Source organism: Xenopus tropicalis, chromosome 8, assembly GCF_000004195.4.
Source record: "Xenopus tropicalis strain Nigerian chromosome 8, UCB_Xtro_10.0, whole genome shotgun sequence".
In the NCBI taxonomy this organism is placed as follows: Eukaryota; Metazoa; Chordata; class Amphibia; order Anura; family Pipidae; genus Xenopus; species Xenopus tropicalis.
In genome coordinates, this window is record NC_030684.2 from 143,919,302 (window position 1) to 143,991,390 (window position 72,089).

General features: G+C 45.4%; 1 protein-coding gene across 1 annotated transcript; it reads right to left on the reverse strand.

Moving 5' to 3' along the window:
* Nucleotides 1-30,330: 30,330 nt before the first annotated feature.
* Nucleotides 30,331-58,284, reverse strand: LOC116406866 (titin-like). Its single transcript, XM_031891856.1, has 4 exons — nucleotides 58,207-58,284; nucleotides 49,723-49,874; nucleotides 43,470-43,778; nucleotides 30,331-33,845 (listed from the first exon to the last, which is right to left on the reverse strand). Exons 2-4 carry the CDS (start codon nucleotides 49,858-49,860, stop codon nucleotides 30,987-30,989), a joined length of 3,306 nt encoding a protein of 1,101 aa, XP_031747716.1. The 5' UTR covers nucleotides 49,861-49,874; nucleotides 58,207-58,284; the 3' UTR covers nucleotides 30,331-30,986.
* Nucleotides 58,285-72,089: the final 13,805 nt, after the last annotated feature.

The following is a 72,089-nucleotide window of genomic DNA, read 5'->3' on the forward strand; positions in this document are numbered from 1 at the left end:
AGGAAAAGACAGTATAGCAGCATATTTCATAGCACCCTCTAGGAGTGGTGAGTTCAGACAGAATTATATAGAAAGAGCAGCCATTTGCTCCATCCAGGATAATAGCAAAGGAGTAGTCTTCCTAACAGGCATTACTGGCCTTAGCTTAGGGACACAGAAGTGCTAGGGGAATAGCTTAGCAAATATGCCTTGCCCTAACCTCCAAAAGAGCATGGGACTATGCCGGTGAGCTTTCCTACCTATCACTCTGTTGTTGTTCTACCTGCCCAATCCTCTTGATGAGAAGGGATACCCAGGGGAGCATCATATTTCTGCTATTAATCTGAATTACATCAACTGTATAACTGCATACTGTATACCATCTACTGAGTGAGTATTGATAACCCTGCTTACCATTGTCTTGGACAATAAAACCTTTTCTAGTTCATTCATAAGAATCCTCTGGCGTCCATTTCTATCTATTGCACCACACTACTATTGTTAGTTGTAGTTCAACAACACCCTCAGCTCCATATTATACCTCCCACGTAGCGGAGGCCCACTCCTGTGCATTAAGGTCGCATGGAACACATGCTCTACAGCACGCTACTAGCCTGGGTTGGCCATATTATAGCCAAATAGGTGTTACATTATTAAGCATTATTATTGCTGCTTACATAGCAGAGCTGCACAGATTGGCAGAAAGTTGTCATTTTGGCAGCAGTTTGGAATCCTTGCTAAGTGGCCATCTTGTGTGTGGGGTCAGGGATGCAGCAGTGCAAAGATGGCTGCTAGCAAAGCACAACCTCACCTTCACTTTGGCCCAGGGAAATCCAAGGACATACAGGCCTCACCCAATTCAGTTATTGCACCGGAGCTGCATCAAGTGTATAACAAGCCTGATGTTAAACTGCAGCCTGCATCAGCACAAGTATCAGATCCAGCTAAAGTAATGTGCCATAGTTGTGGGGGAGGCCACCTGCGTGGCAACTGTCGTTTCCAAAATGCTGTGTTACATAGTTACATAGGGTTGAAAAAAGACCAGTGTCCATCAAGTTCAACCCATCCAAGTAAACCCAGCACACCTAACCCACACCTACTAATCTATACACTCACATACATACACTATATATACACCCACTAGTACTAACTGTAGGTATTAGTATCACAATAGCCTTGGGTATTCTGCTTGTTCAAGAACTCATCCAGGCCCCTCTTATAGGCATTAACAGAATCTGCCATCACTAGGAAGGGCATTCCCCGACCCCCTCACTGCCCTCACCGTGAGGAACCCCCTACCCAACATCCCCCGGCAGGGCATTCCCCAACCCCCTCACTGCCCTCACCGTGAGGAACCCCCTACCCAACATCCCCCGGCAGGGCATTCCCCAACCCCCTCACTGCCCTCACCGTGAGGAACCCCCTACCCAACATCCCCCGGCAGGGCATTCCCCAACCCCCTCACTGCCCTCCCCGTGAGGAACCCCCTACCCAACATCCCCCGGCAGGGCATTCCCCAACCCCCTCACTGCCCTCACCGTGAGGAACCCCCTACCCAACATCCCCCGGCAGGGCATTCCCCAACCCCCTCACTGCCCTCACCGTGAGGAACCCCCTACCCAACATCCCCCGGCAGGGCATTCCCCAACCCTCTCACTGCCCTCACCGTGAGGAACCCCCTACCCAACATCCCCCGGCAGGGCATTCCCCAACCCTCTCACTGCCCTCACCATGAGGAACCCCCTACCCAACATCCCCCGGCAGGGCATTCCCCAACCCCCTCACTGCCCTCACCGTGAGGAACCCCCTACCCAACATCCCCCGGCAGGGCATTCCCCAACCCCCTCACTGCCCTCACCGTGAGGAACCCCCTACCCAACATCCCCCGGCAGGGCATTCCCCAACCCTCTCACTGCCCTCACCGTGAGGAACCCCCTACCCAACATCCCCCGGCAGGGCATTCCCCAACCCTCTCACTGCCCTCACCGTGAGGAACCCCCTACCCAACATCCCCCGGCAGGGCATTCCCCAACCCTCTCACTGCCCTCACCGTGAGGAACCCCCTACCCAACATCCCCCGGCAGGGCATTCCCCAACCCTCTCACTGCCCTCACCGTGAGGAACCCCCTACCCAACATCCCCCGGCAGGGCATTCCCCAACCCTCTCACTGCCCTCACCGTGAGGAACCCCCTACCCAACATCCCCCGGCAGGGCATTCCCCAACCCCCTCACTGCCCTCACCGTGAGGAACCCCCTACCCAACACCCCCCGGCAGGGCATTCCCCAACCCCCTCACTGCCCTCACCGTGAGGAACCCCCTACCCAACATCCCCCGGCAGGGCATTCCCCAACCCCCTCACTGCCCTCACCGTGAGGAACCCCCTACCCAACATCCCCCGGCAGGGCATTCCCCAACCCCCTCACTGCCCTCACCGTGAGGAACCCCCTACCCAACATCCCCCGGCAGGGCATTCCCCAACCCCCTCACTGCCCTCACCGTGAGGAACCCCCTACCCAACATCCCCCGGCAGGGCATTCCCCAACCCCCTCACTGCCCTCACCGTGAGGAACCCCCTACCCAACATCCCCCGGCAGGGCATTCCCCAACCCCCTCACTGCCCTCACCGTGAGGAACCCCCTACCCAACATCCCCCGGCAGGGCATTCCCCAACCCCCTCACTGCCCTCACCGTGAGGAACCCCCTACCCAACATCCCCCGGCAGGGCATTCCCCAACCCCCTCACTGCCCTCACCGTGAGGAACCCCCTACCCAACATCCCCCGGCAGGGCATTCCCCAACCCCCTCACTGCCCTCACCGTGAGGAACCCCCTACGCTGCTTCAAATGGAAGCTCTGTTCCTCTAATCTATAGGGGGGGCCTCTGGTGCGTTGATTGTTTTTATGGGAAAAAAGAACATCCCCCATGTGTCACAAATGCAAGCGTCGGGGCCACATACAGAGAGTCTGCCGCCAAGCTGATAATCTACAGAGACCCAAGCAAGCCAGAGCAAATGTATCTGGGAATGCAACCCATATAGTGAAAATCCAAAATGACACCACTGAGAAGGAGGCAGATACAGGTATCTATGTCTCTGAAATAATAAATAGTGTTGAAAATCAGCCAATGTGCAAAAAGAAATACACTGATGTAATACTACAAGGATCTAAGTGTAGAATGGAGGTAGATACAGGCTGTGACTATTCCTTAATCCATGCATTATGGCCCACTAATTGCCCACCTATTTTACCATGTGACGTTAGACTTGTGGATTACAATAAAAAGCCTGTGGATATTGTGGGCGTGTGTTAAAGTCCTCTATGAAAAAGACAGAGGAAAACTACGCCTCATCATTACTAAAGGACAAAGAGCAAGTTTATTAGGAGTAGAGTGGTTTGAACCCCTGGGCATTCAGTTAACCGGAGTAAATTATGCAACAGCAGACTCTTTGCAAGCGCTCATCAAAGACTTTAGCAGTGTTTTTGAAGAAGGCCTGGGTAAATTTAAGGGCTCACCAATATCATTCCTACTGGATCCCAAAGTTGTCCCAATACGCATGAAGCCACGGCCTGTACCATTTGCTCTCCGTTCAAAAATAGATGATGAAATAGATCACTTAGTGCAACAAGGAGCACTAATTCCAGTAACCCCCCCAACTTGGGCCCCCCCAATAGTGCCTGTACTGAAGCCAAACGGAGAAGTGAGGATATGTGCTGACTATAAATGCACAACAAGGCATTACAAGAACATCCATATCAAATTCCTGCTGTCAATCAAATTCTCAGCACCTTGGCTAAAGGGACGTTATTGGCCAAACTTGATTTAGCGCAAGCATACCAGCCGTTGCGGGTGGATAATGAAGCTGCTGACGCACAAACAATTATCACACACAAAGGAGCATTTAAAGCTACTAGATTGCAGTTTGGCGTTTGCATCGCACCAGGCGTATTCCAGAAATTGATAAATGACCTTCTTTCCAGCCTGCCAGGGGTGGTGCCATATTTTGACGATGTCCTCATTGGAGCAGACTCTGTGGAATCATTAACTGAAAGGGTGAGAGCAGTATTAAAGCGATTTTCAGATGCTGGATTAAAACTTAAGAAAGAAAAATGTGTTTTTGGGGTCCCAAGTGTTGAGTTCCTTGGATACAAAGTTGATGCACATGGAATACATCCAACAGATACAAAGGTGAAAGCCATTCATGAAGCTCCAATTCCCAAAAATAAACAGGAGCTACAAGCATTTCTTGGCCTATGAAATTTCTACCATTCCTTCTTGAAAGACAAAGCTACTGTGGCTGAGCCACTGCACAGACTACTGGATAAAAATGCCACCTGGAAGTGGTCAGCCCTGCATGAGCAGGCATTTAGTGATGCCAAGAGGCTTTTATCATCAGACAGTGTGTTAGTACATTATGATTTGAATAAACCTCTTAAGGTGGCCATACACGCACCAATATTATCGTAGGAAACCTCGTACGATATTCGGTGCGTGTATGGTATGTCAGCGAGCCGACCGATATCGCAGGAAGCTGCTGAGGGAGCCTTTTGTGGGGAAATAGAGTGGTAATTCCCAAAGCTGGGCAAACCCATGTTCTCAAAGCCCTGCATGAGAGTCACCCAGGTATTGTAAATATGAAAGCCCTTGCAAGAAGTTATGTCTGGTGTAGTGCTGGGCGGTATACCGGTTTAACCGGTAAAAAACGATATGGTTTTTAAACATACTGCTACACCGGTATGCGCGCCTCCTGCTATTTTTCTTCAATTATATCCGGGTTGCGCCCGTGCGTACGTGACGTCAGCGCGAATGTGACGTCGCTAGGACGCATCGCTGGAGGAACCACAAGTTGGGTAAGTTCTGCTGGGGGGTTGTGGTTGGGGTTGTGGTTGAGGTTGTGGGGGGGTTGTGGTTGGAGTTGTGGGGGGGTGGTGTTGGGGTTGTGGGGGTGGTGTTGGGGTTGTGGGGGTGGTGTTGGGGTTGTGGGGGGGTGTTGGGGTTGTGGGGGGTGTTGGGGTTGTGGGGGGGTGTTGGGGTTGTGGGGGGGTCGGGGTTGTGGTTGGGGGGGTTGTGGTTGGGGGGGTTGTGGGGGGGTTGGGGTTGTGGGGGGGTTGGAGTTGTGGGGGGGGTTGGAGTTGTGGGGGGGTTGGGGGGGTTGGGGTTGTGGGGGGTGGGGTTGGGGTTGTGGGGGGTGGGCCACCAATATTTATTATTTGTTTTTTATTTATATACCGTCAAATACCGTGATACCGATATAATTTTGAAAAATACCGTGATATAAATTTTTGGTCATACCGCCCAGCTCTAGTCTGGTGGCCTAAAATGGATGAATCCATTGAAAAATGGTTAAAAAGTTGTGTTCCTTGCCAATCCACCCGCCATGCCCCTGCTAAGGCCGGGGTACATCCATGGGAGGTGACTCGGAGCCCATGGTCTCGGCTACATATAGATCTTGCAGGCCCATTTCAAGGTCAAACATTCTTCCTTGTAGTGGACTCCTTTTCCAAGTGGTTGGAAGTTGTTTCAGTTGCATCTGCAACCACCCATGCAGTCATTCAAGTGTTGCGGAAGTTGTTTGCCACACATGGACTCCCAGACACAATTGTATCAGATAATGGAGCACAATTTACATCTGCAGACTTTAGAGCATTTATGGAAAGTAATCTTCAAAATGGATACCAGCAGTCATTGTTGAAGCCACGGGCCCTGTCTCATACAAGGTTAAGACTGCGGATGGCCGTGTAATTCGAAGACATGTTGATCAGCTGCTGAGCAGACTAGGGGACAATGCTTGTCCTAACACTGAGGGGAACATGGCCAGTCTGGATTGCAAAGCGACTTATCTCCTCTAGCTTTTCCAGGGGAAGAGATTCCTGCAGCTGAACAGACAGCAGATGTACCTGAGAGGGTACCCGACAATACTGAGGCCAATCTACAAGGAGAGGTTATCAGTGTCCCACTGGAGCGGCCCCGAAGGGCCATTCAAAAGCCCCGCTACCTAGAGGATTATGTTATCTAGGAGGGGAGGGGTGTTGTGTATTGACTGTTAATGTGTGATCACTAGATGGCGCTGTTACATGTACAAAACTGAGATGTGTCATCCGGTTCTGCTAATAATTGTTTCCCCTAGCATTGCCTGTCTATCCTTTCCTTCCTCCCAACTTGTTGGCAGTTCAGCCATGTTTTGTTCTAAGTAAAGTTTGTTCCACTACCAGCTGCTGTGAACCTCTTTTATAATACTGTGTCCAGAATACAACATCATTGATGCCAACTGTATCCTCAGACTGGTCTCTGCTGGGGTAACTGCCTCTCAGGGACTGGAGGGGATGATGGGATTCCTGCTGAAAAGGCTGAATCTCGAACCAAATCCTGGCTTCATTGCCCCCCTATAGGCAAATTTCCCCCTAAATCCAACAGCCCATTTTTCCCCCAGTGTCTGCAGGACCAGACGGGGTGCTGGGAGTTGTAGGCACCTGTGTATATAGGGCTGCACCCCAACGTCACAGCACAAGGGGTGCACTTTGTCCTGCCCCAGAGTCCCCAGCAGGGAAGGGTGGTTTTGAGGCACAGTTTAGGCAGTGGGGGCTCACAGAGGCCAGGGAACTAGATGCCATGGAAGCAGAGGCAGGCAGGGCACCCACATGAACACAGGAGCTGGCAATGCAGAGAAACCCTCTCTGCAAATACAAAGGAACATGTTTGCCAGTTTTGGCCTGTGAAGCCTGGGTTTTGGGACAAAAAAGAGCCGTCCAGGTCAAAAATGCCTGCCTGGCTATCCCAATTTAGATAACAGGGCAGGACTCCTAAATTACATGGAATTGGCACTGTATTTATCCTGCTGTGGGTTCCGGGGTATTATACATGGAATTGGCACTGTATTTATCTGCTGTGGGTTCTGGGGTATTATACATGGAATTGGCACTGTATTTATCTGCTGTGGGTTCTGGGGTATTATACATGGAATTGGCACTGTATTTATCTGCTGTGGGTTCTGGGGTATTATACATGGAATTGGCACTGTATTTATCTGCTGTGGGTTCCGGGGTATTATACATGGAATTGGCACTGTATTTATCCTGCTGTGGGTTCTGGGGTATTATACATGGAATTGGCACTGTATTTATCCTGCTGTGGGTTCTGGGGTATTATACATGGAATTGGAACTGTATTTATCCTGCTGTGGGTTCTGGGGTATTATACATGGAATTGGCACTGTATTTATCCCGCTGTGGGTTCTGGGGTATTATACATGGAATTGGCACTGTATTTATCCCGCTGTGGGTTCTGGGTATTATACATGGAATTGGCACTGTATTTATCCTGCTGTGGGTTCTGGGGTATTATACATGGAATTGGCACTGTATTTATCTGCTGTGGGTTCTGGGGTATTATACATGGAATTGGCACTGTATTTATCTGCTGTGGGTTCTGGGGTATTATACATGGAATTGGCACTGTATTTATCCTGCTGTGGGTTCTGGGGTATTATACATGGAATTGGCACTGTATTTATCCTGCTGTGGGTTCCGGGGTATTATACATGGAATTGGCACTGTATTTATCTGCTGTGGGTTCTGGGGTATTATACATGGAATTGGCACTGTATTTATCTGCTGTGGGTTCTGGGGTATTATACATGGAATTGGCACTGTATTTATCTGCTGTGGGTTCTGGGGTATTATACATGGAATTGGCACTGTATTTATCTGCTGTGGGTTCTGGGGTATTATACATGGAATTGGCACTGTATTTATCTGCTGTGGGTTCCGGGGTATTATACATGGAATTGGCACTGTATTTATCCTGCTGTGGGTTCTGGGGTATTATACATGGAATTGGCACTGTATTTATCCTGCTGTGGGTTCTGGGGTATTATACATGGAATTGGAACTGTATTTATCCTGCTGTGGGTTCTGGGGTATTATACATGGAATTGGCACTGTATTTATCCCGCTGTGGGTTCTGGGGTATTATACATGGAATTGGCACTGTATTTATCCCGCTGTGGGTTCTGGGGTATTATACATGGAATTGGCACTGTATTTATCCTGCTGTGGGTTCTGGGGTATTATACATGGAATTGGCACTGTATTTATCTGCTGTGGGTTCTGGGGTATTATACATGGAATTGGCACTGTATTTATCCTGCTGTGGGTTCTGGGGTATTATACATGGAATTGGCACTGTATTTATCCTGCTGTGGGTTCTGGGGTATTATACATGGAATTGGCACTGTATTTATCCCGCTGTGGGTTCTGGGGTATTATACATGGAATTGGAACTGTACTTATCCCGCTGTGGGTTCTGGGGTATTATACATGGAATTGGCGCTGTATTTATCCCGCTGTGGGTTCTGGGGTATTATACATGGAATTGGAACTGTATTTATCCCGCTGTGGGTTCTGGGGTATTATACATGGAATTGGCACTGTATTTATCTGCTGTGGGTTCTGGGGTATTATACATGGAATTGGAACTGTATTTATCCTGCTGTGGGTTCTGGGGTATTATACATGGAATTGGCACTGTATTTATCCCGCTGTGGGTTCTGGGGTATTATACACGGAATTGGCACTGTATTTATCCCGCTGTGGGTTCTGGGGTATTATACATGGAATTGGCACTGTATTTATCCTGGTGTGGATTCTGGGGTATTATACATGGAATTGGAACTGTATTTATCCCGCTGTGGGTTCTGGGGTATTATACATGGAATTGGCACTGTATTTATCCCGCTGTGGGTTCTGGGGTATTATACATGGAATTGGCACTGTATTTATCCCGCTGTGGGTTCTGGGGTATTATACATGGAATTGGCACTGTATTTATCCTGCTGTGGGTTCTGGGGTATTATACATGGAATTGGCACTGTATTTATCCTACTGTGGGTTCTGGGGTATTATACATGGAATTGGCACTGTATTTATCCTGCTGTGGGTTCTGGGGTATTATACATGGAATTGGCACTGTATTTATCCTGCTGTGGGTTCTGGGGTATTATACATGGAATTGGAACTGTATTTATCCTGCTGTGGGTTCTGGGGTATTATACATGGAATTGGCACTGTATTTATCCCGCTGTGGGTTCTGGGGTATTATACATGGAATTGGCACTGTATTTATCCCGCTGTGTGTTCTGGGGTATTATACATGGAATTGGCACTGTATTTATCCTGCTGTGGGTTCTGGGGTATTATACATGGAATTGGAACTGTATTTATCCCGCTGTGGGTTCTGGGGTATTATACATGGAATTGGCGCTGTATTTATCCCGCTGTGGGTTCTGGGGTATTATACATGGAATTGGAACTGTATTTATCCCGCTGTGGGTTCTGGGGTATTATACATGGAATTGGCACTGTATTTATCTGCTGTGGGTTCTGGGGTATTATACATGGAATTGGAACTGTATTTATCCTGCTGTGGGTTCTGGGGTATTATACATGGAATTGGCACTGTATTTATCCCGCTGTGGGTTCTGGGGTATTATACACGGAATTGGCACTGTATTTATCCCGCTGTGGGTTCTGGGGTATTATACATGGAATTGGCACTGTATTTATCCTGGTGTGGATTCTGGGGTATTATACATGGAATTGGAACTGTATTTATCCCGCTGTGGGTTCTGGGGTATTATACATGGAATTGGCACTGTATTTATCCCGCTGTGGGTTCTGGGGTATTATACATGGAATTGGCACTGTATTTATCCCGCTGTGGGTTCTGGGGTATTATACATGGAATTGGCACTGTATTTATCCTGCTGTGGGTTCTGGGGTATTATACATGGAATTGGCACTGTATTTATCCTACTGTGGGTTCTGGGGTATTATACATGGAATTGGCACTGTATTTATCTGCTGTGGGTTCTGGGGTATTATACATGGAATTGGCACTGTATTTATCCTGCTGTGGGTTCTGGGGTATTATACATGGAATTGGCACTGTATTTATCCCGCTGTGGGTTCTGGGGTATTATACATGGAATTGGCACTGTATTTATCCTGCTGTGGGTTCTGGGGTATTATACATGGAATTGGCACTGTATTTATCCTGCTGTGGGTTCTGGGGTATTATACATGGAATTGGCACTGTATTTATCCCGCTGTGGGTTCTGGGGTATTATACATGGAATTGGCACTGTATTTATCTGCTGTGGGTTCTGGGGTATTATACATGGAATTGGCACTGTATTTATCCTGCTGTGGGTTCTGGGGTATTATACATGGAATTGGCACTGTATTTATCCCGCTGTGGGTTCTGGGGTATTATACATGGAATTGGCACTGTATTTATCCTACTGTGGGTTCTGGGGTATTATACATGGAATTGGCACTGTATTTATCTGCTGTGGGTTCTGGGGTATTATACATGGAATTGGCACTGTATTTATCCTGCTGTGGGTTCTGGGGTATTATACATGGAATTGGCACTGTATTTATCCCGCTGTGGGTTCTGGGGTATTATACATGGAATTGGCACTGTATTTATCCTGCTGTGGGTTCTGGGGTATTATACATGGAATTGGCACTGTATTTATCCTGCTGTGGGTTCTGGGGTATTATACATGGAATTGGCACTGTATTTATCCCGCTGTGGGTTCTGGGGTATTATACATGGAATTGGCACTGTATTTATCTGCTGTGGGTTCTGGGGTATTATACATGGAATTGGCACTGTATTTATCCTGCTGTGGGTTCTGGGGTATTATACATGGAATTGGCACTGTATTTATCCCGCTGTGGGTTCTGGGGTATTATACATGGAATTGGCACTGTATTTATCCTGCTGTGGGTTCTGGGGTATTATACATGGAATTGGCACTGTATTTATCTGCTGTGGGTTCTGGGGTATTATACATGGAATTGGCACTGTATTTATCTGCTGTGGGTTCTGGGGTATTATACATGGAATTGGCACTGTATTTATCCCGCTGTGGGTTCTGGGGTATTATACATGGAATTGGCACTGTATTTATCCTACTGTGGGTTCTGGGGTATTATACATGGAATTGGCACTGTATTTATCTGCTGTGGGTTCTGGGGTATTATACATGGAATTGGCACTGTATTTATCCCGCTGTGGGTTCTGGGGTATTATACATGGAATTGGCACTGTATTTATCCCGCTGTGGGTTCTGGGGTATTATACATGGAATTGGCACTGTATTTATCCTGCTGTGGGTTCTGGGGTATTATACATGGAATTGGCACTGTATTTATCCCGCTGTGGGTTCTGGGGTATTATACATGGAATTGGCACTGTATTTATCCCGCTGTGGGTTCTGGGGTATTATACATGGAATTGGCACTGTATTTATCCTGCTGTGGGTTCTGGGGTATTATACATGGAATTGGCACTGTATTTATCCCGCTGTGGGTTCTGGGGTATTATACATGGAATTGGCACTGTATTTATCTGCTGTGGGTTCTGGGGTATTATACATGGAATTGGCACTGTATTTATCCTGCTGTGGGTTCTGGGGTATTATACATGGAATTGGCACTGTATTTATCCTGCTGTGGGTTCTGGGGTATTATACATGGAATTGGCACTGTATTTATCCTGCTAATTTTTTATTGAAAACAAGCAACTTAATAACAAACAAAATAATTACAAAAACAAAACAAATATTCTGTTTAAAATAAAACAAATTCCATAAATATAAACAGAAGTTAAAACTTAGCATATATTTACATGTATACAATTCCGCAGTATTTCCTCTCAAAACAAAAACCTACCCCAACCCTAAGGACAGAAAGACAAAGACGCAGGTTACTCACCTAAAACAGCACGAGCCCAATCATAAAAAATCTCTCAGGAATTAAAAAAATCTAAAGGGAGTGGGAGAGACCAGCCCCACACCAGAGAGGCCAATCAGAAAGGGCCAAGTGGATAAAGGGTTTCAAGGAGGCCGAAAACAAAACCCGCGCCATAAAGACGCCCACCGTGCCGCATCCATCCTCTGCCTCTCAAAAGAGCGAATCTTCCAAAGCTCACCCAGTATGGAACCCACCACCTCTGAACAGGGGAGAACTTTGTGCCTAATGGGAACCTGACACCGTGCATTCCATGTGTAAAAGCGGACGACAGAACTAACTAGAAAAAGTGTGCTTAAATCAAAACCCTGGTGACACCTGAATGCCCCGTAGGCCCACTCCTGGTAATCTAAACCAGAGAGGCAGGGAATGCCCAAGGCATTAGACACTTCTTTGTATACTTCAATGTTAAAGGGACAATGAAGCAGGAAGTGGTCCATGGTCTCCACCTTCCCAGAGCATTCCTCCCGTGGACAGTCACGGTCATCGGTGCACTTGTGCTTCACGTTCCCACTAACATAAAGTTTCCCATGGAAGGAGCGCCAGGCGATATCCCTAAACTTGGATGGAATCCTGGGAGAGTTCACTAAGGAGAGCCCTACTCTCATTACTTCGTCTGGGCAATCTTTCAGGGCCAATGGTGCATAAAAGTAGGATCTTGTTAAATATTGGGTATTGGAAAATAAGTTGTATCCCAGGCCTGAATGGATTAACATGGTTCAAATGTGCACACTGACGACAATTCACAGTATCCCTCAAATATACCATTGTTCCTTAAGTCTGGAATGTGATTAATTGGAATCATATGGTCTTAGGGGTAATACAGTGGGGGAGGATTTTCCAACAGGGATATATATCAGCAACAAAAGGCTGGTCTCTCAGATATACAGACACACACCCTTACACACACACGCTCTTAATTCACTCTAACACATATGCATACATTGTTACTATTTTAAATTAATACATACATACCTTGTATTGTATTGGGAAGCTGTCAATATTGTTTGTGACTGGCTTAATCATTAGTAATTTGTATGTAACTTCTGTAACTCTTTTTCACATATTAAATATACTTAAAATATTCCCTTGGTGAGTGGTGTTTGCTGACCATAAGTACTTACACAAATATATTAGAGAAAGTATAGTTATAACAGATGGCGAGTCCAACCAAAATATAGACCTGGACACTACACATATACACACTCTGTCAGCTTCAAAGGGGGACAGAAGGGTGTAGCTGAACTGAAGCTTCCAGATGTCTATATGAGTAAAAGAAACTAGAAGTTACTTGTGTAAGTATTAATTGCGGGCGCAGGAGGAATATTCTGCTTTCCGGTGAGTATGGATTTTCTTGATAATTTGGCTAGGAAAAGCAAATTTGAGTTTAAAATCCCTCATAGCATTATGTCTGATGCAGAGATATGGTCAGATATGTACAGTCAGTGTGTGGGGGCAAATGTTAAGTTAGAGGAAGGAATGTCATTTTCTAAAATGAAGCACAAAATTAACAATGTTATGTTAATGGTAAAAATATTTAATATGTTGATGTGCTCAGGTAGGAAGGGAAATGATGTAGGAAAGACTAATTCTCATTCTGATAAGGAAAAAGTGGAATGTGACACAGTTAGTACTGACTGTCTGGCTAAGGGGATTGCTGAGCATGAACTGAGATTGGCAGAAGTAGAATCAGTTTTGCAAAGGAATAACCAGGTTTCGGTTATTACAAAAGAACAGAGATCTATGTTTATTCCGGATCTCAGTGATCCAGAATTAGATTATGACAGGGCAAAACTGCAGTTAAAAGTTAATAAACAACTTTTAAAAATTGTGAAAAACATTCCACATTTTAATGCAAATAAGAGTGTTTTAACGAATTGTGATCTGTTCGAGTCTCATATAGAGAGATATGAGTTAAGTGAAGAACAGAGGAATAAAGCATTTAAACTGTGGGTGCTGGCACGTATTTCCCAGAGGTTATCAATCCCTGTGAGTGTTCCAGGCACTGATACAGATGGGAATCTAATACACGGCACAAGAAGGGACAGGCTATTAATGCTTAATTATATAATTAATGGTGAGAATGTGCTTGATATAGAGGTGCTTAATAATCTCAAGACCTCTATAGATGATGACCCCTTTACATTTCTGGTTTTGTTTGAGCAAGTTTACAGACTGGTTATGGGTATTGAAGAAGATCAAGTTACACAGCAAATGATTAAAGCTTTTGTAAACAAGTTTAAATATCTAGATCCTGGTGCTAATATTTTTGCTTGCAGTGTTGATACTCTTCAGAAAGCAGCCTCACATATAGATAAGTACAGGAGACAGCTTATACTGCAGAACTCAGGCCCCTCAAACAATGACGTGATAAGGGAAATATGCCAATCAAATAAAGCAAAGATAAAGGCATATACCCATGCAATCTGCCATTTTTGCAGAAAGCCAGGTCACTTCTTTAAGAGATGTTTTAAGAGACGTAATTTAATCAAAAAGCAAATTAAAAATGATAAAGATTCTGAAATGATGCATGAGCAAGCTCAGGTCTGTGCTGTTACACAGGCAAGGGAGCCTGATGCACAGAATGGCCGCTCCCAGGGTCCCATGAATAGAACAGTCTGTTGGTATAAAAGACCCAGGACTGAAGAGAAAAGGAGTTACTCATTGTTACTGAGAAAAGGAATATGCACATTATAGGGTTAGTGATAAAGAAATGTTAGTACTTATTTCTTAAAGGTTTGTAAACATTGTGTAAATGAATATGATTGGGTATACCTATGGAGAAAAACTTTTACATGGAAATATGTAGCAGTGTTATTGTGATTGTAATGTTTTTTCATTGAACTGCAGAAGCAGGAAAGTTTAATGTGTGTTAAAAGTTTTATACTGTAGAATTGCTGCAAATGATAACCCCCTATTTAGCCAAATGCCAAGTTAGGTTGGTTGAAAAGCTATTTTGGCAGTGGAATCATAAACATCAGAATTGTATTGTTTTATTTGTAGCATAAAGTGTCTCTGTATGCAATATGGGTTCTGAAGCTATATACTGTCTGTAGCCTAAATGTCAGGAAATTATTCTTGAGATTATGCAGCCCAGATATTATAATGGGTATAAGGGAGACAGGGAATATTGAAGGAAATAGAATGATCTCACCCAAAAGTTGTGGAGCAGAATGTATTAATCTATTATTCAAAGTTTGCTTGTAATGATCAAATAAAGGAGGTTTGGTGTTGATTGGTTCTGATTTTTAAGGCTGGGTGAATGACTAGGTTGAAAATTATTTTGGAGGATTTTTAAGATTCAGTGTAGTTAAAAGGTATCAGCACTGTTTTCCTGCTTAAACAAAGCTGTTAGGAACCTTGTACAAAAATCTACCCACCCCCATCCCAGGGTTTCATGTTTTTCTAGTCTGTTTTACTAGAACCAGGAGAATGTTGTGTTTCCACTGACCAATATGTTAGAAAGATAATGTCTCTAACAAAATCCGAGGTGATTTGAAGAAGCATATGCCCAGTGATTGATTGACATTATGGGGCTGGATAGTCTTGAAACATATAATACAGGGTATATGGTAGGCACATTGTGAATTCAGAGGTGGAAGGTAGGCATGGAGCATGATCTTTGACGGATGTGGGGGCCCATAAATTCTTAAGACTTTGTCTAGTTTCCCTTTGTTTTTTCAGCTGTTGGAGGCCCTAACTCAGGCCCTTGGAACCCTTTTGTGTGTACGTCCTCTGTCTTCATTGTGTTGTTTCATCTGGTTCTCCAGAATGCCATACAGTCATTCCCATTCATACAGGGGGCTTATTATAGCAGACTTTGGTTCCAAGGGGCACACTGGTAACATTCAGGTTACACCAGGGAGTGATGTGTAGAATTGCTCAGTCATAGGTATTGTGCTCATATAATGAGCATACTTCTACAGTATATAAGTTGGGACAGTTAAACAAAGCTTATTTTTGAAGATTGCATTGTATTTCCATGTAAATTGTTTAATAAACTGAGGGAACTTATTATTATAGGAAATTTTGGCATATTTGCCAATAAGGGAATTATTTCACAAACCTTTACCAAATAAGTACAGGAACAAGAGAGTAAATACATTTCTAATCTATAATTGCATTAGTACAACCCAATTTTTGGTTTGTAGTTAGATAAAGGGTAACAGGAAAAGATGGGAAAAAGCTTGAATACACTAACATCTACGAGGGGGAGTCACAGAGAGTAAAAGGAAGGCTTAGGCCCTGAGTGATACATAAGGAGAGTAAAAGTTAAACAGATGAAATTATTGAAGGGGTAAAGAATGTTGGGACCTTGTAAATTAGTAAAATGAAAGCATACTAAGTTATAAATTGTTTACTAATTGTGAAATTTGCCAAGATTGTGATTTTTTCAGATGGGTTTCTTCCTCTACTGAACAGACCAAGGATAATAAAGGAAATGTGTTGTCTTCTGGTAGTCCATGGACAGACAGTGCATGCAGTGTAGGTTTGTGTGATGATTGTCTAAGGAACTTAATAAGGATTGTCTGTCAAAACCTTTGTCTCATAAGTTTGTTATATGTTTGTTTGTAGTGACTAACAGGAGCATGATTGCATGGTTCCAATGCAGGAAAATCCTAATTAACATTGATTAATCTGCTCTCTGTTACCTACACTGTAATGGATCCAAGTAATTTTTATGTGTTTAAATTTGAAATTTAAAGGTGCACATACTGAAGTCCTGCGCAGGTTAATAAATTTTTTTTTAATTGATAACGTACGTTTTAATCCATTGATATTATGAATATGTTGGAAGAGTACTCTATATACATCTTATGGACCTTTGATGGTTTGGATTATCATATGACCTGGCCAGTTATGTGATGAAATGTTTAAACCTATCAAAGATGATTATAAGATGTATATGTTTAATAACTATGGAAGTTATGATTATGGATCCGATATTTTTTCTTGCAAGATCATCAACTGTATATACATATGTTTTAGTTTTTGTTTGGAGGTATAAAGTCATACTCAGTGTTAATTTTTTATATGTGTAATGTAAAATATAGTGTCCATCAAAGTTTAAGTTACACAGGTTTAATTAGTTTAACCTGTATGATATTAGCCAAATATTGAACTGGTTTCCAGTAGAGAGGTGCATAATTGCAAGAGGTTAACTCACATTAATATAAACAAGAAATGTTATCTAGATACTATGTCTAAATCTATGAAAGAAGATGTCATTATAGAAATGTTACTATGGACCACATATTAAGATATGATGCAGGAATGATAACCAACTTTAATGCAGGCAGGAATTATTAAGGTATGAGGCAACTGCTGGGATGGATAGGATTATGTTTTTTAAGGTCTCAAATAATGGTCTTTTTGACTATGTAAGTTTATTTGTTTTAACATGGAGTCTGGTTAAATTGGTTGAGAACCTTGGTTTTTAAGGGTCTTTGAAACAGATGGACTTTGGTATCCTATTACACAAGGACACATGTGATTCCATACTATACACACACACTACTGATCTATATATTATATAGTTAATACAGGGTATAAAGTGTATGTGTTAGGAGTTTGATTTTGTTTTTTCTCAATAGTTATATTAACACTAATGAAAAACAAAAGACCATAAGACACCAGTGACAAATACATTTCCCAGCAAAGAACAAAAAACTCATTCTTGTTTTAACAACATGTATATGCGGTATCATTATTTGTATAAATAAGAGTATAGTGTGTCATGGCTAATGGGCCAGCTCAGCAAAATAAAGCAAAGTTGGGGATTTAACATTTCATTGTACAGGTAATACATCTTATACACTCATCTGGATGAGAAGAAACATCTGAATAAAATCAGCTGCTGAAATAATTCTTTTATATTTCATAGGAAATATTAAATGTGTTGATCATGGGGAAAAGTATCACATGGATAAAAACATCCTGCGATAGATAACAGATTATACAGTTTAAGAATGTTTTCCTTAATATGCAATTATGTTTAGACCAGGGAAATAGTTATTTCTTAGAACATTTTAAAAGGTTAAAGAAATGAATGGACAATAATTATTTTTATGTCTATGCCTTAAACATGTTTTAAGTATTGGGAAGAAGGCATCATTTTTACATGTTTTCATTTTTCTTTATAATTATTTTCCTATTTATGTTTTTTCATACATTTACATATTACATATCATATTAATGATTTTCAATATGAAGGACATTATTAATCATGAAATGCATAACATCATATTCATGAGAATGGCATGGTAATACAGTGATAGAATTTTAGATTAGTATAAAATGTGCAGTTTAGCAGTAGCTATAGGCCGTGTTGGACACGACTCTGCAAAACAACAGAAGAGGAACAACATCCTTTGAAGAGAAGTGCTGGTTTTGGTGTGAAGTGATTTGCAACACAGACTGTGACTCAGGGTGAAATTATACTTGAAAGATAACATTCATAAGGGTTACCGGAGAAATTATTTGATTCTGAACTTTATGAACTGTTCACAAAGTGACTGTCTTATCCCTCCTGATTCTGTCTATGTCTGTTTCAGTCTCTAACAGACTGTTTTTCTAAGATCCGGCTAAAGACTGTGTTATTACTGCTTATTCAAGTCCCACCTTCCTTTCATTGGGTACGGCCTATGTTATGGCTGCAAAAATGCCAAGAACCCCAGAGGGGCATTGGTGATGCCGGTACTGGTACAACTCCCTGATTCTATACAGGTGCTTAGTGGCTGATCTGCTATAAGAGCCAAGGCTTAAATCCATTGGGCCCTACAGGACAAAGGGTTGCAGGATGCCAGGGATTTACCCAAGCTACAGGGAGCCCATCTGGATTCATTCACAGGGGAAATGTTTGATGAATATGGAATAACACAATGGAACAAGGAACAAGGTTTCTTGGTATAACTGACTCCCATAATTGAGTACCGAACTTTTATTTGTCACTTTTGATGTTTGCTGACACATTTTAATACAAGGCCATGAAAGGTGTGGTAAGAAAGTGCAGTTGAAGTTACAGTTTCAATTGCAGTGAAACACAGTGCTATGACCAAAGACTGTAATGGAAGATTTTTAAAGTCAAACCAGGAAACCGTGAATGGATGAGCAGAGAATGGAACCGCCTATAGATAACAGACTATTTTAATTCTTCTAGATTATCACTGTTTACCATCTCATTACATAATATTACATAAATTGTCATTTGTACAATGAATATTTGGCATATTGCAAAGAATTCCTGGAAATTTGTAGATTGGGTTTTCAACGACTCTCTCTTCAAAGTTCTTTTCCAGTTTGTGTACAAATATTATGCTCTTGTCAAGTCAGTGTGCAAAGGGGGAAATGTTAAATATTGGGTATTGGAAAATAAGTTGTATCCCAGGCCTGAATGGATTAACATGGTTCAAATGTGCACACTGACGACAATTCACAGTATCCCTCAAATATACCATTGTTCCTTAAGTCTGGAATGTGATTGACAGGAAACATATGGTCTTAGGGGTAATACAGTGGGGGAGGATTTTCCAACAGGGATATATATCAGCAACAAAAGGCTGGTCTCTCAGATATACAGACACACACCCTTACACACACACGCTCTTAATTCACTCTAACACATATGCATACATTGTTACTATTTTAAATTAATACATACATACCTTGTATTGTATTGGGAAGCTGTCAATGTTGTTTGTGACTGGCTTAATCATTAGTAATTTGTATGTAACTTCTGTAACTCTTTTTCACATATTAAATATACTTAAAATATTCCCTTGGTGAGTGGTGTTTGCTGACCATAAGTACTTACACAAATATATTAGAGAAAGTATAGTTATAACAGATCTCAAGACCCTCCTATCGATCTCCTTCCTAGTAGAGGACTTGACTTCACCCACAGTAATGCACCATCGCCGCATAGCTTTCAGAACCCCTGCAACATAAGGCGGGACAGGGCCGTGCCGGATTCGCATACTCTTTACCAAGCCGCCATTCATCCATTCCCCAAGAAAAGGAGAGACCCAAATCCTGAAGATATCTGCCCACAAAGGAGGCTTCTCCAGAAGGAGGTTGCTGAAGTTGTACTTAATAAAGTTGTTCACAAAGAACACAATGGGGTTTAGCATGTTAAGGCCCCCTTCCTTCCTTTGCAGGTAGGTGACATTCCTCTTGATGAGGTTCATTTTGTTTCCCCACAAAAGTAGGAAAAACAGACAACAAATCCTGCCATAGAAAGACTGAGGCAAAAGGCACACATAGCTGACGTAAAGAAAAATTGGGACCAGATAAGTCTTGATCAAATCAACCCTCTGCCTTAAGGTATACTTTAACCCTTTCCATCGGTTGACCAACGCAGATGCCGTTTCCAACTTTTGCTCCCAATTTGGGATGGCATAATCGCCCTGGCCAAATTCAATTCCAAGGATTTTAATTCTGGATTGGGCCACAGGGAAGACATCCGGAAGATCAAAGGCAGGATCTCCCTTCCCCATCCAGAAAGCTTCACACTTGTTCCTGTTAATCAATGAACCCGAAGCTTCTGAATAGTCCTGCACAATCAATGCCACAGCATCTGCCTCCTCCCCACTGGACACAACGACCGTGACATCGTCGGCATAGGCAGCGACCCTCAAGGCCTTCCCGGGTGCCAGGGGAACTCCTGCCAAAGCATCACCATCAAGCCGCCTAATAAACGGATCTATGGCGAAGACATACAGCAGAGAGCTCAAGGGGCACCCTTGCCTGACCCCAGAAGAGACCCAAAAGGACGCGCCAGACCAGCCATTCACAAGAGGGAAGCTTTCGGCCCTTCGATATAAAACTTTAAGCCAATTAATAAACCTCCCCGGGAGACCGTATCTGCGAAGGAGCAACCAGAGATATTTGTGGTTGATTCTATCAAAGGCCTTAGACTGGTCCAACGCCAGCAGGTACTTCCCCCATTCACAGGCCCTGCACCGCTCCAAAGCCTCCCGGATGCCAAGGACGGCAGAAAAGGTGCTCCGGCCTTTCACGGAGCAGTGCTGTGAGGGGGAAAGTAATCTTTCCGCTAGAGGAAAGAGACGATTAAACAACACTTTTGCCAGAATTTTCCTGTCCACATTGAGAAGGGCTATGGGGCGCCAGTTCTCAATTCTGGACTGATCCAAACCCTTGGAGAGCAAGATTAAGGCTGAGTGTCTCATGGAGGGAGGGAGTAAACCCTCGGCCAGGGAGCTATTAAAAATCTCCGTGAGACAAGGTGCCAAGACGTCGCGAAACTCTTTATAAAACTCGGCCGTAAGACCGTCAGGCCCTGGTGACTTTTTAAGGTTTAGGCTATCAATGGCCGTCATGACTTCATCAACCTCAATCTCACCCACCAAATCATCAAAAGGAATGTCATTATCTTTCTGAATAGGAGTCTCGTCCAGGAAGGAAGACATTCTAGCCGGGCTGAGTTCTTGTTCCTTCAAGAGTCCAGTATAATAGTTTTCAACAACGCCTAGGATGCCTGGAACCGAAGTCTCAAGCACCCCGGCCTCATTTCGCAAGCCATGTACAAACTTGCGGGAAGCTGCTTCCCTACAGTTCTGGTAAGGGTCAGGTGAGTGGTAAGGCCCGTAATCCCTTTCCAGAACCAGGGAAGAGTACCTGTCATACTGATACTCCTTCATCAGAGCCTTAACTCTGGTGATCTCCCCACGATCACCGCCATCAGACACCAGTCTGTCAAGCTTCCTCCTGAGGGCAAGATAGGCACGATATTTATCAATTTGTATTTTGTTTGCTAGGCCTCGAAAGAGTCCTGCGATCCTTCTTTTGACCATCTCCCACCACTCAACCTTACTGCTGCAGACATCTATTAAAGATTCCTGGTCCTGAAAAAAGTCCCTGAAAGACTGTTTTACCCACTCCTCCCCCAGGAGGGCCGAATTTAAGCGCCATAAACCCTTACCCCTCTGAGGGGTCTGAGAGACATTCAGGGAAACCAACAACATACAGTGATCAGAAAACTCCACAGCCATCACCTCGGGGGGCGATGTTACAGAGTCTTCTTTAACAAAAAACCTGTCTATCCTACTCCTACATATACCTCTATAGAAGGTGAACCCCGTGCGGTCTGGGTAGTGGCGAATGTGCACATCCACAAGACCGGCCTCTCTGACTATGCTATTTAGGAAAGGAGTATCAGAGCCCAGTCGGCCTGCGGCACTTCCCCTGTCCATACGCCTAGTCACGGTGTTAAAATCACCGCCAAAAACTACCAACTGGGCTGTAAAAAGAAAGGGCTTAATCCTGCTAAACAGGTCCTTCCTCGCCCCGTTTGACTGAGGACCATAAATATTAATCAGGCGAAGATCTTGCCCGTTCAGCAGGACGTCAAGGACCATGCAACGACCCATCTCTACTTCAATCACCCGTTTGATTGTTACCCTATCGGTCTTAAAAAGGACCGCCACTCCACTGTAAGGCTCGGCCGCAAGAGACCAATAGGAGGGACCGTGACTCCATTCTTTTTTAGCTTTATGTATATCGGCCAGATGACATAGCCTGGTCTCCTGCAAAAATAAAACTTCTGCCTCAATTCGGGAGAACAAAAAAATAGGCCGATTCTCTTGCACTTACAGACCTCACACTCGCGACATTAATGGTCGCAAAGCGAATTGGAGGGGGGACAGCCATTACAGAGTGATTAAATTCTGGAGGCTTTCGCCTGCCTCTTTGTCCTTCTGTCATCATCAGAACCCTCCCGCTTAGCTGAGAGCCCAAAGGGAAACCTTTCTGCTTCCTCAACAGGAATGTCCTCGAGGTCAGAGGAAGAAGAACTATTGTCATCATGGGAATCCTCCCCAAGCTCATTAGCCAACCGCTCCTCCTCCTCCTCTAACTCCACTTGGTCAGCCCAACATAAAGGCCCAAACCTGTTCTCCGCAAGGGGCACAGCATTACTCTTCCCCTCGGTCATGCCAAGCTTCATTTTACCCCTCCTTTTCTTATCCTTCTTAGACTTACCCACCTTAGACCAGCCCTCTTCCCTCTGAACACTTCGAGTAGAGCGAGAGGGTGAGGATGGGTAAAGAGGAGAGGAAGGACGAGGGGGGAAGATGGGTGAAGAGGAGAGGAAGGACGAGGGGGGGAAGATGGGTGAAGAGGAGAGGAAGGACAAGGGGGGGAAGATGGGTGAAGAGGAGAGGAAGGACAAGGGGGGGAAGATGGGTGAAGAGGAGAGGAAGGACGAGGGGGGGAAGATGGGCGAAGGGAAGAAGACTGGCGAGGAGGAAGGGATGGGTGGGAAGAAGACTGGCGAGGAGGAAGGGATGGGTGGGAAGAAGACTGGCGAGGGGGAAGGGATGGGTGGGAAGAAGACTGGCGAGGAGGAAGGGATAGGTGGGAAGAAGACTGGCGAGGGGGAAGGGATGGGTGGGAAGAAGACTGGCGAGGAGGAAGGGATGGGTGGGAAGAAGACTGGCGAGGAAGAAGGGATGGGTGGGAAGAAGACTGGCGAGGAAGAAGGGATGGGTGGGAAGAAGACTGGCGAGGAAGAAGGGATGGGTGGGAAGAAGACTGGCGAGGGGGAAGGGATGTGTGGGAAGAAGACTGGCGAGGGGGAGGGGATGGGTGGGAAGAAGATGATTGGTGATGGAGAGAGGATGAGGGAGGGGATGGGCAAGGGGTAGAGGAAGCAGCCAAAAGACTTACAACATTGGCTGACTGAGTTGACCTACACATGGGAGGCCCTGTAGTACCCTGGGGTACAGATGGAGTGGTAGTTATAGTTCTGACAGGAGCCTGCTGAGCTGGGGGGGTGGCATAATCAGGATGACCCATCTCTTCAAGAAACTCATCCTCAATACTTTGCCACGACATAGGGCACTTACTGTATGCGTGGCCAAGTTCTCCGCAAAGATTGCACCTGATACTTTTGGGGCATCCTTTAGCCATATGCCCAAAGCCAAGGCACAAGGCACACTTCAGCTTGTCACAGTCCATACTGAAGTGCCTGGATGAGCCACATTTCCAGCACTGCCTGGGCTGGCCTGGGTAGAAACAGTAAACTCTGTCTTTACCAATGTAAGCAGAGCTGGGGATGTGTTGTGTGACATTCCCTACGGTACGTAGGCGAAACCGGACGTGCCAACCCCCTGACCAAATACCCCTTCCATCCAGGTCTTTCTGTACTCCTCCTAACACCTCCCCGTACCTCTTAAGCCAAACCCTCAGGTCTGCAGGGGGAATGGACTCATTGTCCACAAGTATGGTGACCTTCACAATGCCCGGTCTGGAGACCACAATGGTTTTAAAGCCGACCCATTTACCCTCCGCCTCAGCCTTCCTGTAATTGGCCCAGAAGGTGTCAAGGTCCTGTAGCCTCACAAAGCTGATGGTATAATCTCTGAAAACAGTGTTGTGAACAAACATATGAAAATCCTCTGCCACAAACCCCAGTTCCAACACCCTATCTATAACAGTGTCCCTGCCAGGCGGGGGGCCCTCACTTATCCATTGCAGCTTTACTGCGTTTTTGCGCCTGGCGGCATCCGATGAGTAACCCCCCATACCCCCACCACTAGAGGATGGACCCGGGCCAGCAAGTGGACCAGGAAGTGCTGGGGGACCCCCTGCAGCTGTTCTTACAGAGGAATTTACAGGACCCCTTGATGAAAAACTACCAGTAGATGTTACATTAGCAAAGGATCTCTGACTAGTGCCAGGAGTCAGTCTTTCTCTCACCATAGAATCCCCCACACTCCCACTCACAGCATTCACGGGCACAGTGTTGGGCACAGTTATACCAGGCTCAGCAGGCACCTCGGGCACAGGCTCACCCACACCAGCAGCCATTCCCCCCACAGGATTCAGCCCCACAGATCTTACAGGCACAGTGTTGGGCACAGATATACCGGGCACCTCGGGTACAGTTACTGCCATACCCCCCACAGATCTTACAGGCACAGTGTTGGGCACAGATATACCGGGCACCTCAGGTACAGTCACTGCCATACCCCCCACAGATCTTACAGGCACAGTGTTGGGCACAGATATACCGGGCACCTCTGATACAGGCACAGCCATACCCCCCACAGGATTCAGCCCCACAGATCTTACAGGCACAGTGTTGGGCACAGATACACCAGGCTCAGCAGGCACCTCGGGCACAGGCTCACCCACACCAGCAGCCATACCTCCCACAGGATTCAGCCCCACAGATCTTACAGGCACAGTGTTGGGCACAGTTATACCAGGCTCAGCAGGCACCTCGGGCACAGGCTCACCCACACCAGCAGCCATACCTCCCACAGGATTCAGCCCCACAGATCTTACAGGCACAGTGTTGGGCACAGATATACCGGGCACCTCGGGTACAGGCACTGCCATACCCCCCACAGATCTTACAGCACTGCCATCAGCCACAGATACAACATTAACAGGAGCCTTTGGAGCCCCCTCATTGGCTGGAGGTTGCTTGGCTTTGATGATTATAACCTGGGGGTAAAGGACAGACCTGTGGCCCTGCTCAGGGGAGAGAGACAAAGCAGTAGGATTGACATTAGGAGGTGCTTTACCCACAACCTCCCCAGAACCCACCAAGGTAACAGATTTTTTTGTAAAAGTATTTTTAACAGTCCCTCTACCCCTGGTTTCAGTGTCTTTCTGAATTGCAACCAAATCCGATACACCACAGGGAATCATGGGAGTTGTAGTCAGTATATTCCGGAGCTGCCTGTCACAGAGTTCTCCTTCCACAGTGCCAATGACACCCTCAGACCGACGGCTCACTGTCCCTGCAGCTGGACTGGAGATGATGATGGGAGATGAAGACACTTTCCTGCCAGAGACCTCTTCTCCCCTGATGTCAGCGGCATCCTCAAACTGACCTTCCACTGTCTTTATAACAGAACAGGAGAGGATGATGGGAGTTGTAGGCACTGATGAAAAACAAGCTTCCTTTCTACCAGAAACCTCCCTGATGTCAACTGCATCCTCAAACTGGTCAAATACAGTCCCTGCTGAGTTAACCGCCTCAGAGGGGATGATGGGAGTTGTAGGCACCTTTGTATACTGGGCTGCATCCTGATGTGACAGCACAGAAGGAACAACAGTACGTGGAATGTTGTTATGGGTGCAAATGGCAGAGTTCTCAGTAGCCTCAAAGGAATCAGAGGGATCATGGGAGATGTAGGCAAAAATTCACCTGGCTTAATTTTCCCGCCAAAACTAACAGTCTTGCTTTTCCCAGTGTCAGTAGGACTAGAGGGGATGCTGGGAGTTGTAGGCACCTCTGTATACATGGCTGGATGTGACAGCACAGAAGGAATAACAGTACATGCAATGATGCCTGGGGGACATATGGCAGAGTTCTCGGTAGCCTCAAAGGAACCAGAGGGGATCATGGGAGATGTAGGCAAAGATTTACCTGGCTTAATTTTCCCGCAAAAACCAAGAGTCTTGCTTTTCCCAGTGTCAGTGGGACTAGAGGGGATGCTGGGAGTTGTAGGCACCTGTGTATACAGGGCTGGATGTGACAGCACAGAAGGAATAACAGTACATGCAATGATGCCTTTCCCAGAGCTCTCAGCAAGGTAAGATGGTTTAGAGACACATTTCCCAGTTTCCATCCCAGACACACAGGGGGGGCTGCCAGAGGCCAGGGAACAAGGTGCCCGGGGGGCAGAGGCAGACAGGGCACCCACAGTAACAGAGGTAACAGGCTTACCTGGGGGGGCCCCCTGAGTAGCAGGAGCCGGTAATACAGGGAAATCCTCCTCTGCAAATACAAACAATGAGGTTTCTTTGGCTTTTACACTTTTTCTTGCTTTAACTTTCTCTTTAGGATCAATGTCCTCAATCTCATCCGCTGAGAAAACCAACTTCTGTGGCCTCAGGGTGGGAGACTCCAGGGCCTTTATTTCAGTGAGTAGCCCAGGGGAGCCAGAGGGGGCCACAGGACTCTGAGAGGGATTGGGGCCCAGGGAGACACTGTACCTGGAGGAGGGGGCTGCATTCTCATCACCGGATGATACAGATATGGAGCGGTGTTTCATTTTCAGCAGGTCCTTGTCCCTCTGCCTCCTCTCCTCCCTCTCCTTAAACTTGTCCTGGTTGTCAAAGGCCTCCCTCACAGGCCCAATCCTCTGCCCCAGGAGAGATACTTCTGCCTCCAGCTCCTCCAGCTTCTCCTGCAGGGCAGCAATCTCCTGCTTCTTTCTGGGTCTGGCACTGCTGGTCAACTTGCTGCACTCCCCCTTCTTTTTCTTTATTTGGGCTTTAAGGGACTCACTCTCAGCCTTTTTCTTCTTGTAAGCCCTGATACAGGCAGCCATGTTAATCTGGAAGCCCTGATCTCCTGGCTTCAGTGCAGGTAAATCCGCAGCAACATCATCTGCTGGGCCATAAAGTTGTTTTTCCTGGCCCTCTGCTTCATACTCACTCTGGCTCTTAGCAGCCAAACCACCAGGCCTAGATCTTGATGAAGCCTGGGGCTGGCCTGACAGAGCAAGCCCAGACCGAAGTGTAGGGACCCATAGGGTTAAGTGCCCTATGGTGTTATCCCCTACCTTTATGTTATCTGTGTTGTAATAGGGCAGAGCCCTCTTCACTCAGATTACAGTATTAGGCTACCCCCTATAGGTTTAGCCCAGGTTGACCACTCCCCTTGTGCAGACTATATAGTGTCTGGCACAAGGAAGTGTCTTCCTCTTTGGCTGATGTTGTCCTGAGGCTTCATGTCATCGAGCCTGAGGCAATTAGGCCCCAGTAAAGAGAACTGCTGATTTGTAAGTCGGGGACAGGGCCCCGTGAATGAGATAAAGCCAGCACAGTCAGTTATATGTAATAGCACCCTCTAGGAGTGGTGAGCATAGATAGCTTATTTAGTAAGGGCAGCACTGGCCCCATCAAAGGAGACTGTAAGGGTTTAGTCCAACCCAGGCTCTGTATGCCTTGCTGTAGGGACCACAGTTAAGACGCAGGATTCAGGCAGTTCCTTACCCTGAACCATAGTTGGCTGGAGGGGATCCGTTCCAGTAAAGGGCATCCATTCCTGGTATACAGCTAATACTCTGCATATCTTCCAAGTGGGCTATACTGTTACCTTGAGTGTCACATCTGCTGTGTTCTCTGTGACCAAGTTCTATACTGCTGTGACTGTGAGTATATACCCTGATGCACTATTCTATATGTGCCTTGTTCAATAAACCATTATTCAGTTAACTGCAAGAGCTCCTGGCGTCCAGTCACTTATTATATTGCACAACACAGTGTGGGTTGTAGTTCAGCAACACCATAAAGCCCCTGACATAGCTCCCATATAGCGGAGGCCCATTCCTGGGAAAGGGGGTTGCTGTAACACGTGCTCTAAGTGTCCAACTAGCCTGGTATAATACCCCTATTAAGCCAAACAAGTGTTACAGAAGCATCAGGCCTGGGCTGCGGGAGGACATCTGGTGGTTCAGTAGGGTAAAGCAGGCCCAAACACTCAGCAGCAGCACACAGTGTTCAAGCTCCTCCTCCTACTTCCTGCTGTGGGTTCTGGGGTATTATACATGGAATTGGTGCTGTATTTATCCTGCTGTGGGTTCTGGGGTATTATACATGGAATTGGCACTGTATTTATCCTGCTGTGGGTTCTGGGGTATTATACATGGAATTGGCACTGTATTTATCCTGCTGTGGGTTCTGGGGTATTATACATGGAATTGGCGCTGTATTTATCCTGCTGTGGGTTCTGGGGTATTATACATGGAATTGGTGCTGTATTTATCCTGCTGTGGATCTGGGGTATTATACATGGAATTGGCACTGTATTTATCCTGCTGTGGGTTCTGGGGTATTATACATGGAATTGGCACTGTATTTATCCTGCTGTGGGTTCTGGGGTATTATACATGGAATTGGCACTGTATTTATCCTGCTGTGGGTTCTGGGGTGTTATACATGGAATTGGCACTGTATTTATCTGTTGTGGGTTCTGGGGTATTATACATGGAATTGGCACTGTATTTATCCCGCTGTGGGTTCTGGGGTATTATACATGGAATTGGCACTGTATTTATCCTGCTGTGGGTTCTGGGGTATTATACATGGAATTGGCACTGTATTTATCCTGCTGTGGGTTCTGGGGTATTATACATGGAATTGGCACTGTATTTATCCCGCTGTGGGTTCTGGGGTATTATACATGGAATTGGCACTGTATTTATCCCGCTGTGGGTTCTGGGGTATTATACATGGAATTGGCACTGTATTTATCCTGCTGTGGGTTCTGGGGTATTATACATGGAATTGGCACTGTATTTATCCCGCTGTGGGTTCTGGGGTATTATACATGGAATTGGCACTGTATTTATCCTGCTGTGGGTTCTGGGGTATTATACATGGAATTGGCACTGTATTTATCCCGCTGTGGGTTCTGGGGTATTATACATGGAATTGGCACTGTATTTATCCTGCTGTGGGATCTGGGGTATTATACATGGAATTGGCACTGTATTTATCTGCTGTGGGTTCTGGGGTATTATACATGGAATTGGCACTGTATTTATCCCGCTGTGGGTTCTGGGGTATTATACATGGAATTGGCACTGTATTTATCCCGCTGTGGGTTCTGGGGTATTATACATGGAATTGGCACTGTATTTATCCTGCTGTGGGTTCTGGGGTATTATACATGGAATTGGCACTGTATTTATCCTGCTGTGGGTTCTGGGGTATTATACATGGAATTGGCACTGTATTTATCCCGCTGTGGGTTCTGGGGTATTATACATGGAATTGGCACTGTATTTATCCCGCTGTGGGTTCTGGGGTATTATACATGGAATTGGCACTGTATTTATCCTGCTGTGGGTTCTGGGGTATTATACATGGAATTGGCACTGTATTTATCCCGCTGTGGGTTCTGGGGTATTATACATGGAATTGGCACTGTATTTATCCTGCTGTGGGTTCTGGGGTATTATACATGGAATTGGCACTGTATTTATCCCGCTGTGGGTTCTGGGGTATTATACATGGAATTGGCACTGTATTTATCCTGCTGTGGGATCTGGGGTATTATACATGGAATTGGCACTGTATTTATCTGCTGTGGGTTCTGGGGTATTATACATGGAATTGGCACTGTATTTATCCCGCTGTGGGTTCTGGGGTATTATACATGGAATTGGCACTGTATTTATCCCGCTGTGGGTTCTGGGGTATTATACATGGAATTGGCACTGTATTTATCTGCTGTGGGTTCTGGGGGGTTATACATGGAATTGGCACTGTATTTATCTGCTGTGGGTTCTGGGGTATTATACATGGAATTGGCACTGTATTTATCCTGCTGTGGGTTCTGGGGTATTATACATGGAATTGGCACTGTATTTATCCCGCTGTGGGTTCTGGGGTATTATACATGGAATTGGCACTGTATTTATCTGCTGTGGGTTCTGGGGTGTTATACATGGAATTGGCACTGTATTTATCCCTTTATAGATGCCAACTTTATTTTTCAATCATTTTTATTTATAGCTAAAGCGGATATAAATTATAAGTCGGTTCCGAAATAGTAGATTCAATAAATCATGTTTTATTGAGAGTAAATATATTTATTACATTCGAACTTCATTTGAGCAATAAGGAAGGAAGAGAAATGAAAAAGAGACTTTTGAAGATTTCACAGTTTAAAATTATTAATTATTATTATTATTATTATTATATAATTAATAATTAAAAGTAAACCATATTAGAATAAAAGCAGCTTTTTCTTCTGACGAGCATCACGGATTGTTATTTTGCTTCAGAATGGTAACTGGTTGCTATGGCCAGTTCCTCCTGGATACTTTTCCTTGCATATGATTCTGCTCTTATTATTATTATTATTATCCCGTTTAACCCCGTGTTGATTCTTCATTCTAACAGAAGTTCCTGATTTGTAGCAACCAGTAATAAGAAGGTCACCCTAGAGCGACGAGGAATTAAAAGTTATATAAATAAATTAATCTTATTATTACCTACCGAGAGAAATGAATTTCTTTTATTCTAGTTTGGGCACCAAAAAGATTCACTCTGTATATAATGGTGCTGATTAAGATGAGAAGAGGAGAGGGTAAAGGAAAGAAAAAAAATCTCTTGAGAAGAGGTCAACTGATGTTATTGGTCAGGACTGGAATAGATGCTTAGATACACACCTGCCTCGACCAATAACATTGGCAGCTGGTACCTAGTGCCAAGGCCACTTGAACTTGTAGGGTGACTTAGGCTTCTCTTGCTTCTCTTCTGAGCTACCTGATGGTGGCCCTCCCTGAGCTCCAGCTAAGGACTTCTGGGCATCAGAGGATGGCTTCTCAGATGTTTTTTGGGAGGACTCAAAATACTTGTATTCGGATGTCTGGAAAAATTCACGACATGGGGTTTGGAGCGAGTATTCATAATAAGGACTTGATGGCATTGCTGATGGCCCTTGTTGGGCAACATTGTGGCTTAAGACCTGTCCATGGTACTGGGTATATTTTGTTTCGAAGTATGTGTAGTAAGTGAGGGGATCACTGGAATCAGCTTCATCTTCTTCTTCTTCAATTGAATAAGCACCGTGTTTACTAACCAATAGAGATGGGCACTGCGACTGAGATGAAAGTTCTTCTTTAGGATCGTGTTTTGTGGTTTGGCACTGATTCTTACTGGGATCCAATGTGAGCTCTGCTGTCTGTGTTTCATCATCTTTCTTTGTGGAAACCTCTTTAGTTTTTATATCTGGAATTACACTGTGTTTCGGTTTTGTGGATTCATCTTGTTTATGTATAGAATCATGATCGTCTTTCTTAATTGGATCATCTTTATGGGGGTGGTCATCTTTTACTGGTGCAGCTGGTTTCTGTTGGGGGTCTGATTTCGGTGCTTGATCGTCTTTCTTTATTGGCTCATCTTTATGGGGATGGTCATCTTTTACTGGTGCAACTGGTTTCTGTTTGTGGTCTGATTTCTGTGCGTGATCGTCTTTCTTTATTGGCTCATCTTTATGAGGAATATCCACTTTTACTGGTGTATCTGGTTTCTTCTTGGGCTCTGATATCTGTGCATGATCGTCTTTCTTAATTGGATCATCTTTATGAGGAATGTCCACTTTTACTGGTGAATCTGTTTTTTTCTTGGGCTCTGATATCTGTGCATGATCATCTTTCTTGATTGGCTTATCTTTATGAGGAATGTCCACTTTTACTGGTGTATCTGGTTTCTTCTTGGGCTCTGATATCTGTGCATGATCGTCTTTCTTGATTGGCTCATCTTTATGAGGATGGTCATCTTTTACTGGTGCAGCTGGTTTCTGTTTGGGGTCTGATTTCTGTGCTTGATCGTCTTTCTTTATTAGCTCATCTTTATGGGGATGGTCATCTTTTACTGGTGCAGCAGGTTCCTGTTTGGGGTCGAATTTCTGTGCTTGATCGTCTTTCTTTATTGGCTCATCTTTATGAGGATGGTCATCTTTTACTGGTGCAGCTGGTTTCTGTTTGGGGTCGGATTTCTGTGCTTGATCGTCTTTCTTTATTGGCTCATCTTTATGGGTATGGTCATCTTTTACTGGTGCAGCTGGTTTCTGTTTGGGGTCTGATTTCTGTTGATGATCGTCTTTCTTTATTGGCTCATCTTTATGAGGATGGTCATCTTTTACTGGTGCAGCTGGTTTCTTCTTGGGCTCTGATATCTGTGCATGATCGTCTTTCTTAATTGGATCATCTTTATGAGGAATGTCCACTTTTACTGGTGTATCTGGTTTCTTCTTGGGCTCTGAAACCTGTGCATGATCGTCTTTCTTGATTGGCTCATCTTTATGAGGAATGTCCACTTTTACTGGTGAATCTGGTTTCTTCTTGGGCTCTGATACCTGTGCATGATCGTCTTTCTTGATTGGCTCATCTTTATGAGGAATGTCCACTTGTACTGGTGTATCTGGTTTCTTCTTGGGCTCTGAAACCTGTGCATGATCGTCTTTCTTGATTGGCTCATCTTTATGAGGAATGTCCACTTTTACTGGTGAATCTGGTTTCTTCTTGGGCTCTGATATCTGTGCATGATCATCTTTCTTGATTGGCTTATCTTTATGAGGAATGTCCACTTGTACTGGTGTATCTGGTTTCTTCTTGGGCTCTGATATCTGTGCTTGATCATCTTTCTTTATTGGCTCATCTTTATGAGGATGGTCCTCTTTTACTGGTGCAGCTGGTTTCTGTTTGGGATCTGATTTCTGTGCTTGATCGTCTTTCTTTATTGGCTCATCTTTTTGAGGATGGTCATCTTTTACTGGTGCAGCTGGTTTCTGTTTGGGATCTGATTTCTGTGCTTGATCATCTTTCTTTATTGGTTCATCTTTTTGAGGATGGTCATCTTTTACTGGTGAATCTGGTTTCTTCTTGGGCTCTGATATCTGTGCTTGATCATCTTTCTTTATTGGCTCATCTTTATGAGGATGGTCCTCTTTTACTGGTGCAGTTGGTTTCTGTTTGGGATCTGATTTCTGTGCTTGATCGTCTTTCTTTATTGGCTCATCTTTTTGAGGATGGTCATCTTTTACTGGTGCAGCTGGTTTCTGTTTGGGATCTGATTTCTGTGCTTGATCGTCTTTCTTTATTGGCTCCTCTTTATGAGGAATATCCACTTTTACTGGTGCAGCTGGTTTCTGTTTGGGACCTGATTTCTGTGCTTGATCGTCTTTCTTTATTGGCTCATCTTTTTGAGGATGGTCATCTTTTACTGGTGAATCTGGTTTCTTCTTGGGCTCTGATATCTGTGCTTGATCATCTTTCTTTATTGGCTCATCTTTATGAGGATGGTCCTCTTTTACTGGTGCAGTTGGTTTCTGTTTGGGATCTGATTTCTGTGCTTGATCGTCTTTCTTTATTGGCTCATCTTTTTGAGGATGGTCATCTTTTACTGGTGCAGCTGGTTTCTGTTTGGGATCTGATTTCTGTGCTTGATCGTCTTTCTTTATTGGCTCATCTTTATGAGGAATATCCACTTTTACTGGTGCAGCTGGTTTCTGTTTGGGATCTGATTTCTGTGCTTGATCGTCTTTCTTTATTGGCTCCTCTTTATGAGCATGGTCATCTTTTACTGGTGCAGCTGGTTTCTGTTTGGGGTCTGATTTCTGTGCTTGATCGTCTTTCTTTATTGGCTCATCTTTATGAGGAGGGTCATCTTTTACTGGTGCAGCTGGTTTCTGTTTGGGGTCTGATTTCTGTGCTTGATCCTCTTTCTTTATTGGATGATCTTTATAACAATGACCTTCTTTTACTGGTGCAGCTGGTTTCTGTTTGGGGTCTGATTTCTGTGCTTGATCGTCTTTCTTTATTGGCTCATCTTTATGAGGAATGTCCACTTTTACTGGTGCACCTGGTTTCTGTTTGGGATCTGATTTCTGTGCTTGATCGTCTTTCTTTATTGGCTCATCTTTATGAGGATGGTCATCTTTTACTGGTGCAGCTGGTTTCTGTTTGGGGTCTGATTTCTGTGCTTGATCGTCTTTCTTTATTGGCTCATCTTTATGAGGATGGTCATCTTTTACTGGTGCAGCTGGTTTCTGTTTGGGGTCTGATTTCTGTGCTTTATCGTCTTTCTTTATTGGCTCATCTTTATGGGGATGGTCATCTTTTACTGGTGCAGCTGGTTTCTGTTTGGGGTCGGATTTCTGTGCTTGATCGTCTTTCTTTATTGGATCATCTTTATGAGGATGGTCATCTTTTACTGGTGCAGCTGGTTTCTGTTTGGGGTCTGATTTCTGTGCTTGATCGTCTTTCTTTATTGGCTCATCTTTATGAGGATGGTCATCTTTTACTGGTGCAGCTGGTTTCTGTTTGGGGTCGGATTTCTGTGCTTGATCGTCTTTCTTTATTGGCTCATCTTTATGGGGATGGTCATCTTTTACTGGTGCAGCTGGTTTCTGTTTGGGGTCGGATTTCTGTGCTTGATCGTCTTTCTTTATTGGATCATCTTTATGAGGATGGTCATCTTTTACTGGTGCAGCTGGTTTCTGTTTGGGGTCTGATTTCTGTGCTTGATCGTCTTTCTTTATTGGCTCATCTTTATGGGGATGGTCATCTTTTACTGGGGCAACTGGTTTCTGCTTGGGGTCTGATTTCTGTGCTTGATCGTCTTTCTTTATTGGCTCATCTTTATGAGGAATTTCCACTTTTACTGGTGCAGCTGGTTTCTGTTTGGGGTCTGATTTCTGTGCTTGATCGTCTTTCTTTATTGGCTCATCTTTATGAGGATGGTCATCTTTTACTGGTGCAGCTGGTTTCTGTTTGGGGTCTGATTTCTGTGCTTGATCGTCTTTCTTTATTGGCTCATCTTTATGAGGATGGTCATCTTTTACTGGTGCAGCTGGTTTCTGTTTGGGGTCTGATTTCTGTGCTTGATCGTCTTTCTTTATTGGCTCATCTTTATGAGGATGGTCATCTTTTACTGGTGCAGCTGGTTTCTGTTTGGGGTCTGATTTCTGTGCTTGATCGTCTTTTTTTATTGGCTCAACTTTGTGAGGATGGTCATCTTTTACTGGTGCAGCTGGTTTCTGTTGGGGGTCTGATTTCTGTGCTTGATCGTCTTTCTTTATTGGCTCATCTTTATGAGGATGGTCATCCTTTACTGGTGCAGCTGGTTTCTGTTTGGGGTCTGATTTCTGTTGATGATCGTCTTTCTTTATTGGCTCATCTTTATGAGGATGGTCATCTTTTACTGGTGCAGCTGGTTTCTGTTTGGGGTCTGATTTCTGTGCTTGATCGTCTTTCTTTATTGGCTCATCTTTATGAGGAGGGTCATCTTTTACTGGTTCAGCTGGTTTCTGTTTGGGGTCTGATTTCTGTGATTGATCATCTTTCTTTATTGGCTCATCTTTATGAGGAGGGTCATCTTTTACTGGTGTAGCTGGTTTCTTCTTGGGGTCTGATTTCTGTGTATTATCGTATGTTTTTATTGGATCCTGTTTAGGATCTGGAAAAGGATATTCATCAAAAATTAGTTTTTTGAGCACTTTTAAATCACATGAAGCATCATAATAGTCTTTTTCATGACAATGACCCTCTTTTACTGGTGCAGCTGGTTTCTGATTTGGGTCTGATTTCTGTACATGATCGTCCTTCTTTATTGGCTCATCTTTATGAGGATGGTCATCTTTTACTGGTGCAGCTGGTTTCTGATTTGGGTCTGATTTCTGTACATGATCGTCCTTCTTTATTGGCTCATCTTTATGAGGAATGTCCTCTTTTACTGGTGCAGCTGGTTTCTGCTTGGGGTCTGATTTCTGTGCTTGATCGTCTTTCTTTATTGGCTCATCTTTATGAGGATGGTCATCTTTTACTGGTGCAGCTGGTTTCTGCTTGGGGTCTGATTTCTTTGCTTGATCGTCTTTCTTTATTGGCTCATCTTTATTAGGATGGTCATCTTTTACTGGTGCAGCTGGTTTCTGTTGGGGGTCTGATTTCTTTGCTTGATCGTCTTTCTTTATTGGCTCATCTTTATGAGGATGGTCATCTTTTACTGGTGCAGCTGGTTTCTGTTGGGGGTCTGATTTCTGTGCTTGATCGTCTTTCTTTATTGGCTCATCTTTATGAGGATGGTCATCTTTTACTGGTGCAGCTGGTTTCTGCTTGGGGTCTGATTTCTGTGCTTGATCGTCTTTCTTTATTGGCTCATCTTTATGAGGATGGTCATCTTTTACTGGTGCAGCTGGTTTCTGTTGGGGGTCTGATTTCTTTGCTTGATCGTCTTTCTTTATTGGCTCATCTTTATGAGGATGGTCATCTTTTACTGGTGCAGCTGGTTTCTGTTGGGGGTCTGATTTCTTTGCTTGATCGTCTTTCTTTATTGGCTCATCTTTATGAGGATGGTCATCTTTTACTGGTGCAGCTGGTTTCTGTTGGGGGTCTGATTTCTTTGCTTGATCGTCTTTCTTTATTGGCTCATCTTTATGGGGATGGTCATCTTTTACTGGTGCAGCTGGTTTCTGCTTGGAGTCTGATTTCTGTGCTTGATCCTCTTTCTTTATTGGCTCATCTTTATAACAATGACCCTCTTTTACTGGTGCAGCTGGTTTCTTCTTGGGGTCTGATTTCTGTGGTTGATCGTCTTTCTTTATTGGCTCATCTTTATGGGGATGGTAATCTTTTACTGGTGCAGCTGGTTTCTGTTGGGGGTCTGATTTCTGTGCTTGATCGTCTTTCTTTATTGGCTCATCTTTATGAGGAATGTCCACGTTTACTGGTGCAGCTGGTTTCTGTTGGGGGTCTGATTTCTGTGCTTGATCGTCTTTCTTTATTGGCTCATCTTTATGAGGATGGTCATCTTTTACTGGTGCAGCTGGTTTCTGTTTTGGGTCTGATTTCTGTGCTTGATCGTCTTTCTTTATTGGCTCATCTTTATGGGGATGGTCCTCTTTTACTGGTGCAGCTGGTTTCTGTTTGGGGTCTGATTTCTGTGCTTGATCGTCTTTCTTTATTGGCTCATCTTTATGAGGATGGTCATCTTTTACTGGTGCAGCTGGTTTCTGTTTGGGATCTGATTTCTGTGCTTGATCGTCTTTCTTTATTGGCTCATCTTTATGAGGAATTTCCACTTTTACTGGTGCAGCTGGTTTCTGCTTGGGGTCTGATTTCTGTGCTTGATCGTCTTTCTTTATTGGCTCATCTTTATGGGGATGGTCCTCTTTTACTGGTGCAGCTGGTTTCTGTTTGGGGTCTGATTTCTGTGCTTGATCGTCTTTCTTTATTGGCTCATCTTTATGAGGATGGTCATCTTTTACTGGTGCAGCTGGTTTCTGTTTGGGATCTGATTTCTGTGCTTGATCGTCTTTCTTTATTGGCTCATCTTTATGAGGAATTTCCACTTTTACTGGTGCAGCTGGTTTCTGCTTGGGGTCTGATTTCTGTGCTTGATTGTCTTTCTTTATTGGCTCATCTTTATGAGGAATTTCCACTTTTACTGGTGCAGCTGGTTTCTGCTTGGGGTCTGATTTCTGTGCATAATCGTCTTTCTTTATTGGCTCAACTTTTTGAGGATGGTCATCTTTTACTGGTGTTACTGGTTTCTGTTTGGGGTCTGATTTCTGTGCTTGTTCGTCTTTCTTTATTGGCTCATCTTTATGAGGATGGTCATCTTTAACTGGTGGAGCTGGTTTCTGTTTGGGGTCTGATTTCTGTGCTTGATCGTCTTTCTTTATTGGCTCATCTTTATGAGGATGGTCATCTTTTACTGGTTGAGCTGGTTTCTGCTTGGGGTCTGATTTCTGTGCTTGATCGTCTGTCTTTATTGGCTCATCTTTATGAGGATGGTCATCTTTTACTGGTGCAGCTGGTTTCTGTTGGGGGTCTGATTTCTGTGCTTGATCGTCTTTCTTTATTGGCTCATCTTTATGAGGAATGTCCACTTTTACTGGTGCAGCTGGTTTCTGTTGGGGGTCTGATTTCTTTGCTTGATCGTCTTTCTTTATTGGCTCATCTTTATGAGGATGGTCATCTTTTACTGGTGCAGCTGGTTTCTGTTTGGGGTCTGATTTCTGTGGTTGATCGTCTTTCTTTATTGGCTCATCTTTATGGGGATGGTCATCTTTTACTGGGGCAACTGGTTTCTGCTTGGGGTCTGATTTCTTTGCTTGATCGTCTTTCTTTGTTGGCTCATCTTTATGGGGATGGTCATCTTTTACTGGGGCAACTGGTTTCTGTTGGGGGTCTGATTTCTTTGCTTGATCGTCTTTCTTTATTGGCTCATCTTTATGAGGAATGTCCACTTTTACTGGTGCACCTGGTTTCTGTTGGGGGTCTGATTTCTTTGCTTGATCGTCTTTCTTTATTGGCTCATCTTTATGAGGATGATCATCTTTTACTGGTGCAGCTGGTTTCTGCTGGGAATCTGATTTCTGTGCTTGATCCTCTTTTTTTATTGGATGATCTTTATAACAATGACCCTCTTTTACTGGTGCAGCTGGTTTCTGCTTGGGGTCTGATTTCTGTGCTTGATCCTCTTTCTTTATTGGCTCATCTTTATGAGGATGGTCATCTTTTACTGGTGCAGCTGGTTTCTTCTTGGGGTCTAATTTCTGTGCTTGATCGTCTTTCTTTATTGGCTCATCTTTATGAGGATGGTCATCTTTTACTGGTGCAGCTGGTTTCTGTTTGGGATCTGATTTCTGTGCTTGATCGTCTTTCTTTATTGGCTCATCTTTATGAGGATGGTCATCTTTTACTGGTGCAGCTGGTTTCTGTTTGGGATCTGATTTCTGTGCTTGATCGTCTTTCTTTATTGGCTCATCTTTATGAGGATGGTCATCTTTTACTGGTGCAGCTGGTTTCTGTTTGGGATCTGATTTCTGTGCTTGATCGTCTTTCTTTATTGGATCATCTTTATGGGGATGGTCATCTTTTACTGGTGCAGCTGGTTTCTGTTTGGGATCTGATTTCTGTGCTTGATCGTCTTTCTTTATTGGATCATCTTTATGGGGATGGTCATCTTTTACTGGTGCAGCTGGTTTCTGTTTGGGATCTGATTTCTGTGCTTGATCGTCTTTCTTTATTGCATCATCTTTATGGGGATGGTCATCTTTTACTGGTGCAGCTGGTTTCTGTTTGGGGTCGGATTTCTGTGCTTGATCGTCTTTCTTTATTGGCTCATCTTTATGGGGATGGTCATCTTTTACTGGTGCAGCTGGTTTCTGTTGGGGGTCTGATTTCTTTGCTTGATCATCTTTCTTTATTGGCTCATCTTTATGAGGATGGTCATCTTTTACTGGTGCAGCTGGTTTCTGCTTGGAGTCTGATTTCTGTGCTTGATCCTCTTTCTTTATTGGATGATCTTTATAACAATGACCCTCTTTTACTGGTGCAGCTGGTTTCTTCTTGGGGTCTGATTTCTGTGCTTGATCCTCTTTCTTTATTGGCTCATCTTTATGAGGATGGTCATCTTTTACTGGTGCAGCTGGTTTCTTCTTGGGGTCTAATTTCTGTGCTTGATCGTCTTTCTTTATTGGCTCATGTTTATGAGGATGGTCATCTTTTACTGGGGCAACTGGTTTCTGTTGGGGGTCTGATTTCTTTGCTTGATCGTATTTCTTTATTGGCTCATCTTTATGAGGAATGTCCACTTTTACTGGTGTATCTGGTTTCTTCTTGGGCTCTGATTTCTGTGCTTGATCGTCTTTCTTTATTGGATCATCTTTATGAGGATGGTCATCTTTTACTGGTGCAGCTGGTTTCTGTTGGGGGTCTGATTTCTTTGCTTGATCGTCTTTCTTTATTGGCTCATCTTTATGAGGATGATCATCTTTTACTGGTGCAGCTGGTTTCTGCTTGGGGTCTGATTTATGTGCTTGATCCTCTTTCTTTATTGGCTCATCTTTATGAGGATGGTCATCTTTTACTGGTGCAGCTGGTTTCTTCTTGGGGTCTAATTTCTGTGCTTGATCGTCTTTCTTTATTGGCTCATCTTTATGAGGATGGTCATCTTTTACTGGTGCAGCTGGTTTCTGTTTGGGGTCTGATTTCTGTGCTTGATCTTCTTTCTTTATTGGCTCATCTTTATGAGGATGGTCATCTTTTACTGGTGCAGCTGGTTTCTGTTTGGGATCTGATTTCTGTGCTTGATCGTCTTTCTTTATTGGATCATCTTTATGGGGATGGTCATCTTTTACTGGTGCAGCTGGTTTCTGCTTGGGGTCTGATTTATGTGCTTGATCCTCTTTCTTTATTGGCTCATCTTTATGAGGATGGTCATCTTTTACTGGTGCAGCTGGTTTCTTCTTGGGGTCTAATTTCTGTGCTTGATCGTCTTTCTTTATTGGCTCATCTTTATGAGGATGGTCATCTTTTACTGGTGCAGCTGGTTTCTGTTTGGGGTCTGATTTCTGTGCTTGATCTTCTTTCTTTATTGGCTCATCTTTATGAGGATGGTCATCTTTTACTGGTGCAGCTGGTTTCTGTTTGGGATCTGATTTCTGTGCTTGATCGTCTTTCTTTATTGGATCATCTTTATGGGGATGGTCATCTTTTACTGGTGCAGCTGGTTTCTGTTTGGGATCTGATTTCTGTGCTTGATCGTCTTTCTTTATTGGATCATCTTTATGGGGATGGTCATCTTTTACTGGTGCAGCTGGTTTCTGTTGGGGGTCTGATTTCTTTGCTTGATCGTCTTTCTTTATTGGCTCATCTTTATGAGGATGGTCATCTTTTACTGGTGCAGCTGGTTTCTGCTTGGAGTCTGATTTCTGTGCTTGATCCTCTTTCTTTATTGGATGATCTTTATAACAATGACCCTCTTTTACTGGTGCAGCTGGTTTCTTCTTGGGGTCTGATTTCTGTGCATAATCGTCTTTCTTTATTGGCTCATCTTTGGGAGGATGGTCATGTTTTACTGGTGCAGCTGGTTTCTTTTGGGGGTCTGATTTCTGTGCTTGATCGTCTTTCTTTATTGGCTCATCTTTATGAGGTTGCTCCTCTTTTACTGGTGCAGCTGGTTTCTGTTGGGGGTCTGATTTCTTTGCTTGATCGTCTTTCTTTATTGGCTCATCTTTATGAGGAGTGTCAACTTTTACTGGTGCAGCTGGTTTCTGCTTGGGGTCTGATTTCTGTGCTTGATCGTCTTTCTTAATTGGATCATCTTTATGAGGATGGTCATCTTTTACTGGTGCAGCTGGTTTCTGTTGGGGGTCTGATTTCTGTGCTTGATCGTCTTTCTTTATTGGCTCATCTTTATGAGGATGGTCATCTTTTACTGGTGCAGCTGGTTTCTGTTTGGGGTCTGATTTCTGTGCTTGATCGTCTTTCTTTATTGGCTCATCTTTATGAGGATGGTCATCTTTTACTGGTGCAGCTGGTTTCTTTTTGGGGTCTGACTTCTGTGCTTGATCGTCTTTCTTTATTGGCTCATCTTTATGAGGATGGTCATCTTTTACTGGTGCAGCTGGTTTCTGTTGGGGGTCTGATTTCTTTGCTTGATCGTCTTTCTTTATTGGCTCATCTTTATGTGGATGGTCATCTTTTACTGGTGCAGCTGGTTTCTGTTTGGGATCTGATTTCTTTGCTTGATCATCTTTCTTTATTGGCTCATCTTTATGAGGATGGTCATCTTTTACTGGTGCAGCTGGTTTCTGCTTGGGGTCTGATTTATGTGCTTGATCGTCTTTCTTTATTGGCTCATCTTTATGAGGATGGTCATCTTTTACTGGTGCAGCTGGTTTCTGTTGGGGGTCTGATTTCTGTGCTTGATTGTCTTTCTTTATTGGCTCATCTTTATGAGGATGGTCATCTTTTACTGGTGCAGCTGGTTTTTGTTTTGGGTCGGATTTCTGTGCTTGATCGTCTTTCTTTATTGGCTCATCTTTATGAGGATGGTCATCTTTTACTGGTGCAGCTGGTTTCTTTTTGGGGTCTGATTTCTGTGCTTGATCGTCTTTCTTTATTAGCTCATCTTTATGAGGATGGTCATCTTTTACTGGTGCAGCTGGTTTCTTTTGGGGGTCTGATTTCTGTGCTTGATCGTCTTTCTTTATTGGCTCATCTTTATGAGGATGGTCATCTTTTACTGGTGCAGCTGGTTTTTGTTTGGGGTCGGATTTCTGTGCTTGATCGTCCTTCTTTATTGGCTCATCTTTATGAGGATGGTCATCTTTTACTGGTGCAGCTGGTTTCTTTTTGGGGTCTGATTTCTGTGCTTGATGGTCTTTCTTTACTGGCTCATCTATATGAGGATGGTCATCTTTTACTGGTGCAGCTGGTTTCTGTTTGGGGTCTGATTTCTGTGCTTGATCGTCTTTCTTTATTGGCTCATCTTTATGAGGATGGTCATCTTTTACTGGTGCAGCTGGTTTCTGCTTGGAGTCTGATTTCTGTGCTTGATCGTCTTTCTTTATTGGATGATCTTTATGAGGATGGTCATCTTTTACTGGTGCAGCTGGTTTCTGCTTGGAGTCTGATTTCTGTGCTTGATCGTCTTTCTTTATTGGATGATCTTTATGAGGATGGTCATCTTTTACTGGTGCAGCTGGTTTTTGTTTGGGGTCTGATTTCTGTGCTTGATCGTCTTTCTTTATTGGCTCATCTTTATGAGGATGGTCATCTTTTACTGGTGCAGCTGGTTTCTGTTGGGGGTCTGATTTCTGTGCTTGATTGTCTTTCTTTATTTGCTCATCTTTATGAGGATGGTCATCTTTTACTGGTGCAGCTGGTTTCTGTTGGGGGTCTGATTTCTTTGCTTGATCGTCTTTCTTTATTGGCTCATCTTTATGGGGATGGTCATCTTTTACTGGTGCAGCTGGTTTCTTTTTGGGGTCTGATTTCTGTGCTTGATCGTCTTTCTTTATTGGCTCATCTTTATGAGGATGGTCATCTTTTACTGGTGCAGCTGGTTTCTGTTGGGGGTCTGATTTCTTTGCTTGATCGTCTTTCTTTATTGGCTCATCTTTATGGGGATGGTCATCTTTTACTGGTGCAGCTGGTTTCTTTTTGGGGTCTGATTTCTGTGCTTGATCGTCTTTCTTTATTGGCTCATCTTTATGAGGATGGTCATCTTTTACTGGTGCAGCTGGTTTCTTTTTGGGGTCTGATTTCTGTGCTTGATTGTCTTTCTTTATTGGCTCATCTTTATGAGGATGGTCATCTTTTACTGGTGCAGCTGGTTTTTGTTTGGGGTCTGATTTCTGTGCTTGATCGTCTTTCTTTATTGGCTCATCTTTATGAGGATGGTCATCTTTTACTGGTGTAACTGGTTTCTGCTTGGGTTCAGACTGCTGTGCATGATCATCTTTCTTTGTTTTGCCTTTAGGATCCATTGGATCTTCAGGAGGAATTTTTGGAAGAAGTTGTTCTTTGTGTTCTTTTACAATCATTTCCTTCTCTTTTGGGAGCTGACATGAAGCATCATAATAGGCTACCGACACATTTTTGAAAATTTCCATAAAATCTTTAAAATTTACTTCCTTCTGACTTTTTGTATCTAAAGATTGTAGAACTTTCTTAATAGTTTCAGGTTGTTTGGACTCCTAGGAAAAAGAGAATATAGACATGTATCACTATGCATTGAAGCACTGATTGAAGGGCAAGTACACCCAAGTTGCAGACAAAAACTCTATTATGGGTTTGTTACTTACTGTATTTTTCGCCGTATAAGACGCACTTTTTCTTCCGCAAAACTGCGGGGGGAAAGTTGGTGCGTCTTATACGGCTCTCTACGGCTCCCTCTCTGTGCCGCGGCTCTCTGCTACATCCTCGCTTTTATAAGGTTGCGCCCATGCGTACTGACGTCACACACACAGGGCGCAACCATATAAAAGCACAGAAGCAGCTGGGAGAGGAAGGCATCACGGGAGCCGGAGGCCGCTGGGGGAGGTTAGGGGGGAAATGGTAGGTACTTGGGGGCCCTGGGGGAAGCTGAAGAATGCTGGGGGTGCCATGGGGGAGCTGGAGGATGGTTGGAGGCCTTGGGGCATGCTGAAGGATACTTGGGGGGGCCCTGGGGGAAGCTGAAGGATACTTGGGGGGGGCCTGGGGGAAGCTGAAGGATACTTGGGGGGGCCCTGGGGGAAGCTGAAGGATACTTGGGGGGGCCCTGGGGGAAGCTGAAGGATACTTGGGGGGCCCTTGGGGAAGCTGAAGGATGCTTGGGGGGAAGCTGAAGGATAATTGGGGGGGCCTGGGGGAAGCTGAAGGATACTTGGGGAGAAGCTGATGGATACTTGGGGGGCCCTGGGGGAAGCTGAAGGATGCTTGGGGGTGGCCCTGGGGGAAGCTGAAGGATACTTGGGGGGGCCTGGGGGAAGCTGAAGGATACTTGGGGGGCCCTGGGGGAAGCTGAAGGATACTTGGGGGGCCCTGGGGGAAGCTGAAGGATACTTGGGGGGGCCTGGGGGGAGCTGGAGGATGCTTGGAGGCCCTGGGGGACGCTGAAGGATACTTGGGGGGGCCTGGGGGAAGCTGCAGGATACTTGGGGGGGCCTGGGGGAAGCTGAAGGATAATTGGGGGCCCTGGGGGAAGCTAAAGGATACTTGGGGGGCCTGGGGGAAGGTGAAGGATACTTGGGGGGGCCGTGTGGGAAGCTGAGGGATGCTTGGGGGGGCCCTGGGGGAAGCTGAAGGATAATTGGGGGGGCCTGGAGGAAGCTGAAGGATACTTGGGGGGGCCTGGGGGAAGCTGAAGGATACTTGGGGGGGCCGTGTGGGAAGCTGAGGGATGCTTGGGGGGCCCTGGGGGAAGCTGAAGGATAATTGGGGGGCCTGGAGGAAGCTGAAGGATACTTGGGGGGGCCTGGGGGAAGCTGAAGGATACTTGGGGGGGCCTGGGGGAAGCTGAAGGATACTTGGGGGGCCCTGGGGGAAGCTGAAGGATACTTGGGGGGGCCTGGGGGAAGCTAAAGATTACTTGGGGTGGCCCTGGGGGAAGCTGAGGGATGCTTGGGGGGGGCCCTGGGGGAAGCCTCATTATGTGCAAGCCCAGAGACAATTAACTTTATACAGTTGATATAAAATATTTTACTACATTATTTGGTTCAGAATCTTTTTTTTGTAGATTTTCCTCCTTTAAAATTGGGTGCGTCTTATATTCTGGAGCGTCTTATAGGGCAAAAGATACGGTATGTTCCTAGTTGAAGTAAAACCCACATTTGATATTATTTTTGCATGTCCCGGGGCTTGGTGAGCAGTTGGCCCTTTACATCAATACTATATAATATCTTCCCTAGTTACAGCTACTACTATTTTGGCCTCCTATTACCCCCGACACACACCTATCAAAGCCACAGACATTTCCAGTATAGGCATTTTGGCTCAATGTTCAGTTACGGCAGATTGTGGCCCCAGGAGATAGGCAGCTGGTGGATAATAGTGGTACTACCTGTAGTTGTGTTGATCCAATATAAACCATAATTATTATTGTTATTGTGTTTAAAGGCACCGCTTCCCTTCACACGTCCCGATATTTATCTCTTTGTGCCGACTCAGTAGGTGAAACAGTTACACCCAGTGTGTGTCTCAACCCCGGCAACAGGCAACTCCCTTCTCTGAAAACTCTTTCAGTAACTTCAGGAATTTAGACCTGAATTATTATATTTTTGGAAAATGATATCGTGCCCACTGGGGGCGGTGTACCCTGCCCTCTGTGCTTAATATGGGAATTGCCACTGGAAAAGCTAAGGGAGGAGCTGCTGAATTATACTGTAACTGGGAACCCCAGCCCTGTACTGGGAACCTGCCCTTGCCTTGTCCTTCTCTGTATAATTATTAATATATCATATATATATAACCCCTTGACACAAATTATAGTACTGCCGGAAGCATACAACTGGTAGGTACCTACTCAGCATTTATATAAGCACAGGCCCCATTGGTTGGGCGTTCCCCCCTATCTATAAAATGTGATTATCAGCTTCATCCATCTGATCTGATTACGGGTTGTGAGCAGTCGGACCATCTCTTTAAATGGAATACCCATACAATAAAGAAGACAAGTAGGTCATCTTCTGAACTGAACCATAAGGGGCACTGCGGGGCTTTATTAAAGTCATTTCTGCTCTGTTTGGTCTCCTGCAAGAGGGATCTCATATTCTAGTCCTATAATAATCCAGTCGGGTCTCTGTACCACTGGGTGCCCCCTGGGTACTGACTCATTCTACAACAGGGAACTTGCCCAACCACTTGGGTTCATCCCCCAACCAAACTCGCCAACTGAGGCCTCCTACCCAAGGTTCCTTCCCTACCTTGGTGTTTCCCAAGCTAATGGAAGCCCAGTGAGCCCCAGATTTGGGCTGGAAACATATTTGCCACTGTAGACAGGTCTTGGATTAATTAACGAAAGGCTAATACAGTGTTATTTATATATGTGCATAACTTTGTTATGAACTAAGGGAGTCTATGGCCAAATGTTGGACCTCAAAGGGTGAAGAAGTCTGGAAACCAGTGGCCTCAATGCTTGGGAGAGGTTCCAGACATCACAAGCCCAGTTCTTCCTCTCATGCAAAGTATAAGAGTGAATTTCTGAATGGCTGAACCCTATGTGTGTAACCTTGTTATGAACTAAGGGAGACCATGGCCAAATGTTGGACCTCAAAGGGTGAAGAAGTCTTTAAACCAGTGGCCTCCATGCTTGGAAGAGGTTCCAGACATCACAAGCCCAGTTCTCCCTCTCATGCCAAGTATAAGAGTGAATTTCTGAATGGCTGAACCCTATGTGCGTAACCTTGTTATGAACTAAGGGAGTCTATGGCCAAATGTTGGACCTCAAAATATAAAAAAGTCTGAATACCAGTGGCCTCCATGCTTGGGAGAGGTTCCAGACATCACAAGCCCTGTTCTTCCTCTCATGCCAAGTAAAAGAGTGAATTTCTGACTGGCTGAACCCTATGTGTGTAACCTTGTTATGAACTAAGGGAGTCCATGACCAAATGTTGGACCTCAAAGGGTGAGGAAGTCTTAAAACCAGTGGCCTCCATGCTTGGGAGAGGTTCCAGACATCACAAGCCCAGTTCTCCCTCTCATGCCAAGTATAAGAGTGAATTTCTGACTGGCTGAACCCTATGTGTGTAACCTTGTTATGAACTAAGGAAGTTCATGACCAAATGTTGGACCTCAAAGGGTGAAGAAGTCTGAAAACCAGTGGCCTCCATGCTTGGGAGATGTTCCAGCCATCACAAGCCCAGTTCTTCCTCTCATGCCAAGTATAAGAGTGAATTTCTGACTGGCTGATCCCTATGTGTGTAACCTTGTTATGAACTAAGGAAGTTCATGACCAAATGTTGGACCTCAAAGGGTGAAGAAGTCTGAAAACCAGTGGCCTCCATGCTTGGGTGAGGTTCCAGACATCACAAGCCCAGTTCTCCCTCTCATGCCAAGTATAAGAGTTAATTTCTGACTGGCTGAACCCTTTGCGTGTAACCTTGTTATGAACTAAGGGAGTCCATGGCCAAATGTTGGACCTCAAAGGGTGAAGAGGTCCAAAAAACAGTGGCCTCCATGCTTGGGAGAGGTTCCAGACATCACAAGCCCAGTTCTTCCTCGTGCCAAGTATAAGAGTGAATTTCTGACTGGCTGAACCCTATGTGCGTTACCTTGTTATGAACTAAGGGAGTCCATAGCCAAATGTTGGACCTCAGAGGGTGAAGAAATCCAAAAACCAGTGACCTCCATGCTTGGGAGAGGTTCCAGACATCACAAGTCCAGTTCTTCCTCTCATGCCAAGTATAAGAGTGAATTTCTGACTGGCTGAACCCTATGTGCGTTACCTTGTTATGAACTAAGGGAGTCCATAGCCAAATGTTGGACCTCAGAGGGTGAAGAAGTCCAAAAAACGGTGGCCTCCATGCTTGGGAGAGGTTCCAGACATCACAAGTCCAGTTCTTCCTCTCATGCCAAGTATAAGAGTTAATTTCTGACTGGCTGAACCCTATGTGCGTAACCTTGTTATGAACTAAGGGAGTCCATGGCCAAATGTTGCACCTCAAAGGATAAAGAAGTCTGAATACCAGTGACCTCCATGCTTGGGAGAGGTTCCAGACATCACAAGCCCAGTTCTTCCTCTCATGCCAAGTATAAGAGTGAATTTCTGACTGGCTGAACCCTATGTGCGTAACCTTGTTATGAACTAAGGGAGTCAATGGCCAAATGTTGGACCTCAAAATATAAAAAAGTCTGAATACCAGTGGCCTCCATGCTTGGGAGAGGTTCCAGACATCACAAGCCCAGTTCTTCCTCTCATGCCAAGCATAAGAGTGAATTTCTGACTGGCTGAACCCAATGTGTGTAGCCTTGTTATGAACTAAGGAAGTCCATAGCCAAATGTTGGACCTCAAAGTGTGAAGAAGTCTTTAAACCAGTGGCCTCCATGCTTGGGAGAGGTTCCAGACATCACAAGCCCAGTTCTTCCTCTCATGCCAAGTATAAGAGTGAATTTCTGACTGGCTGAACCCTATGTGCGTAACCTTGTTATGAACTAAGGGAGTCCATGGCCGAATGTTGGCCCTCAAAGGGTGAAGAAGTCTGTAAACCAGTGGCCTCCATGCTTGGGAGAGGTTCCAGACATCACAAGTCCAGTTCTTCCTCTCATGCCAAGTATAAGAGTGAATTTCTGACTGGCTGAACCCTATGTGCATAACCTTGTTATGAACTAAGGGAGTCCATGGCCAAATGTTGGACCTCAAAGGATAAAGAAGTCTGAATACCAGTGGCCTCCATGCTTGGGAGAGGTTCCAGACATCACAAGCCCAGTTCTTCCTCTCATGCCAAGCATAAGAGTGAATTTCTAACTGGCTGAACCCTATGTGCATAGCCTTGTTATGAACTAAGGGAATCCATGACCAAATGTTGGACCTCAAAGGGTGAAAAAGCCTTAAAACCAGTGGCCTCCATGCTTGGGGGAGGTTCCAGACATCACAAGCCTAGTTCTCCCTCTCATGCCAAGTATAATAGTGAATTTCTGACTGGCTGAACCCTATGTGTGTAACCTTGTTATGAACTAAGGAAGTCCATGGCCAAATGTTGGACCTCAAAGAGTGAATAAGTCTGAAAACCAGTGACCTCCATGCTTGGGAGAGGTTCCAGACATCACAAGCCCAGTTCTTCCTCTCATGCCAAGTATTAGAGTGAATTTCTGACTGGCTGAGCCCCATGGAATATTAATTTTCAGACCCCAGCAGTAAGAGACCCAACTGTTCTCCACGATGGTTACCATCAAATCTGGAAGCTAGAATGGGCAGATCTGTTAAGTAGCCATGCCCATTGGGTTTGGGAGTGGAGCTGGGTATTACCAAGGGCTACTGGCCCTCAGCTCATAAATATAAATACACACATGGTTAAAATCTTCATGTTTCCTAGTGCCTGACTGTAGATAGCAACCTTGGCCACTGCCTGCACCATAGAACGTTCCACCTATCTATAGACCAATATGGTAATACTGTACAGCCCTAAATAGCCCTGCTTTGCCCAATAGAGTGCCATTACCTTAATAATATCCACAAACTCTTTCTCAATCAGTCTCTTGAACTCCTCGGGGCTCAGCGAGTTGCAGGATGAGCTCTGGCTTCTGTAGAGGTTGAAGGCCTCAATGGTCCCTCTGACAGCTGCGAGAAGCTTGGCCATGGTTGGTTCAGACCCTGCAGGCAATAAAACAGTTTGTGATTGGTCAGTCAGGGAATACAGCTTGGGAGCAAAGCTTTCTATATATGTGAGCTTCAGTTCTGCGGCTCAGGGTGTTGGGGTGGGATAGGCAGCATTAGCCCCTTGTATTATCAGTGTTGGTCAATTCCCCCCAAAGGATAAAATTCCCTATCTTTTTATTCAGCCCGACTCCTGCTCATTTTCCTGGCAGCATTAACATTTTGTATTCCAAACTGGGATAGAAACTTTTTCCAAAATCCCCTAAAAAAAACAAAAAGAGCAGGTTCCTCTGGAATCACTTTGAGGTTATGATTACTTGCTTCCGTTGAAAAATAATTATTTTTGCCCTCCTGTGGGGCAAGTGATGTGACAGAACCAGCAGATCAGCAGCCACTACACGTTGCCAAGAACCTGGGGCAGACTGGCACCTTCCCAACTGTAATAAGCTCTTGATTTAATCTCAGTGCTGACAGTGATATGTATTACCCACATCCCTACCCACGATACACTTACAGTCATAATGTTACATACATTTCTATTAAATAGTCTAATTACAGGCTATGAGCAAACTAACTGGGCTGTTCCTGCTGAACTGTGCTTAGTACAGGGGAATCCCTATGTGCCATAGTTTTAAGCATCTCTACCTATGTGAGAAATTTGCCCTCTTCTTCACAGACAAAGTCTCATCTATTCGGTCTGCTATCAAATCCACAACACCAAAAACCTATGCAGAGCCTCAAAATGGATGCCACAACAACCTACCATCATGGTCTGACTTTCCGGTAATTACCGAAGAAGTCATCTCACATATCCTTCTAAACCTCCGCCAGACTACCTGCGACCTGGCCCAACACAGTTCATGCTGAAATGCCCTAATCTGCTCAGGCCAGCATTTCACAAGTCAACTGTTCCTTGCAAGCGGGGAAGTTTCCTACCTGCCTGAAAGAAGCAATCATTAGGCCTTTACTCAAGAAACCATCCCTAGACCCAGATAATCTAAGCAACTACAGACCTGTCTCCAACCTCCCCTTTCTGGGAAAAGTTATCGAGAAGGCTGCATATCTCCAACTTGAAGCCAGGCTCTCAATGAACAACATCTTTGACCCCCTACAATCTGGCTTCAAGAAGCACCACAGCTGTGAGACAGCCCTTGTCCAGATTTGCAATGACCTGCTCATGGCCAGAGACAGGGGCGAGTGCTCCATCCTGATATTGCTGGACCTCTCAGCGGCTTTTGATACAGTCGACCATGAAATCTTGCTTAACAGACTGCAAGAGTATTGTGGCATCGATGGCTTAGTCCTCCAATGGTTCTCCTCCTTCCTGGCTGGCAGAACACAACGGGTAGCCTTGGGGCATTTCCAGTCCAACCCTGTACCACTAAAATACGGCGTGCCCCAGGGCTCAATACTATCCCCTTTGCTGTTTACCATATACATGCTGCCACTCGGGAAAATCATTCAAAAACACGATCTGACATACCACTGCTATGCTGATGGCACCCAGCTATATATGTCATTTAACCCCGAGACGACAGATCCCATCCCAAAAATAAACACATGCCTAGCTGAACTTCAGGAGTGGATGAACGAAAACTGGCTCAAACTAAATGCTGACAAGACTGAGGTTCTTGCCATCGGGGGCCAGCGCCTAACAGCAAAGCAGCTCCAGACACAGTCAGTGCCACTGAGGGACCTCAGACCTTGCTAGCTCCAATACTGTGCGCAGCTTGGGGGTTACTAATTGATGGGGAATTAAACTTCAGGAGCCAAATTTCAGCTGTGGGGAAACATTCCTTCTTTCACCTAAGGAAAATTACAAAAATTAAACACCTCATTCCTTCTGAGGTTCTTCCAACCCTAGTTCACACCTTCATCTCATCACGACTGGACTATTGCAATGCCCTCTATGCAGGCCTTCCAAATAAAGACCTACACCGCCTGCAGCTAGTACAGAATGCTGCCGCAAGATTGCTAACAACCCCGCCATTGCCACATAACACCAATCCTTCGCTCACTGCAGTGGCTACCCATAAAATGGAGAATCCTTTTCAAAATTGGGATGCTAACATTCAAATCCCTACATGGCCTGGGCCCCGGGTACCTGGAGGACTTGCTGCAACTACGTCACACCTCCCACAATCTTAGATCAAATGGATCCAATAATCTGACCATCCCTAGAGTTCAATTGAAAACCTTTGGAACCAGAGCTTTCTGTCCTGCTGCCCCTACCCTGTGGAACGCCTTGCCAAACGGGATCAAGACATTTCCAACCTTGGATAAGTTTAAATCAAAACTGAAAAGCCACCTGTTTAGCCTGGCATTTATGTCCACATAACTTATCTGAGACAAGCTTATGCACTTTGGGTCCCACGGGAGAAAAGCGCTTTACAAATGTTTGTTGTTGTTGTCTGTACAGGCTATTGGCAAACTTAGGGGGCTGTTCCTGCTGAATTGTGCTTAGTACAGGGGAATCCCTATGTGCCATAGTTTTATGGTATCTCTCTGTACAGGCTATGGGCAAACTTAGGGGGCTGTTCCTGCTGAATTGTGCTTAGTACAGGGGAATCCCTATGTGCCATAGTTTTATGGTATCTCTCTGTACAGGCTATGGGCAAACTTAGGGGGCTGTTCCTGCTGAATTGTGCTTAGTACAGGGGAATCCCTATGTGCCATAGTTTTATGGTATCTCTCTGTACAGGCTATGAGCAAACTTAGGGGGCTGTTCCTGCTGAATTGTGCTTAGTACAGAGGAATCCCTATACTGCACGGTGAGGGCAGTGAGGGGGTTGGGGTTTCTGTAGCAAACACCCCAGCTGTACCGGTGCAGGAATGGCTGCCCCCGGGGCTACACAGCGGGGTATTTATATAAACTATAGTAGGGTTTCTGTAGCAAACACCCCAGCTGTACCGGTGCAGGAATGGCTGCCCCCGGGGCTACACAGCGGGGTATTTATATAAACTATAGTAGGGTTTCTGTAGCAAACACCCCAGCTGTACCAGTGCAGGAATGGCTGCCCCCGGGGCTACACAGCGGGGTATTTATATAAACTATAGTAGGGTTTCTGTAGCAAACACCCCAGCTGTACCAGTGCAGGAATGGCTGCCCCCGGGGCTACACAGCGGGGTATTTATATAAACTATAGTAGGGTTTCTGTAGCAAACACCCCAGCTGTACCAGTGCAGGAATGGCTGCCCCCGGGGCTACACAGCGGGGTATTTATATAAACTATAGTAGGGTTTCTATAGCAAACACCCCAGCTGTACCAGTGCAGGAATGGCTGCCCCCGGGGCTACACAGCGGGGTATTTATATAAACTATAGTAGGGTTTCTGTAGCAAACACCCCAGCTGTACCGGTGCAGGAATGGCTGCCCCCGGGGCTACACAGCGGGGTATTTATATAAACTATAGTAGGGTTTCTGTAGCAAACACCCCAGCTGTACCAGGGCAGGAATGGCTGCCCCCGGGGCTACACAGCGGGGTATTTATATAAACTATAGTAGGGTTTCTGTAGCAAACACCCCAGCTGTACCAGTGCAGGAATGGCTGCCCCCGGGGCTACACAGCGGGGTATTTATATAAACTATAGTAGGGTTTCTGTAGCAAACACCCCAGCTGTACCAGTGCAGGAATGGCTGCCCCCGGGGCTACACAGCGGGGTATTTATATAAACTATAGTAGGGTTTCTGTAGCAAACACCCCAGCTGTACCAGTGCAGGAATGGCTGCCCCCGGGGCTACACAGCGGGGTAATTATATAAACTATAGTAGGGTTTCTGTAGCAAACACCCCAGCTGTACCGGTGCAGGAACGGCTGCCCCCGGGGCTACACAGCGGGGTATTTATATAAACTATAGTAGGGTTTCTGTAGCAAACACCCCAGCTGTACCGGTGCAGGAACAGCTGCCCCCGGGGCTACACAGCGGGGTATTTATATAAACTATAGTAGGGTTTCTGTAGCAAACACCCCAGCTGTACCAGTGCAGGAATGGCTGCCCCCGGGGCTACACAGCGGGGTATTTATATAAACTATAGTAGGGTTTCTGTAGCAAACACCCCAGCTGTACCAGTGCAGGAATGGCTGCCCCCGGGGCTACACAGCGGGGTATTTATATAAACTATAGTAGGGTTTCTGTAGCAAACACCCCAGCTGTACCAGTGCAGGAATGGCTGCCCCCGGGGCTACACAGCGGGGTATTTATATAAACTATAGTAGGGTTTCTGTAGCAAACACCCCAGCTGTACCGGTGCAGGAATGGCTGCCCCCGGGGCTACACAGCGGGGTATTTATATAAACTATAGTAGGGTTTCTGTAGCAAACACCCCAGCTGTACCAGTGCAGGAATGGCTGCCCCCGGGGCTACACAGCGGGGTATTTATATAAACTATAGTAGGGTTTCTGTAGCAAACACCCCAGCTGTACCAGTGCAGGAATGGCTGCCCCCGGGGCTACACAGCGGGGTATTTATATAAACTATAGTAGGGTTTCTGTAGCAAACACCCCAGCTGTACCAGTGCAGGAACGGCTGCCCCCGGGGCTACACAGCGGGGTATTTATATAAACTATAGTAGGGTTTCTGTAGCAAACACCCCAGCTGTACTAGTGCAGGAATGGCTGCCCCCGGGGCTACACAGCGGGGTATTTATATAAACTATAGTAGGGTTTCTGTAGCAAACACCCCAGCTGTACCGGTGCAGGAATGGCTGCCCCCGGGGCTACACAGCGGGGTATTTATATAAACTATAGTAGGGTTTCTGTAGCAAACACCCCAGCTGTACCGGTGCAGGAATAGCTGCCCCCGGGGCTACACAGCGGGGTATTTATATAAACTATAGTAGGGTTTCTGTAGCAAACACCCCAGCTGTACCGGTGCAGGAATAGCTGCCCCCGGGGCTACACAGCGGGGTATTTATATAAACTATAGTAGGGTTTCTGTAGCAAACACCCCAGCTGTACCAGTGCAGGAATGGCTGCCCCCGGGGCTACACAGCGGGGTATTTATATAAACTATAGTAGGGTTTCTGTAGCAAACACCCCAGCTGTACCGGTGCAGGAATGGCTGCCCCCGGGGCTACACAGCGGGGTATTTATATAAACTATAGTAGGGTTTCTGTAGCAAACACCCCAGCTGTACCAGTGCAGGAATGGCTGCCCCCGGGGCTACACAGCGGGGTATTTATATAAACTATAGTAGGGTTTCTGTAGCAAACACCCCAGCTGTACCGGTGCAGGAATGGCTGCCCCCGGGGCTACACAGCGGGGTATTTATATAAACTATAGTAGGGTTTCTGTAGCAAACACCCCAGCTGTACCAGTGCAGGAATGGCTGCCCCGGGGCTACACAGCGGGGTATTTATATAAACTATAGTAGGGTTTCTGTAGCAAACACCCCAGCTGTACCAGTGCAGGAATGGCTGCCCCCGGGGCTACACAGCGGGGTATTTATATAAACTATAGTAGGGTTTCTGTAGCAAACACCCCAGCTGTACCAGTGCAGGAACGGCTGCCCCCGGGGCTACACAGCGGGGTATTTATATAAACTATAGTAGGGTTTCTGTAGCAAACACCCCAGCTGTACCAGTGCAGGAATGGCTGCCCCCGGGGCTACACAGCGGGGTATTTATATAAACTATAGTAGGGTTTCTGTAGCAAACACCCCAGCTGTACCAGTGCAGGAATGGCTGCCCCCGGGGCTACACAGCGGGGTATTTATATAAACTATAGTAGGGTTTCTGTAGCAAACACCCCAGCTGTACCGGTGCAGGAATGGCTGCCCCCGGGGCTACACAGCGGGGTATTTATATAAACTATAGTAGGGTTTCTGTAGCAAACACCCCAGCTGTACCAGTGCAGGAGTGGCTGCCCCCGGGGCTACACAGCGGGGTATTTATATAAACTATAGTAGGGTTTCTGTAGCAAACACCCCAGCTGTACCAGTGCAGGAACGGCTGCCCCCGGGGCTACACAGCGGGGTATTTATATAAACTATAGTAGGGTTTCTGTAGCAAACACCCCAGCTGTACCAGTGCAGGAATGGCTGCCCCCGGGGCTACACAGCGGGGTATTTATATAAACTATAGTAGGGTTTCTGTAGCAAACACCCCAGCTGTACCAGTGCAGGAATGGCTGCCCCCGGGGCTACACAGCGGGGTATTTATATAAACTATAGTAGGGTTTCTGTAGCAAACACCCCAGCTGTACCAGTGCAGGAATGGCTGCCCCCGGGGTTACACAGCGGGGTATTTATATAAACTATAGTAGGGTTTCTGTAGCAAACACCCCAGCTGTACCGGTGCAGGAATAGCTGCCCCCGGGGCTACACAGCGGGGTATTTATATAAACTATAGTAGGGTTTCTGTAGCAAACACCCCAGCTGTACCAGTGCAGGAATGGCTGCCCCCGGGGCTACACAGCGGGGTATTTATATAAACTATAGTAGGGTTTCTGTAGCAAACACCCCAGCTGTACCAGTGCAGGAATGGCTGCCCCCGGGGCTACACAGCGGGGTATTTATATAAACTATAGTAGGGTTTCTGTAGCAAACACCCCAGCTGTACCAGTGCAGGAATGGCTGCCCCCGGGGCTACACAGCGGGGTATTTATATAAACTATAGTAGGGTTTCTGTAGCAAACACCCCAGCTGTACCAGTGCAGGAATGGCTGCCCCCGGGGCTACACAGCGGGGTATTTATATAAACTATAGTAGGGTTTCTGTAGCAAACACCCCAGCTGTACCAGTGCAGGAATGGCTGCCCCCGGGGCTACACAGCGGGGTATTTATATAAACTATAGTAGGGTTTCTGTAGCAAACACCCCAGCTGTACCAGTGCAGGAATGGCTGCCCCCGGGGCTACACAGCGGGGTATTTATATAAACTATAGTAGGGTTTCTGTAGCAAACACCCCAGCTGTACCAGTGCAGGAATGGCTGCCCCCGGGGCTACACAGCGGGGTATATGAATGGGGAGGGCGCTGAATAGAAAGATAAGTAATAAAAAGTAACAGTAACAATAAAACTGGAGCCTCACAGAGCAATAGGTTTTGGTTGCTAGGGTCCAAATTACCTTAGCAACCAGGGAGGGGTCAGGATTAGAGACAGAAATATGAATAGGGGAGGGGCTGAATAGAAAGATAAGGAATTAAAGGTAACAATAACAATAAAACTGGAGCCTCACAGAGCATTAGGGTTTGGTTGCTAGGGTCCAAATTACCTTAGCAACCAGGGAGGGGTTAGGATTAGAGACAGAAATATGAATGGGGAGGGGCTGAATAGAAAGATAAGTAATAAAAAGTAACAGTAACAATAAAACTGGAGCCTCACAGAGCAATAGGTTTTGGTTGCTAGGGTCCAAATTACCTTAGCAACCAGGGAGGGGTCAGGATTAGAGACAGAAATATGAATAGGGGAGGGGCTGAATAGAAAGATAAGGAATTAAAAGTAACAATAACAATAAAACTGGAGCCTCACAGAGCAATAGGTTTTTGTTGCTAGGGTCTAAGTTACCTTAGCAACCAGGGAGGGGTTAGGATTAGAGACAGAAATATGAATAGGGGAGGGGATGAATAGAAAGATAAGGAATAAAAAGTAACAATAACAATAAAACTGGAGCCTCACAGAGCAATAGGGTTTGGCTGCCGGGGTCAGTGACCCCCATTTGAAAGCTGCAAAGAGGCAGAAGAAAGAGACAAATTGCAACGTTGATAGGAATAGGGCATTCTACACATATGTTTCAAAGCATCTAAAAAAATTTGACTAAATTTATATATTTATATATATATATTTTTTAAAGGGTAAGTAAAAAACTATTATGAAATTATTCGTTCCATTGGGAAGTGATGGATTCAGGAGCTTGATGGGCATAATGTGCAGAGCACAGATTGTCAGGAACTTCAAGCAGAAGGGGACATTAAGTCCCAGAATCCATCACTTCCCAATGGAACAGGGTAAGGGGGGCGGGGTTGCATTACACTGTGAGCCTAAAGGGGGTTCGACAATGGTTCTTACTGGAACCAAAATGCATTCATTCATATCTATGGCTGTTCTACACAAGCCCAACTGCATGAGTGCGCGTCACAAAGGGAAAGTATCTTTTTTTTTTTACATAAACGAGATACTAAGTAATCCCTTGTTCCTAGGACCTGGCACCCTAGCAACCTTACAGTAGTATAGGCAGCTGCAGGTAAAACAGACTGATATAAAGCAAACAATACATTGTGATTTGAAAGTAAAAACAAATGCTGTCTACTAAAGGTTAACTTCCCCTTTAAATCCAGCCGGTTGCTGGTTATAGATGTTCCCTGGAAGACAAAGGGAAGGTGGTACAGTACCTGACTCGGTGCGGTGGCTCAATATCCCCTGGTAGAATGGAGCTGAGCTGAGGGAGACAGTGGAATACAGTGGCTTTGTGGTGCACCCAAAACAGATACACAGGTAGGTGACGCGGTGGCCTTTATACAAGGTGCCACCCTAAAGGCCCACACCCAGGGTCCCTGCTGCTGGCACCGTCCTATTCTCTGATGTCCCCGCCCTCTGTGAGCAATTAGCTAGGAATTGCCAGTACCTACCTGCCTCTGTATCAGTAAGTGGAGCAGAGTGGAGCTATGCAGGAATTACCTGGGCTTGTTCCATGGCAAGTGTACTGGCCAATGGGCTTATGTTGTAAGTGGCTGCCATGTTTCAGGCTGCAAATAGGGACTTCACTAGAACAACTCATAGTAAATGACCAAAAGCTCTGAGAACTATGGGTGAAACTAACAAGTAGAGATGTAGCGAACTGTTCGCCGGCGAACATCGGGTGTTCGCAAGTCCGCAAATTCGCGAACTTTCGGCGATGTTCGCCATTTTGGGTTCGCCGCGGTTTTTTTGGCGGATTTTTTTTTGGCGTTTTTTTTTTTCATTATTTTTTGGCGGTTTTTTTTGGCGTTATTTTTTGGCGTTTTTTTTACAAAGTATTTTTCAGAGAAATTTTTGCTTGATCCCCCTCCTGCATGCCACTGTCCAGGTCGTGGCACCCTTTAAACAACTTTAAAATCAGTTTTCTGGCCAGAAATGGCTTTTCTAGGTTTTAAAGTTCGCCTTCCCATTGAAGTCTATGGGGTTCGCAAAGTTCACGAATATTCGCGAGTTTTGCCGAAAGTCCGCGAACGGGTCCACGAACATTTTTGGCGATGTTCGCTACATCCCTACTAACAAGGAACCTTCTCCAGTGGTCCAGTTCCACCAGTGAGACTAAGTGGTTCCCATTCGGGACTATAAGGAGCAAGGTAAGCACAGTCCATCCAATCCAGTCCATGAACAAGCTGAAGAAGGGCTTAGAGCAGGAGTCCCCAACCTTTCTTACTCGTGAGAAAAAGACTTGGGGAGCAACACAAGCACCATAACAGTTCATGGAGGAGCCAAATAAGGGCTGTGATTGGCTATTAGGCAGCCTCTATGCACCCTATCAGCTTACAGGGGGCTTTATTTGGTAGGAAATCTTGTTTTTATTCAACCAAAACTTGCCCCCAAGTCGGGAATTCAAAAATAACTCCCTGGTTTGGGGGCATTGGGAGCAACATCCAAGGGGTTGGGGAGCAACATGTTGCACCCGAGCCACTGGTTGGGGATCACTGGCTAACAGAGCCTACTAAGTGCAAAAAGAAGCCATCTTGTTTAGGATAGACGTTAGACCAGCCCAACAGAGAGGATGCTAAATGTGAAAACGTTGGGTTCTATTCAACTCAATCAAGGAGCAAGCTACCACAGAACAACAGAGGGGGTCCTACTCAGTCTATAAAGAAGCCATCTTGCTTAGGATTGGGTAAGACCAGTCCAACAGAGAGTATGCTAAATATGGAAATGTTGGGTTCTCTCCAACCTAATCAAGGAGCCAGCTAACACAGAACAACAGAGGGGTCCTACTGAGTCTAAAAGAAGCCATCTTGCTTAGGATAGAGTAAGACCAGCCCAACAAAGAGGATGCTAAATGTGGAAACATTGGGTTCTATCGAACCCAATCAAGGGGCAACCTAATACAGAACAACAGAGGGGGTCCTATTGAGCTCTTGAGTCTAAAAAGAAGCCATCTTGCTTAGGATTGAGTAAGACCAGTCCAACTGGATGCTAAATGTGGAAACGTTGGGTTCTATCCAACCCAATCAAGGAGCAAGCTAACACAGCACAACAGGGGGGTCCTATTGAGTCTAAAAAGAAGCCATCTTGCTTACGATAGAGTATGACCAGTCCAACAGAGAGGATGCTAAATGTGGAAACATTGGGTTCTATCCACCCCAATCAAGGAGCAAGCTAACACAGCACAACAGAGGGGGTCCTACTGAGTCTAAAAGAAGCCATCTTGCTTAGGATAGAGTAAAACTAGTCCAACAGAATAGATGCTAAATGTGGAAACGTTGGGTTCTATCCAACCCAATAAAGGAGCAAGCTTACACAGCACAACAGGGGGGTCCTACTGAGTCTAAAAAGAAGCCATCTTGCTTAGGATTGAGTAAGACCAGCCCAACAGAGAGGATGCTAAATGTGGAAACATTAGGTTCTATCCAACCCAATAAAGGGCCAAGCTAACACAGCACAACAGGGGGGGTCCTATTGAGTCTAAAAAGAAGCCATCTTGCTTAGGATAGAGTAAGACCAGACCAACAAAGAGGATGCTAAATGTGAAAACGTTGGGTTGTATCCAACCCAATCAAGGAACAAGCTAATGCAGAACAATAGAGGGGGTCCTATTGAGTCTAAAAAGAAGCCATCTTGCTTAGAATAGAGTAAGACCAGTCCATCAGAGAGGATCTTAAATGTGGAAACGTTGGGTTCTATCCACCCCAATCAAGGAGCAAGCTAACACAGCACAACAGGGGGGTCCTATTGAATCTAAAAAGAAGCCATCTTGCTTAGGATTAAGACCAGCCCAACAAAGAGTATGCTAAATGTGAAAATGTTGGCTTCTATCCAACGCAATCAAGGAGCAAGCTAACACAGCACAACAGAGGGGTCCTACTGAGTCTAAAAAGAAGCCATCTTGCTTAGGATAGAGTGAGACCAGTCCAACAAAGAGTATGCTAAATGTGGAAACATTGGGTTCTATCCAACCCAATAAAGGAGCAAGCTAACACAGAACAACAGAGGGGGTCCTACTGAGTCTAAAAAGAAGCCATCTTGCTTAGGATAGAGTAAGACCAGTCAAACAGAGAGGATGCTAAATGTTGAAACGTTGGGTTCTATCCAACCCAATAAAGGAGCAAGCTAACACAGAACAACAGAGGGGGTCCTACTGAGTCTAAAAAGAAGCCATCTTGCTTAGGATAGAGTAAGACCAGTTCAACAAAGAGGATGCTAAATGTGAAAGCATAAGTCAATGCTATTAATTTTAGTAAGGGGCAAACTCTGAATACTGGCCCTGTGCAACTCAATAAGTGACAGAGTGGGTTCTACTCCCTCTGAAGAAGGACCAGCATGCAAGGTAAAAAGTAGCTCCACATAAGCCCACCAAAGAGCATGCTAGTAGTAAAAATGCAGGTTCTGTTAAGCCCAGCTAGGATGTGGATCCCATCAAATTAATCAACTTGATCACTCTTGGTGGGGGAGAGAACCATGTTAAGCCAATGGTTCCACTGAAGGGGGGCATTATTCATCATAGGGCCTGGGCCATATTGACCGTGGGGCACATGGAACAAAGACATGGCGCTCCAGATGTGGGGCCAAAGGACCTGGAAGCCCCAATTCAGGTTGGAGGGCACACGTGGCCAGGTTGGCAGGGAGGGTGTGTGAGAAAGCAGCAGGCAGTGAGAGCTGGCACAGAGACAGTGTATGTTTCCAAACACAACTGGCAAAGCCTGGGCGGTAATTACATTTGAGGGCTGGGAGCTGCCACGGTGCAGAGGGACACGTCTCCCAAACTATGATAAACGGCGAGAGAAAATGGATGGATGGAACGAAAATAAGAACGATTAGATACATCTCAATTACTCAGAATTGGCCTTGATTCTCTCTAATCACCTTCATTTAGAATAATGGGTGCAATTTCACCTTAATGCTTTTCCTGCTCATCTCTGGGCTCCGGATAAAACCCCTCTATGGCCCCAAGAATGGGGCAGCAAAGTGCTCACCCCAAAGAGTCCCCCTAACTAACCTTCAGGCTGGGCTTCTACGATAGCCAATAGGAATTCTCCCATAACGTACAATATAACAGCCAAGGGAGTGGCCTAAGCTGGTTGGCCAATGATGCTGTCACCTAAGTAATTTTTTTCAAAGACAAAAATTAGTAAAAGCCCTGTATTAACAATGTTCCTGAGGTTCCAGATCCCTTATGTTTTATTCTGACACATAGCGCTGACACACGGAGCTGGTTTAGCCAGTTGTCAGCTGATGGAACCTCTTCATCATCTCAATTATAGAGAATCAATTACATTAAATGACTGCTGTGTCAATAGATTGCTTTGTTGGTTCCAGAGGCAGCTCCTCCCATTCTTGGTGGGGCCTTTACATGACTGTAGTTATAAACAAATGTAACCCTGTCTTGCTCAAACCAGCTAGTGATGGTAGAACATGGGTCTCAATGGACTCAGTTGGGCCCTCTCTAAGTGGAGGAGGAAGGGAGAAGGTGCAACTACACCTCACTGCTATGGTAACAAAGCAAATGAGACACAACATATCCTTGAGGTAGAATTGGTTTCAGATGCAATCAAAGCAGAGCTTAGCCAATGGGACACCACCGTGGAGATGAGATGCTGGGTAGATTTAAGATAGACCTTCAGGCTACCAGGTGGTCGTCCTGTAGAAAAGTTTAAGGAGTAAATACTGTGCCTGGTTTCCTTCAGTACTGTGGTCCCTATATTTAGGCCACAGAGACCTCCCTTCAGCTATTGGTCTTTAGGTGGAGCACAAGGCTGATCTTTCCAACTAGGTCTCACTATCTTATGTTCCTAGAACATACCCCTTACAAAACTAGTCCTGTATCTAATTAAACCTTGTTCATGGAGTCCCCATTCTCTAGAAGGGTTGTCCCTCTAGGGTAGAACTATATAAAATTCTTGTTGACACCAGAATCCCTAGATACATCCACCTGGGTCAGAGGACGGAGGCCAGAGTTAAGAAGAACCACCCCTTTCCAACTGGTATATATAAATATATAAGGGGGGGCAGTAATGTAATAGAGAAAGTACAGGGAAGAGTGACTAAGCTGATAAAGGGAATGGGCTCAGTTATGGGGAAAGGCTGGCCCAGTTGGGATTGGTTACACTGGGGGGGGGGCAGTTAAGGGGGGGTCACTATATATAAATATATAAGGGGGGGGGCAGTAATGAAATAGAGAAAGTACAGGGAAGAGCGACTAAGCTGATAAAGGGAATGGGCTCAGTTATGGGGAAAGGCTGGCCCAGTTGGGATTGGTTACACTGGGGAAGGGGCAGTTATGGGGGGGACACTATATATAAATATATAAGGGGGGCAGTAATGAAATAGAGAAAGTACAGGGAAGAGCGACTAAGCTGATAAAGGGAATGGGCTCAGTTATGGGGAAAGGCTGGCCCAGTTGGGATTGGTTACACTGGGGAAGGGGCAGTTAAGGGGAGGTCACTATATATAAATATATAAGGGGGGCAGTAATGAAATAGAGAAAGTACAGGGAAGAGCGACTAAGCTGATAAAGGGAATGGGCTCAGTTATGGGGAAAGGCTGGCCCAGTTGGGATTGGTTACACTGGGGGGGGGGCAGTTAAGGGGGGGTCACTATATATAAATATATTAGGGGGCCATACAATAAACTCTCTGATCCCTTATTGGACACCCATTGAGACTGGAGGAAATGAGCACAGTGTTGATTCAGGGACATAATGATCTTTTATTCAGTAGGAATTTGGCTTGGAGACAAACTGGATTCATCAGTAAATGATCTGGATTGGCCGGAAGCCAAGTCGTATTTATATAATGGGAAGATGGCACTTGATGAGGATGATTATTTCTCTTCATTAGTTCCTATATAATCAATTACCGTGCCACAGGCGCTGACCTGGCCGCTGCTTTGATGTATTTATGGGGCAGAGCAGGGACACCCCCCGCTGAATCAGGACCTGAGGAATCCGACCAGGAGGCTCGTGGAGCTGCTTCATCTGGTCTCATTGGTGCCCAACCTCCACCCATCTATGGTGCTCAATGGGTGCTGAGCTGAGGGCCACACATAGAGCCTATAAAGCCTTAATACAGCTATGGGTGGGATAAAGCTGCCCAGTGGGCATGGGGGGCAACTAGTTGAGTTGCAGTAGGTTTGTAGGACCTCTTCACATGTTCCCTACACACCTGTAGATCAGTGGGGGTGCCCGACTCTCCGACACTAAAGCAGCTGAGATGCACCACCTATGGTACAGCTCTACACTTGCCACTGATATTAGATGATACTCCCCAGTAAATAAAAGTAATGGGGATGAGTTACCACCTCTCTCTTGGAGACCCTTAGTTATGGAGGGAGGATATAGCCCTGAGCCTAGGGTGGAAGTCCCCCCAGTGAAGAGCAGAAAACTCAGGGGTTGTAGCTGGAATGGGATCCCCTGGTAGAACCCAAGTGTGGCCACCATGACCCAAGCACTCAGCAGTATTGAATCTACCCTGGCACCGCGTTACTATCAACAGTTCCATGGGAAGCCCCCAGCCGGACCATGGCCAATTATTATGGACTAGTGTCCTCCACCCAACCAGGGTCTGGTCTGGTAGGTCTGTAGGACTCACCTCTTCACATGTTCCCTACACACCTGTAGATCAGTTGGGGTGCCCAACTCTTCGACGTTCTTTGGCCACCATGACCCAAGCACTCAGCAGTATTGAATTTACCCTGGCACAGCGTTACTATCAACAGTTACACGGGAAGCCCCCAGCCAGACCATGGCCAATTATTATGGACTAGTGTCCTCCACCCAACCAGGGTCTGGTCCATCCAATCCCAGATCTAGAATATTTCCCTTCCCCCCAGCCTGTATGTAACCCAAATAAACAGGGGCCGCAGCTCGGGATGAGCCTTTGATCCGCTGCTAATTATTAGTTAGGAGAGTTTGCTAACAACACGATAATTAATCACTTGCTTCATGGTATAAAAACCATTAATTAGAGGTTGGAGACCAACATGCTGCTCTGCATCTTCTGCCGCCCAATAAGAACTCGCCCATTACTTATGGTTTATGATCCCTGCGCATATTAAATTAGCAAAAATGAAAAACCTGACTTGGAAGGAACCCAAAGAGAGATGGACCAATAGGAATCACTCAGTGTTTAACCCTAACGATCTGCCCCGCGCGTAGGGGCAAGGAGGCCATCAAGTTCAAGAGGCACCCAACCCTTTCCTTGTTCCTATCTAATGTATCTACCAGTACCAGTGATTCGGGGGGGGGGAATCCCACAACTTCCCCGCTATCCCAGTAACACCCCCTTACCTTCTTAATATGGAACCACCTTTCCTCTAATCCGATTGGATCCCTTATGTCTGCTTGTAGGAGCTGCTGGCGAATGAAGCATTAGAAAGTTTATTATAAGGTTCCTTTATATATTTATGTATTGATCCTACCCCCCCCCCCCCCTTCCTTAACTGTAACCAATCCCAACTGGGCCAGCCTTTCCCCATAACTGAGCCCATTCCCTTTATCAGCTTAGTCGCTCTTCCCTGTACTTTCTCTATTTCATTACTGCCCCCCCTTATATATTTATATATAGTGACCCCCCTTAACTGCCCCCCCCCAGTGTAACCAATCCCAACTGGGCCAGCCTTTCCCCATAACTGAGCCCATTCCCTTTATCAGCTTAGTCGCTCTTCCCTGTACTTTTCTCTATTTCATTACTGCCCCCCCTTATATATTTATATATAGTGACCCCCCCCCTTAACTGCCCCCCCCCCCCAGTGTAACCATCCCAACTGGGCCAGCCTTTCCCCATAACTGAGCCCATTCCCTTTATTAGCTTAGTCGCTCTTCCCTGTACTTTCTCTATTTCATTACTGCCCCCCCCTTATATATTTATATATAGTGACCCCCCTTAACTGCCCCTTCCCCAGTGTAACCAATCCCAACTGGGCCAGCCTTTCCCCATAACTGAGCCCATTCCCTTTATCAGCTTAGTCGCTCTTCCCTGTACTTTCTCTATTTCATTACTGCCCCCCCCTTATATATTTATATATAGTGACCCCCCCTTAACTGCCCCTTCCCCAGTGTAACCAATCCCAACTGGGCCAGCCTTTCCCCATAACTGAGCCCATTCCCTTTATCAGCTTAGTCGCTCTTCCCTGTACTTTCTCTATTCATTACTGCCCCCCCCCCCCTTATATATTTATATATAGTGACCCCCCCCTTAACTGCCCCTTCCCCAGTGTAACCAATCCCAACTGGGCCAGCCTTTCCCCATAACTGAGCCCATTCCCTTTATCAGCTTAGTCGCTCTTCCCTGTACTTTCTCTATTTCATTACTGCCCCCCTTATATATTTATATATAGTGACCCCCCCCTTAACTGCCCCTTCCCCAGTGTAACCAATCCCAACTGGGCCAGCCTTTCCCCATAACTGAGCCCATTCCCTTTATCAGCTTAGTCGCTCTTCCCTGTACTTTCTCTATTTCATTACTGCCCCCCTTATATATTTATATATAGTGACCCCCCCCTTAACTGCCCCTTCCCCAGTGTAACCAATCCCAACTGGGCCAGCCTTTCCCCATAACTGAGCCCATTCCCTTTATCAGCTTAGTCGCTCTTCCCTGTACTTTCTCTATTTCATTACTGCCCCCCCTTATATATTTATATATAGTGCCCCCCCCCCCATTAACTGCCCCTTCCCCAGTGTAACCAATCCCAACTGGGCCAGCCTTTCCCCATAACTGAGCCCATTCCCTTTATCAGCTTAGTCGCTCTTCCCTGTACTTTCTCTATTTCATTACTGCCCCCCCTTATATATTTATATATAGTGACCCCCCCCCTTAACTGCCCCCCCCCCCCCAGTGTAACCAATCCCAACTGGGGCCAGCCTTTCCCCATAACTGAGCCCATTCCCTTTATCAGCTTAGTCGCTGTTCCCTGTACTTTCTCTATTTCATTACTGCCCCCCCTTATATATTTATATATAGTGACCCCCCCCCTTAACTGCCCCCCCCCCCAGTGTAACCAATCCCAACTGGGCCAGCCTTTCCCCATAACTGAGCCCATTCCCTTTATCAGCTTAGTTGCTCTTCCCTGTACTTTCTCTATTTCATTACTGCCCCCCCTTATATATTTATATATAGTGACCCCCCCTTAACTGCCCCCCCCCCCCAGTGTAACCAATCCCAACTGGGCCAGCCTTTCCCCATAACTGAGCCCATTCCCTTTATCAGCTTAGTCGCTCTTCCCTGTACTTTCTCTATTTCATTACTGCCCCCCCCTTATATATTTATATAAAGTGACCCCCCCCCTTAACTGCCCCTTCCCCAGTGTAACCAATCCCAACTGGGCCAGCCTTTCCCCATAACTGAGCCCATTCCCTTTATCAGCTTAGTCGCTCTTCTCTGTACTTTCTCTATTTCATTACTGCCCCCCCTTATATATTTATATATAGTGACCCCCCCTTAACTGCCCCCCCCCAGTGTAACCAATCCCAACTGGGCCAGCCTTTCCCCATAACTGAGCCCATTCCCTTTATCAGCTTAGTCGCTCTTCCCTGTACTTTCTCTATTTCATTACTGGCCCCCCCTTATATATTTATATATAGTGACCCCCCCCCTTAACTGCCCCCCCCCCCCCCAGTGTAACCAATCCCAACTGGGCCAGCCTTTCCCCATAACTGAGCCCATTCCCTTTATCAGCTTAGTCGCTCTTCCCTGTACTTTCTCTATTTCATTACTGCCCCCCCTTATATATTTATATATAGTGACCCCCCTTAACTGCCCCTTCCCCAGTGTAACCAATCCCAACTGGGCCAGCCTTTCCCCATAACTGAGCCCATTCCCTTTATCAGCTTAGTCGCTCTTCCCTGTACTTTCTCTATTTCATTACTGCCCCCCCCCTTATATATTTATATATAGTGACCCCCCCCCCCCCCCCAGTGTAACCAATCCCAACTGGGCCAGCCTTTCCCCATAACTGAGCCCATTCCCTTTATCAGCTTAGTCGCTCTTCCCTGTACTTTCTCCTATATGAGTCAAAACTCCATATTTATATAGGGGTTTGAATAGGGGACCAATGGTTTGTAAAGGGGCAGAATGACTTGCTCCTCCCATGGATCCCTTCCTGCTGCTGATTGGCTTGTTTATACCCCACAAATACCACTAGGTTCTCTCCCATCCTGGATTTGTCAGTGCCATTAAGGGTATAGGTGGCTGCATATTTAGTACATACCTTACATATTACCCGCGCTGAGTTTGCCACTTAGCTGCCCAATGTACAGATTGTCGATGTCTCCCTTGAAGGTGACACATGTTGAGTGGATATAATTATCCTGCATATATTTGTATTATTAGCAAACACAGATACTTTACATTCTGTGTCCTTATGTTACGTATTCTTGTTTGTCAACCCTTAATGAACTTTCAAGCAGCTTGTCAAACTTACAGTTGTCAGACTTACAGGTCTATAATCGCCATGTTGGGATCCGACTCTTTGAGAATTTGAATCAGCGTCAACCTTTAGGTATCCTTCCAGATGAACTTTTTGTCAACACATATGTACCATACCCCATCGCAGCCATTACCTGAGTGGAGGCTTCTGTACTACTACAGAGTGGGTCCAGTAAGTCTGACTCCTTTATTATATATATATATTTGGCACAATACTAACAGGCAGCTTGTGTTCTGAGCAGAAAGAAGTGGGAGCTTGACCAACATCTAAAGTTCCACCCCACATGTCCACCTTCCCCATCTGATAGACAACCTAGAAAAGCCATGAAACATCCAACCCAAGGTGCCCTTTCATTGGTATTTTGTTGCACATTCACATAAACCTAGTTTAAGAAGAAGAAAAATAAGGGGCTTTTATTATTAAGAGGGAAAAAAGGATCATTTTTCATCTTTTTTCATCTCTTTCAAAAGTGCACAGTGGAGGGTGAAACCATTGGGTAGGCTCCCAAAAAACCCGTGGCCTGGTTCACAAGAACCTTTTCCCAATCCCCAGGCCAGAATCTCTAAAGGGCAAGGGTCTTCAGACCATCCTTCATCTCATGGCTAGGGAGGGTCTCCCTCTCCAAGAGGTTGGCCAAGGCTTCACTCAAGGAACTAGAACAAGGTCAGGGAAGACCAAGGTCTAATGGCCACACAGTCCTCCCCTAGGTCTGATGGCTTTACTAGAATCAACAGTCTTCTGTCCCTCTGTCACCAGAGAACATCTATCTCCTTCCCCAAGGCCAAAATCTCTAAAGGGCAAGGGTCTTCAGACCATCCTTCATCTCATGGCTAGGGAGGGTCCTCTTCTCCAAGAGGTTGGCCAAGGCTCCACTCAAGGAACTAGAACAAGGTCAGGGAAAACCAAGGTCTAATGGCCACACAGTCCTCCTCTAGGTCTGATGGCTTTACTAGAATCAACAGTCTTCTATCCCTCTGTCACCAGAGAACATTTATCCCCATCCCCAAGGCCAAAATCTCTAAAGGGCAAGGGTCTTCAGACCATCCTTCATCTCACGGCTAGGGAGGGTCCCCTTCTCCAAGAGGTTGGCCAAGGCTTCACTCAAGGAACTAGAACAAGGTCAGGAAAGACCAAGGGCTAATGGCCACACAGTCCTCCGCTAGGTCTGATGGCTTTACTGGAATCAACAGTCTTCTATCCCTCTGTCACCAGAGAACATTTATCCCCATCCCCAGGCCAGAATCTCTAAAGGGCAAGGGTCTTCAGACCATCCTTCATCTCATGGCTAGGGAGGGTCCCCTTCTCCAAGAGGTTGGCCAAGGCTTCACTCAAGGAACTAGAACAAGGTCATGGAAAACCAAGGTCTAATGGCCACACAGTCTTCCCCTAGGTCTGATGGCTTTACTAGAATCAACAGTCTTCTGTCCCTCTGTCACCAGAGAACATTTATCCCCATCCCCAGGCCAAAATCTCTAAAGGGCAAGGGTCTTCAGACCATCCTTTATTTTACAGCTAGGGAGGGTCCCCTTCTCCAAGAGGTTGGCCAAAGCTTCACTCAAGGAACTAGAACAAGGTCACAAAAAAACCAAGGTCTAATGGCCACACAGTCCTCCCCTAGGTCTGATGGCTTTACTGGAATCAACAGTCTTCTGTCCCTCTGTCACCAGAGAACATTTATCCCCATCCCCCAGGCCAAAACCTCTAAAGGGCAAGGGTCTTCAGCCTATCCTCCACCAAGGCTTCATTCAAGGAACTGGGTCAAGGAAGGTCAAGGTCAAGGACAGGTCTTCCTTTACTTCTTGACTAGGGAGGGAACCTCTCTCCAATAGGTTGGCTGAGGCTTCACCCAAGAAACTAGAGCAAGGTCAGGGTGGACCAGATTCTAATGGCCACATGGTCCTCCCCTAGGTTTTAATTTAAAAGGCAAGGCTAAGGCTCCCACTGCTGAATATTAACATTTCCTTGAACAGCCCAAAGGGAGGAGCAAAGAATGACAGCAAAAAGCCTAAGAAGTGCTAGTTCCAGGTCTCACTGTGAGTAGGTACCTACCGTGGTCCATCCCAGAGGTACAGAGGTTCACCTTCAAATTTTTCGTATGTTATAGATCTGCCTATTCCAAGAAACTGTCAATTGGTCGTCATTATTTATTTCCCATAGTTTTTTTTATCTATTTGCCTGGTTGCTAAGGTAATTTGACACCCTAGCGACCAGACAGCTACTGAAACTCCAAACTGCAGAGCTGCTTCGACAAAAAGTGAAAACTGAGCAAACTGCTAAGCAAACTGAGCAAGATTGTTGCACAACCTTTTTATCATAGTGAGACACAAACTGTGGAACTCGGGGTCAGTCACTTTGCATATGCAAATCAGCACGTCTGGGAAGAAAAACAGTGTTTGTGCAAAGGTTTCCCTTCTACATAGCTTGTTGTTTTGCCTACACACCTCCTGGCACTGTTTGGCCTCACCCTGTAGCTTATGAGCTTTGCCTAAATCCCATTGTGCGGAAATCCCAGGCAAATCGCTTTCTAGTTGCCCTGAGTAAGCGCATTTGGGATTTTAAAAGCAAAAGTTGTTTAGAAAGTGAATAATACACTTGCAGTGTGAGATGTGTTTCTGTTACTGATATTGGGCAAGGGCATTGTCTCTTTTCTTTACACCCTATAATTATGCCACCCAGCTGCTGGATAGAGCTCTCTCTCCGCCAGTTTACCCATGAGGGTGATTGGCAGCTGATCTGAGCATGCTCAGTAGGCAGCACCCAGCCCGAATGCAAATGAGACTAAAGTATTGTGTATTTGGGTCATATATATGGAAATACATTTATCATAAACACCCAATCTGGCCCAGCTTCATTCCATAACTTCTCCTCTACACACGTTTGTTGTTTGGGGAGGGGGGTGTGGCCTCATGGCATCCAGCAGCCAATCAGCATTGACGGATTTCATTGATACAGACCTGGAAAGGAAACCTAAACCTGTTGAATATGGATATACTTAATATACTTCAATGATTGTTTGGGATTAGTCTTTGCAAGTGATGCAATCAGTTCCTTAGTATGTAAAAAATGTACAAATTGGTACCAATGGGAAATATGTTATTAAACTCAGTATAAATATACGTTATATATGTATAAATATACGTTAGGGAGCTGGGGTGGTACAATTATAATAGAATAGAGTTAATAGGCTTGCTGAAACATGGATGAATGAGTCACTATATACAATATAGAAGCTTCTATCATTTGGAAGGGACGGGGATTTTATTTATGATAAGCAGGATTTGAAGCCCAGTATTAAAGAAAAGGTTGTGGTGAGTAATAATGACAGGGCTGGAGCAACAAACAGTAAACTTTTATTGGAGTAAAAGGGAATAGGCAAATTAAAGGGGAAGTTTACCTTTACAAAATGTATTGTGGGTGATTTTAACAGACCCTTATTGGGGCTAGAACAGCCCTATTGGGTTTATTTCATGGTTAAATGATTCCCTTTTCTCTGTAATAATAAAACAGTACCTGTACTTGATCCCAACTAAGATATAATTACCCCTTATTGGGGCAGAACAGCCCTATTGGGTTTATTTAATGGTTAAATGATTCCCTTTTCTCTGTAATAATAAAACAGTACCTGTACTTGATCCCAACTAAGATATAATTACCCCTTATTGGG

Excerpts from the sequence above, each read along its gene's own strand:
- LOC116406866 (XM_031891856.1), bottom strand. The coding sequence starts at position 49,860 with ATGGCCAAGCTTCTCGCAGCTGTCAGAGGGACCATTGAGGCCTTCAAC. Across the intron at positions 43,779-49,722 it reads AGTTTGTGGATATTATTAAG|GAGTCCAAACAACCTGAAAC; the intron begins GTAATGGCACTC and ends TCTTTTTCCTAG. Across the intron at positions 33,846-43,469 it reads AAGATGACCATCCTCATAAA|GAGCCAATAAAGAAAGACGA; the intron begins GATGAGCCAATA and ends GCTCATAAAGAG.